Source organism: Cryptomeria japonica, chromosome 5 (assembly GCF_030272615.1).
Source record: "Cryptomeria japonica chromosome 5, Sugi_1.0, whole genome shotgun sequence".
NCBI classification, from domain to species: domain Eukaryota; kingdom Viridiplantae; phylum Streptophyta; class Pinopsida; order Cupressales; family Cupressaceae; genus Cryptomeria; species Cryptomeria japonica.
Genome location: NC_081409.1, coordinates 414,499,064 through 414,571,152, shown reverse-complemented (window position 1 = coordinate 414,571,152; position 72,089 = coordinate 414,499,064). Strand labels below are relative to the sequence as shown.

The 72,089-nt window shown below is 36.1% G+C and overlaps 1 protein-coding gene across 1 annotated transcript; it reads left to right on the top strand.

Moving 5' to 3' along the window:
* The first annotated feature begins 40,280 nt into the window (after positions 1–40,280).
* LOC131076465 (sm-like protein LSM1A) lies at positions 40,281–59,908 on the top strand. The gene is made up of 5 exons (XM_058013649.2): positions 40,281–40,879; positions 58,687–58,755; positions 58,917–59,032; positions 59,142–59,204; positions 59,303–59,908. The coding sequence occupies exons 1-5, from the start codon at positions 40,819–40,821 to the stop codon at positions 59,378–59,380; spliced, it is 387 nt and encodes a 128-aa protein (XP_057869632.1). The 5' UTR covers positions 40,281–40,818; the 3' UTR covers positions 59,381–59,908.
* Positions 59,909–72,089: the final 12,181 nt, after the last annotated feature.

Genomic DNA, 72,089 nt, shown 5'->3' with positions numbered 1-72,089 from the left:
ACCTAGGTCTTGCGTCTTTCTCCCCATAAGTGTCCCAATCCCTTGATGATTGTGCTCCTTTGTGTGATCATTTATTGTTCCTAGTTGTTCATTTATGTGAATCATCTATGACGATGGCCCTGGTAACAACCAGGCTGGCGGTGTATCGTTTGTCCAATGGATAGGAATCCATCTTGAAAAGATGAAGCTCTAAATGTTGATAACATAGTTACTAAATCTTTCAAAGATGTATTGGTTGATAAACCTAAGGCTTTGCCAAAAGGTGTTGGTTTTGTTGCTAATTTTGTATGATGCAGAAGAAAATGGAAGTGCATAAGGACAATGAGGCAAGACTCGCGATCATAACCCTAACAAACTTACCCTCTCTCCTACTTCTAAAATGGTTGAAATTATTAATCAAGAGAAGAAATAGACTAAAAGAAATTACAATTTTCTTAGTTGTTTTAGATTCATCTAAAGTGTTGGCTAGGAAATTCCTAGATGCTTGGTTTAGAAATGTTTGGATAAACAAAATGAGTATTTAGATATCTTTATCTCGTATAATTCAAGAAAGGTTTTTCTTGATCTTTTTCAAAAATAACAGTATGCAAATCTTTGTTACTGATAAACAATATTGGAATATCACTGACTGCATTCTTAAGGCCCTTAAATCAATGCCTAACATCATGAGTTGGACTTATCGTGCCCTAGATGGATTGTTGTCAAGAATGTTTTGAATTTTCTATGGAATTTATTACCTTAAATGCTTGCTTCTTTTGGGAAAAAAATTAGACAAGATGAGGCAAGGGTTACTATTTTTCACTTAGTGCACTAGAGTTTTGATATCTCTTAACCTAGGTATTGAGATCCCTCAATCTATAAAAATAAACATCAATAATGAAATCTTTACATGTAATATTGATGTGCTTGGAGGTATCAATGCTTGTTATCTTTGTAGGAAGGAAAGGCACATTCAAAGAAATTTCTTAATTATTTCTAATGAACCTAGTAATAACAATACCAAACCTAAGTAGGTGGTATCCAAAGGTCCTTCTTTGGTTGGCAATGCTAACATGACCGTGGCTTCAATACATTATTCTAACCCATATAGTATGAGAAATAAGCATATCATGGATAATGTACCTAAAGGGAATGAGGATGGTATTATAGCTAACCTTAACTTCTTAAGAAGTGCCATTTGTCGAGCCTTGAAGGACCTAGTAGAGATAGTAGATCCTAATAAAGGCCCTAATTGCATCCCCTCTCCTTTACAATCCCTAGAAGTGAGCAAGTTAAATTTTGACCCTCTTCCCTACTCAACTATCTCTAAGTCTCTCTCCTAGATTTGAGAACCCTTGAAAGGCAAAAATAGGATGTAATGACAGTTCCAAACATAATAGGCTGAAGAAGAAAAATGCAAAACAAATTATTTTGGACAAGATTAAAAATAATATTAAGTGTAAGAAGGCTTATATGGAAGATGAAATGGTGCCTTGTGCACCAATTTATTGTAATGATTGTAATAATTAGATGTTGAATACCATAGAGGGTCAGACCTTTGAATTGGGTTCTATGGTTAAATCCATTATCCTTGAACTAGAAAGTAAGAGCCACTCTAGTTTGGGTGTGCAAAGATCTAGCAGTCTTTCATCCTCTAAGGCACCATTTACCCTAGATTTGTCCAATAGGTTTAGTATCCTCTTGAACCAAGTGGCTAACAATACCATTAATAGGGAGGCTGATTCCCTTCTATTGGGCAAAGATCTGAGGCACCTTGTACCAAGGAGGATGAGCAGACTAATGAGACTATGCAAACACCAAATATTTTGTCTCTATAATATTCTGATTTGAGAAATGGAGTATGTGATAAGACATGTAGTTGATACTATGGAGAAACCACTCAAAGAAAATTCGGTGATGGCTTGTAGATAAACTCCAATTGCCAGAGTGAGGACCCTAGTAGTCCTGACTGGCAAGTTTTGGTTCCACATAATAGCCCCCCTAGCTTAAAGCCTAATAGGCGATCTATTGTGAGTCTTGTTGGGACAACTATAGATGACCCTAACTTGGTAGTCATTAAGAGGAAGAAGGATTCCAAACCGAAAGATGAATCCAATGACAGATTGATGCCAGCAGGGTATGGATTTGTCAAAGTAGTTAATCATAAAAGAAAGATAGAGGATAAACTATTGAAATGATTTGAAGGCTTTGGGAAGTCAATGGAAACTTATTAATAAAGTTAATTATGAGTATGAATTGTGTATATTGGAATCCCGGGATAGGAAATATGTAGTTAAAAGTTTCCTTAATTTTGTCAAAAATAAAGATGTAGTCTTTCTTCAAGTAGTCAAGGCCACACAACTCACTCTTGATGTCAATCTAAAATGTATATGAAAGGATTCCACACAATTCATCACTAAGCATGATAAAGGAAAAGGTGGAGCAATCATTCTTTTGTCCAATAAATGAATCAACTATGTTATTAAAAATGGATCCTCTTTATGCAAAAGGGTAGCATGGATTATCATTAAAAATGATGATGTTAAAATGGTATTGTGCTCTGTCTATGCCCCCAATGATTACAAAAACATAATAGAACTTGTGGAAATAGATGTATACCTTGCCTGATGTACATTGGGTGGTAGGTATGAATTTTAACATGATAGAGAACCAAGATGACAAATATGGGGGCAACAAATTTGAATGGAGAGTAACGAGGAACACTAATCGTCTAAGTTGAAAAATAAGTTAAAGGTATTTGATCCATTAGTAGGGAAGAAACAAGATACAAGAACATTTGATTCACATGGTGCAACTTTCAGCAAGGTAGGATTGTAGAATTGATAGATTATATGTAGATAGAGACATGTTTAAATTCAACAAGGATGAGAATGGGTTTAACATCAAATTCCACCCATATACTCTTTTTGATCACCATCCTATTCAAGATAAAATTGTTTTCAAAGATGACATGAGAGCTATACAAAGTACATACTACAACTTTTTGCTCAATACTAGTTTGTTAAATTATGAAACTACAATTGTGCCATATATATGATTAGACAGTTAAATAAATGGGGTATGAAGGATAGGTCGCCAATAGAAAGATGGGATCAAAACATTGCTAGTTGGAAAATTATTTTCTAGACTATCCGGAAGTAGAAAGAAAAAGATGCTAGGATGACTGAGGAGTTATTGGTTGCAAAAGCTCAGTTATAGAACAATCCCCAACGAAAGGAATTCAATGAAAAAATAACTATCATAATAATACCTTGAGAAGAGTAAATTCAAGGACTAAGGACTAGATCCAAAGTTGTTTGGATGTAGTATGGGGATAAGAGATCAATTTTTTTTCAATATGTTAAGACATAAATAGTTCAAATAGAAAACAATAAAATTTGGGAGGATGGAAGAGCTATACTTTATCATAGAGACATCAAAATGGAATTCTACCAATTCTATAAAGGATTATTCACTTCAAAAGTAAACAATAATAAATATCCAGACGCTAGGAAAAAATGTAAGAGACTTATCCCTAAGAAAATATCTAGGGACAACAAACATGTAGATTGCAAAAAGAAATCACTATAGAAGAAGTTCGACGGGAAATCAGTGCCCTAAGAAATAACAAATCTCTAGGGCCTAATGGGATACCCATTGAATTCTACAAATATAACAATAATTGGATAGGTGATGATTTGATACAAGTATATAAGGAAGCAATTGGAAAAGACTCTCTTGGTTCAAAAACTAATGGAGGAGTAATTAAACTTCTCCCAAAGGATGGAGATAGGACTTTAATCAAGAACTACAGACCAATCACTCTCCTAAATGTCTCCTATAAGATCCTAGCTAAGATCATTTCATTGAGGCTAGTGGATATTTTACCCAAATTTGTGAGCAATACTCAAACTGGTTTTATTAAAGGGAGATACGTCTAGGAAATCTTATTGAAAAGTTGGGAAGCTATGAACTAGGCTAATTAAACCAATCAAAATACTGCTATGTTCCTTTTGGACTTTGAGAAATCCTATTATAGAGTTGAATGGCCTTTTTTATTGATGATGCTAGAAGAATTTGAGTTTCCTACTTCATTTTTCCATATGGTATAAATATTAATGGAGGCAACTACTCAGGCAGATGTTAATGGCTCACTAACTAAGAGGTTTCCTTTGGAGAGATCAATCAGGTAGGGTTTCTCATTAACCCCTACATTATTTGTCATTGCTTTTGATGTTCTTTATTATTTACTTAGAGAGTCCTCTATATCTCTTAAGGTAAGTGGAATCACCCTACCAAACAACGAGGACTTCTTAAATATCCAATTTGCGAATGACACTGCACTATTTATTGTAATGGAAGAAATTTATATATAGTTTCTTTTATGAAGAAGCTTGATATATTTTGTGATGCTTCTAGTGCTAAAATTTCTATCTCCAAATCTATTATGTTGGGGTGGGTGAAACATCCCCCTTCTTGGTTTGATAAATATGGCTTTCAATGGGGTTGACCCTATGAACACGTGAGATACATGGGTCTCTCCTTTGCTATCAACCCATGTCTAAAAGATATGTGGTTGTGGATAAAAGGCAAAATTGATAGTAAGCTTAATAGGTGGAACAAACAATTCATCTCCCTTGTAAGCAAACTTCAAGTTTGCTAGAAAATCCTTTCTTCCTATAGTATCTACTACTCTTTAGCTTGGTTGTTTAGTAGTTACCAAAACAATGATATCCAAAAGCATATTATAATATTTTTGTGGTCTATGGAAAAGGGAATAAGAAAACACATTCAATAAAGTGGCAATGGTGTTGTTTAGACAAGAAGAGAGGGGGTATGAGCCTAAAATACCTCAAGCTTCAAAGTGTTTCCCTCACAACAAATGAATCTTCAAAACAATACAAAGTAGAGTGCGACTTTCTGCTCAATACTAGTTTGTTAAAAGACGAAGACTGAAACTATGCCACATACATGATTAGATAATTAAATAAATGGTGTATGAAGGATAGGTCACCAATAGAAAGATGAGAGCAAAACATTACTAGTTGGAAATTTATTTTCCAAACTATTGGAAAGAAGAAAGAAAGAAATGTTAGGGTCGAGGATCAGTTGAACAAGGAGTTGTTAGTTGCAACCCCCAACAGAAGGAATTCAATGACAAATTAACTATGATAAGAATAATTTCTAAGAAGAGTACAGTCTAGAAGAATTCAAGGAAGTTAAGGACTAGATCTAGAGCCATTTGGATGTAGTATAAGGGATGAAAATTCTTTTTCAATATATTAAGATAGAAAGAGTTCAAAGAAAGAATATATAAAATTTGGGAGGATAATATTTTGCTCTCAAAGCTTCATCATAAGATTCATTCGATTTGGTATGGTACGCTTTACTTTCAGGTTCTTTCTTTGAGATCTTTCATTGTTATCTTTGATTTTGAGGATGCTAAGCAGCAGGCTCTGGTAAATCCATTCTTTTGGTTTGGTCATAATTTAATATTTGTTGAAAACCGGAAACCTCTTTTTTCTGCTTCTCAGGATATTGTTAAAACTATCCCTACTTGGTTTTTGCTACCTGGCCTTCCGTATGAATTTTCTGACCCTAATATCTTACAAAGAATTGGGGATTCCTTTGGAAGGTTTATTCATTCACATTTGGTATTTGAGGATGGGGTTTTTAGGGTTAAGATTTGTGTGTTACTTATTTCATCCTCTGTGGTTTCTTGCAATTGTAATTTAAAATATATTGATGGGATTTGGCGGCAGAGCATCGTTCGTGATTCTGAATGGTTTGTTAAGTCTTATGTGGTTATGGATTCTTCATTATTTACTACCCTTAAAGGATTTTCATTTGGTGATAAGGTAGTTCGGCCCTCAAAGTCTGCTAATTTAAATGTTGATAACCTAGATTCTTCTGTTGGACATGAAAATCAAAGGCACGTTGTTTCTCACCCTGTGAATCTGTCAAAGTCAAATATTCATATAGGGGTTTCTAATGTTGTCCCTCTTGGGGATGTATATGTCCCTATGGAAGATGTGTCGAAAGATAAGGGTTTTATGGGAATAGATTCTCCTGTAGGGCTTCATAATGAGGGGGGTTTGGTTATGAATTCTGCTAAATCTATTCAAGGGCTTGAGGATGGATTGCCTCAGGGGGAGTCACACCCTTTGGTTCATGGGTTTGAGTCACCTTCTTTCATTCCTGATGAGGGTTTAATTTCTCAAGTCCAGAGGCTGGTTTCTGAACATAATATTACTTTGAATAATGATGTTACTGATAAGGTGGTTGATGCGATTGATCAAGAATTGGTTAATTTGAATTCCTCCTTAGTTATCCCTCTGACTTGTAATCCTTTTGAAATTCTATCTCCAGATAAAGCCTTGGATTGTGAGAATGCTTTGTGTGTGGTCAACAAAGTTGATTTTGATCCTGCAATTAACAAACCTTTGGTTCAAATTCCTTTATCTCCCTCCTCCCCATTACCTTCTCCTGCGAAGTGAGGTAGGAAGCCAAAGGCGTTTTATATGTAGTTGGAAATAGATGATGGCATTCAATCTAGGCTTTTGAGTCTGGACTCTAGTTTTGTGAAAAGGAAAACAAATTTTAGTCCTCCTTTTACAAGGTCGGTTGCTTCCAAATGTAGTCTTCAAGCATCTTTTGGGGTGGACATAGTTGGTTTTGGTGATTCTATTGAAAAGAGGGGAGAGAATGTCTCCCCTCAAGGACAATGAAGGTCATTTCTTGGAATCTTAGGGGTTTAAACGCCCCTAACAAGAGACGCTTGATTAAGTCATTGTTGGACTTAATGAAGTGTGATGTGCTTATATTGCAAGACACTAAATTAAGTATGCAGGGTGCTGAATTTTTGTTTCCTCATTGGAAAAATTGGAAATTTTGTGTTTCCCCCTCTGTGGGGGCTTCTGAAGGTTTAGCTTTTCTTTGGAATGATGTTTGTACTGAATTTTCTTTGGTTGTCTCTGCTCCTTTCTGGATGTTGGTGTGGCAAAAAGAAGGGTTTCTAATACTAAATTCTAGTTATTTAATGTTTATGGTCCAATGTCTATCTTGGGGAAAAGAGCTCTCTGGGATTCTTTAACTGTTGCTTCTTCCCCCCTTTGGGGACAGTTTGTGATTTTGGGTGGAGATTTTAATGCTATTTCTTGTGAGGATGATAAAATAGGGGGTATTTTACCGAATAAACGTGTTGTGGTTGATTTTACTACTTTCATTCAGAAGAATAGTTTGTTGGATTGTAAAACTTTGAATGGTCCTTTTACTTGGACAAATATGAGGAAAGATTTTTCATAGATTGTTGAAAGACTTTATCGATTTTTTATTTCTGATAATTGGATCTCTTCAGATGTGGATGTTGTTGCTATGGTTTTGCCCAATTCAGGCTTTGATCATTTTCCAATCATGTTGTCTATTTTGGATGATAGGGCTCCTGGGAAATCTTCCTTTAAACTTGAGCCTATGTGGTTTAGAGATCCTTCTTTTATGATGCTCTTGGAATCGTGGTGGGCCTCGACCCCTTTTATGTCTGGAACTAGAATATTTCGCTTTGTCAAAAAACTTTCCTTTATTAAAGAAAAGATTAAGTCCTGGAATGTCTTGCATTTTGAAAACATTTTTCTGAGAAATATAGAATCCAAGAAGAGCTTGAAGCTTTAAATTCTGTGATTATGAATATTGGGATGGATTCTGCTGCCTTTGCTAAGCATAAATTGTTAAATTCCCAGCTTGAGGAAGTTCTTTCTTGTGAGGAAATCTATTGGTGGCAAAAATCTAGGGATCAATGGCTCGTTGAAGGAGATAGGAACACTAATTTTTTTTATTCATCCACTAAAATAAACATCAAAGGAGTAGGGTTTCTTGTATTCAAAACTCAGATGGGGTATTTCTTTTTGAGGAGAAAGATATTGCTGCTAAGGCTGTCAGGTTTTTTAAATCCCTATTGACTGAGGAAACTTTTGTTTTTGATGATAGCTTTGCTTTGGCTATCCCTCAACTTATTTCTACTTAAGATAATAAGATGCTAATGGCTCCTTTTTCCATTCATGAAGTGAGGGAGGTTGTCTTCTTTATGGCACCTGACAAGGCTCCTGGGCCGAATGGTTTTACTACTCTATTTTTTCAAAAGTGTTGGTCTTTTCTTGGGGAGGAGCTCCTTCTTGTCTTAGAGGAGGCTAGGTGTAACAAATCCATTCTGAAAGAGTTAAACACAACCCTTATTGCCATCATTCCAAAAATAGAGAATCCTAAATCCTTGTTGATTTTTGACCAATTGTGTTACGCAATACATTATATAAGATTATAACTAAGGCAATCTTTGTGCGGCTTGCCAAGCTTATTCCCAAGATTGTTTCAGGTGATCAGGGTGGTTTTGTTTCAGGTAGGGAGACAACTAAAGGAGCCACTGTGGCCCATGATACTTTGCATTCTATTTCTCATCTTTCTATTCCTGCTATGATTCTTAAATTAGATATGATGAAAGCTTGTGATAGGGTTAGCTGGCAGGCTCTCTCATCTGTTCTTAAAAAGTTTGGGTTTGGGGTCAAGTGGATGAGATGGATTCATGCATGTATTTCTACTGCTAGATTTTATGTGATATGGCTCCCCGTGTGGTTTTTTTGCTTCTTCCAGAGGCCTTAGGCAAGGTGACCCTTTGTCTCCTCTCTTGTTTATTATCTTGGCTGAGTCTTTTAGCAGAGCTATATTGGTTGCTAGGGAGAGTGGTCTTTGGAAGGGTATTAGTATTCCAAATATGGTTGTTAGACACTATCATTGCCTTTTTGTTGATGATACTTTACTATTTGGTTGTGCCACTATGAATGAGGCAAAAGTTATTAATAGGATTATAAGAGATTATTCTGCTTTCTCTGGTCAGAAGGTGAATAGTGCTAAATATAAGATTTTTTTTTCTTAATGTGTCTCCCTTGGTACAATAAAGGTTGATTAACTTTTGGGGTTTTACTGTTGGTTAGTTTCCTTGTAGGTATTTAGGGATTCCTTTTTTAACTGGATCTGAGAAACATAACTTTTGGGAAAGAATCTCTGCTTCTATTTCATCAAGGATTCTCTCTTGGACTCATAAATGGCTTACCTTTCCAGGGAAGATAGTGCTTATTAAGGTTGTTTTAAATGCAGTACCTATTTATTTGATGTCCATTTTAAAGGCTCCCAAGAAATCAATTACTAATTTGCAGTCAACTCTCAGGTCTTTTTTGTGGAATGATAATGTGAACAATAAGGCTCGAATTCCTCTGCAAGCTTGGGATAAGGTTTTCTCTCTAAAGGATAGGAGTGGTACAGGGATTAGGGATTTAAGTAAGCATAATTTGGCTTTAGGTGCTAAGTTAGTGTGGAAATTATATAAGCAACCCTCTTCTAAGTGGGCATCTATTTTATTTGTAGAGCACTTAAGAGATTGTCCCAGGGAGGCTATTTTTACTGCCTCCTCACTTCCTAAGGGCTTTGCAATTTGGAATTTCATGTCTGAATGTAGATCTTTAATTCTTCTTGGTTTATCTTGGCTTGTGCATAATGGTCGGAAAGCTAGATTTTGGGAGGAAGTTTGGAATGGTTTTTATGCTCTGACTAGTCTTTGAGATTGGTCGTCTCTTATGTCTCATTTGAAATCTTCCTGGGGACTTTTTGTGGCTGATTATTTTTATGTGGACTTCTCTAGTTCTGTGTTGGTTGCCAGATGGAAATTAGTAGAGTCTTTTATGGTTGATCAAGAGCTCAAATCTGCATATGTTGAGGAGTTAAGTAAGTGTCAACTTGTCTATTCTAAGACTGATGATGAGCTAATTTGGGTATAGTCTAAGACTGGGGAGTATTCGGTTAAAGATGGATACAAGTATTTATCTGCTAATTGTAGGGGGAATGTATGGCCCTTTGGGTTGTTTTGGCATATTGTTTTCCTTCCAAAGGTAGGAGCATTTGCATGGCTGGTTGTCCAAGATAGATTTCTCACAGGTATGAGGTTGGATAGGCTGGGCATCGTTGTGGTCTTTCCATGTGTTTTGTGTGGTTTTTCCTTGGAATCACTTGATCACCTTTTTCTTCATTGTCCTTTTGCTTCAGAATGTTGGTATTGGCTTTTTAATAAATTAAATTGGTCTGCGGCATTATGTGGGGATCTTCAGTCTCACTTTAGGGGTTGGTCACTATTATGTTCATCTTCTTTTTATGCTTGTCTATGGATTATTGCCCCTTCTATTCTGATTTGGAAGATTTGGCTAGAAAGGAATAATAGAATTTTTAGGAAGCATTTTTTCTCAATGGCAGATGTTCTCTTCTGTATTGAGAAATCCATCTCGGAATCTTCTTTGGTTTTTATTTATAAAGGTTTGAGTCTTAAATGCACTTTCACTTCTTGGGATAGCTAGATCATAAGGCATTGGCCGACTTTACATTTAATTCCTTCTCAAGGGGCTATTTCTAAGAAAAGGTTGTCCTTAACTAATAGAAAAGAGGTGGTTTGGTTACCTCCCCCCCATCCAAATTTAAGTTAAATTTTGATGGTGCTTCTCGGGGTAACCCAAGGAAGTCTGCCATTAGGGTGGTGGTTACTGATGAAACTTCTAGAGTGATTAAAGCTAGATGTTAGTGTATTCCTGATGGTACAAATAATGTGGCTGAAATTCACGCTCTCTCTGTTGGGCTTGATTTGCTCATTTCATTAAATCTCAAAGATGTTGTGATTGAAGGAGATTCTTTAGTTATCTTTTATGCGGTTACTAATCGAACTTGTAATTCTTGGCATTTACAATATTGGTAGGATAAGGTTCTGTTGCAGATTAAGTTTTTTGATTCTTTCTCTATTTCTCATTGTTACGGAGAGGCTAATTATATCGCTAATTTTTTTGGCAAATAGAGCTTTAAATGAGAATATTCAAAATTTGGTTGATGTTGATGAGAGTTGTCTGCCTCTTTTGCCTTCAAAGTCTTAAGATCTCCTTTTGGCCATACTCTTTTGCTTTGCCTTGACCTTGCATTTTGTTTGGAATTGTTAACATGTATGTATTTTAGTGTGATGGTGTATGGGGCCTTTTTGGCCGCTTTACTTCACCACATTAAATTTGCATGCTTGTTCATTATTTCAAAGGATGTGTTGGTCGGTGTCTAGCTCTTGAGTTGATTCGATATCGTTCTGATTGTCCTTTCTTATTTGCATTATCATAAAGCCTGTACAGGAATGCTTGCACGACACCTTTGATGTTTTGTATGGGTTGATGATTATTGTCCACAGTGACGGCTTGCACGTTTGTTATTTGGCATTACTTATGTTTATTGTTCTCAGAGGTGGCAGCTTGTGTGTGCTTGTTGGCACGGTGTTGGGGATATGACTCATGCGAATATATTTCAAATGGTTGCGGGAGTTATGCAATGTTATGCTTGCTCATTAATGATGCTTATTGATTGTTTTCCTCTGAGGTGGCCGCCTGTGTATGCTTGTTGGTATGGTGTTTTGTGATTTAGCTTGTGCAGATCTCTGACCTTATATCATTTTTATTACACTTGGGTCTTTCTTTGACCGCTTGTGTGATAGGCTTCCTTATTAATGATGTCTCAATTATTTTTTATACACTGATGACATCCTGTTGTTTATCTTATTTTTCATTACGGTTTTTTTGTGATGGAGGCTGCTAGTTATAGAATTTCTTTGCATGTTAAGCAATATGATTTTCAGGATCCTCATGCTTTTGATGATGAGAAACTTGGTAGACTATTTAAAATTCATTCTTCAGAGTTTTCTCTTGCTTTTCATAAGGTGGTGGGCAGACAGTGGTTGGTGGAGAATACTAATATTTTCCTTGTTGAAGTTGCTTCTCGTTTTATTACTGTATGTATGGATATGCTCTTGGATGCTTCTTTGGTTCGGGCATTATTGGATGCATACTTTCATCCCTCTCTTTATTCTGATTTTGATTTGGATAATGCTTTGTCTTCTTATCATTTTGAGCTTGGTGCTTTTCCTTATGGTGGTTTTGTATCTTGGTCTAAATTACTATCTAGTGGTTGGCACTGTGAATTGCTTTCACTTTTAAGAGGTGGTTTGATTTCTAACCTATATGATGACATGATGTTTGCTCTTGTAGCTTTTTTAGAGCATGTTTCTCTAGATATTTTGGCTACGGTTCTTAATGTGTTTTCAGGTATGCATTTCCTCCTTGATTCAATGAAGGCAATTATGTCTCTTCCGAGTGTAGTTGTGCCTCTACATGTGGTTGCTCCGGATAATCAGAATGATGCTGCTTCCCAGCCTTTGTCCCCTACAGAGGAGAGTTTTAGTACTTGGTATCCACCCTCCTAATGCTCTTTTCTCAGCTTCTTCTCTGACAGTTGTGTATCTGCTTCACATATTTTAACGGGTTGGGTACTATCTTTATAACAGACTTTGTTGGCCTTTGTGGTTTTTGGGGACGAATTGGGGTTGGTTTGGGTTTTCACTTCTCTACTTCAAATGTAATCGACTGTATCTTCCCACTGGGATTTTTTATGAGAAAGACCAGAGGTTTTCTTTGCTTGGTTCTTTCCTACCAGTGCTCTTTGAACCAGGTTTGTATAAGAAATTAAAATTAATAAAATTAGTGGTCTTCCACTTTTATTGAAAATAAAAACAAAAATTGGGAGAATGGTAGAGCTACACTTGATTAGAAAGACATCAAAGTGGCATTCTACCAGTTCTATAAAGATGTATTCACTTCAAAATCCAACAATGATAAATGTCAAGAGGCCAAGGAAAAATTTAAGACTCATCCCTACGAAAATTTTTAAGGAGGACAAACAAAGATTGGACAAATAAATCACTATAGAAGAAGTTCGACAAGTAATCAGTTTACTAAGCAATGACTAATCTCTAGGGCTTGATGGGTTACCCATTGAATGCTACAAACAAAAATAGTAATTGGATAGGTGAGGATTTGATACAAGTATATAAGGAAGCCATTGGCAAAGTCTCTATTGGTTCAAAAATTAATAGAGTAGTAATTAAACTTCTCCTAAAGGATGGAGATAGGACTTTAATCAAGAACCAGATACCAATAACTCTCCTAAATGTCTTCTATAAGGTCCTAGATAAGATCATTTCATTGAGGCTAGTGGACATTTTACACAAATTCATGAGTAATACTCAAACTGGCTTCATTAAAGGGAGATACATCTTGGAAAACTCGTTGACAAGTAGGGAAGCTATGAACTGGGCTAAGGAAACCAATCATAATACTACTATATTCCTATTGGAGTTTGAGAAAGTATATGATAGATTTGAATGGCCTTTTTGGTTGATGATGCTAGAATCTTATTGGTTTCCTACTTCATTTTTCCATCTAGTATAAATATTAATGAAGGATGCAACTACTCAAGTAGATGTTAACGACACACTGACCAAGAGGTTTCCTTTGGAGAGACCAATGGGGCGGGGTTTCCCATTAGACTTTGCATTGTTTGTCATTACTTTTGATGTTACTTATTATTTACATAGAGATTCCTTTGTATCTACTAGGGTAATAGGAATCACCCCACCAAATAATGAGGATCTCTTGAATATCCAATTTGCAGATGTCATTGCACTATTTCTTGTAATTAAAGAAATCTATATAGAGTCTCTTATGAAGAAGCTTGATATATTTTGTGATGCTTTCGGTGCTAAAATTTCTCTCTCTAAATATATTATGCTTGATGGGAGGAACATACCCCTTCTTGGTTTGATAAATATTACTTGCAATTGGGTGGACCCTCTAAACAAGTGAGATACCTAGGTATCCCCTTTTCTATCAACCCATGTTTGAAAGAGATGTGGATAAAAGGCAAAATTTATAGTAAGCTTAATAGGTGGAACAAACAATTCCTCTCCCTTGTAGAGAGACTTCAAGTTTGCAATAAAATCCTTTCTTCCTATAGTATCTACTACACTTTAGTCTTGATGTTCAGTAGTAACCAAATCAATGATATCCAAAAACACAGTAGATTTATTTTTTTGGTTAGATGGCAAAGGGAATAAGAAAAAACATTTAGTTAAGTGGCAATGGTCCTATTTAGACAAGAAGAGGGGGGTCTGGGCCTAAAAGACCTCAAGCTTCAAGGTGTTGCCTTGACAACGAATGGATCTTCAAAGCTCTGGAAGTAGAGGAACCTCGGAAAATATTGGTCAAGAACAATATAAGGTCGTCCACTCCTAAGCAAGCTAAATCTTGGAAACGTCTTCCTCTTAGTGACCTCCTAGCTGGTAGATTTCATGTTGCCCCTATAGGATGCACACTATTTAAAACCATATAGAACGCTTGGGAAAGTGTGAGGGGTCTCATCACTCATAAGGGGGTCATCACTGAAGATGGTAGTATGTGTGAGGAGAGATTTATTTGGTGGAACCTATTCCACAAGGACAAACCTCTAGCTCTTCTGCAAGGATGCTCTACAAAGAAATGACATATTAAAGTGATCATATGTTTTAAAGATATTCTTATTGATGTACAACTTAAATACTAGGCCTCTTTAAGTCTAGAATTTGACATCCCTAGCTTAGGTTGGAGGACATATTTTGTCATCAAGGAATCTTGCACCCATTTTTGCCTTCCAAGGACTTGTTCCTAGGATGAGGTGAGGTATTTAAACTATAAATGGAATGATGGTAATGCCTCAATGAAGACCAATGTGATTTATAATTCATTGTGTAGTAATAATGATCTTATTAAACATCTTAATAACACTTTCCAGGTTGATTTTAGCAGAAATGAATGGAGTAATATTTTTGTTAGGAACTAGAACTCTTATGTGGAGCCTAAAAAGGATTGTTTTAACTAGTTATTCCTTTTGTATAGACTACCTCATAAGGATTTTGTGAACAATATTGATTTGTGTTATGTGTGTAGGGAACCAGAGAATATTAAACATATATTTCTTGATTGTTTTATAGTTAGAGAGATCTAGAAACACTTTTGTGCTAACATGAAAGGATGGAATAATTAAATTATTTATCCTGAGCTTATTTTTTGGGGTTTATAAAAAACATTAAAAAGAACTTAATATCTTCTATTTACTTATTCATTTTTTATTTATGTTTAAATATTATGACAAATCTGGAAAATTCAGAATGAAGATAATTTTCAAGGGGTTATACATGCGCTTATTGAGTCTTTGAAAAGACTCACCACTTTCAATGTTGCATTGCAGGTATTAGTCACAACGAATATCTCAAGATTCAAGTTTGAAAAAATCATGGAGGACAATACAATAAGAGTTAGCATATCAAAAGCGTCATATGGGCACACATGGGTGAACCCCAAAGAAGATTACAAAGCGTTTGAAGGGAATTCAAGAATTTGCGAGAGACTACAATGAGGAAAATAAACCTAAGGAGAAATCCAAAGGCAAAGAATCAGTAGCAATAGGTAAACAAAGAAAGAAAGAACCACTAACAAGAAGTAAAACAAAGAAAGAAAAGAGGATCAAGGTACTATATGAACATCAAAGAATGCTTGGTCATGGAGGTTGTCAACTCCAATGAAGAGATTTTAGACATAGACCTCCCAATCGGTTGGGTTGATTGGGATAGCTACAATGAGAGCATAAATTTTTAAGCATCTTACTCAGTGAAGTTAAGTTTTTTTATTCTCATGACGGTGGTCCTTAGTTATAGTATATTGATTGTATATCTACCATGCACATAGATAGTATATAGTTTGTAGATAGGAACTTATTAGTTGGAAAACCCTATGAGGTTACATCACATTTTTTTATTCTTTCTGGATGCAGTCATTGATTGCCTAAAATCTCCTCATTACTAACGGTGTAAGGTTTATTTAATTTAATTAAAATATAATAAAAGAACTTCTGTTGATCAAAGAAATAAGCTCGAGAAAGTGTGGAAAAAGAAGCAATAGGAATATACTTCTGACAAATAAATAGTTACCCACACTACATTTCATGGTCAATTTGATATTTTTAGTGGATAAAAAAATAATGGTTACAATGATGCGCTTGGTATGGAAGTATGTGAAACCATAGCAATAAATTCTAGCAAGCCTATTATGGATAGTTGCAGTACAAAAGATGATGACCTCATTGAGACCAAGTAAATTGGATGTTTGATAAGCAAAAGAAATGAAATATGGTTGTAGTGTAAAACAAAAGAATATGATTATGCGTTTGAGTTTTTCAGGCATAGGACGTGTGTGTGTGTGTGTGTGTGTGTGTGTGTGTGTGTGTGTGTGTGTGTGTGTGTGAGTGAGAGAGAGAGAGAGAGAGAGAGAGAGAGAGAGAGAGAGAGAGAGAGAGAGAGATCCTATTCGATGTTCTAAATGAAGTAGATGTTCAGGAGGAGTGTTGACTCTCTATCGCAAGAAGTCTTTTTGGTCTTATGGAGTAGTGCATAATATTTTAATGTGTGTGGATATTCCAAATAGGGGGAGAGAATGTTTCAAAGAAAGGTTTCAAGTGTCCCTTTTCCATTGATGTCAAAGGGGGAGATTGTTCAAAAACATTTTATCATTCATGTCAAAGGTATGTCAAGGTGTTGGTTAGTTCTATCATCGATGTGAAGGTATCCAAAAGGTTGCAATTACTATCATATCCTACTAGTGCACTTAGGTTCCATAATGAGTGTGACAATTTATAGATGGTAGCTCCACTGTAGAGTATTTTATGTATCCTTTCCAAGTGCTCAAGGTGATTTGGAAGTATGTTACTAATCTGAAAGTGTGTTTGTGAGGTTTTTTACTCAAACTATGTGTACAACTAGCAACTTGTTCTACTCTACATCTTGCCACATTTGAGATAATGGTTTGTAGTTTGGAAGTAAAGTGACATCAAAATTATTATATTCAAAGGTTTCATAGGTTGAGCTTCATGAAACATGAAGTTGGAAGTGACAATGTGTTTACTATGCTCTAGTGGTCAATAGAGTTGATGTTATGGATTGATTCACTAGAGAATTGTAGCATGTACCAACCAGAGATAACATGTGGATGACCATTGGAGTTTACAATCTCTATACACACTAAGTGAGTGTTCTAATGTAGATCAAGCTTGGTAGAGGCAAAAGTTTGAGTTGTGAAGATTTGCATAACATATCCTTTGTATATCTTGATGTAATTGACATTGGTGTCTCATGTACTGAATTGGTGCTCAAATTTTGGATTAGGGGATTGGTGTCTCCTCTAGGTTGGTTCCTATAAATGTAATTGGGGAGTGATGTCTCCAGTAGGTTGGTGCCTACATCATGTTGTAAGTTCTTGATTATATTTTGAGGTTGGATATGGAAATTAGATCCAAACAATTATTCTCATAGTGGTTTTTTCCCTTCTAGGTTTCCATGTATATTTGGTCTTCTCTTATGTGGATGTGTATTTATATTTATGATTTGAATAGTTGTGATGCCCTCCTAAATGGCACAAGATTAGTCTATGATCAAATAACACAAAAACACACAAAACATTAGTGTTAGTCAATCGAAAACTAATCTAAAAAGGCATACCAAAAGAGAGACTACAAGCATGCAAGCATATTTAACTATCAAAGCAAACATGATGAGGCATCTCCAAATACCTCCTAACATACTCTTAGTTCCTTCTCCCTTGTTCCTCTCCTCTCCAAGTTCCAAAATAGTGTAGCTCTCAGCAGCTTTTTGCACTATGGATGCTTATGGAGGATTGAGATTTAATATTAAGCTTCAAATATGAAATGAAAAGCTAAATACTATGCTATTGATGCTAAAATGATTGATTTTACCAAAAAGACAAGATTTTAGTTATGCTATGCTAAATGCTCTCTAAAAATGTCTATAGCCTAAATGCATACAAGTTTTCAGGATCTGGATTATGAAGGAATGGGCTCTATTTATAGGAAAAATGGAGCAATGGATGGCTAGGATTGAAAGGTTTAATCAAGGGTCAAGCTTGAAAGTTGGGGATCCATGTGCACAATTTGCACCAATGAAATGGTGACAAGTGTCAACATAAGATTGGGTTGAGAGAAGAGGTTGGAGGCATTAAATGCCTGAGGAGACCTCATGGTTATCTAGAAGGTAAGGGTCAAGCCTAAATTAGGATTACCCACTGGATTAGGAGTTAATGCAAGGATAAACCTTTGTGCAAATGATTAAGAGATAATCATGGTCAAAGCATTAAAGGCTTGATGAGACCCTTGGGTTGGGTAGAGGTTGAGTCAAAACAAATGTTTTAACCATGTGGGAGGGTTTGAGGTAACCATTAATGGTTATTGGAGACTTTGGGGATTAAGTGGTTGAAGGTTGAAAGCCTTCAATGGTTATCAAAGATTTTGAGCCATTTAGTGGTTGAAGGTTGGAAGCTTTCAAAGGTTATCCAAGACTTTGAGACATTTAGTGGTTGAAGGTTGAAAGTCTTTAATGGTTATCAAAGACTTTTAGGCTTTGAGAAGTGACTCCATTTTGCTTAGGAATGTGACAATAATTAGGGGATGGATTAAGTTAATTAGGAAGGGGTTAGAAGAATCTAGAAGGGGATTAGATTTTGCAAGTGGATTTGGTGGGTGAGGGAAAATAGGATTTTATTAAAATAAAAATTCATTTATTTCAATAAATGTGTGCAAGTTGTATTTGGATAAATATTCAAATAAATATTAATTTATTTAAATGAGAAAAAGGAAGATAAAGCATTAAAATGCTTGAAGACTTTGAGGGGAACCATTAAAGGCTTGAAGACTTTAAGGAAAACCATTAAAGTCTTAAGAAGACTATAGAAGGAAGCCATCAAGTTTGAAGACTTTAAAGCCATCAAGTTTGAATACTTTAAGGGAAACCATTAAAGGTTTCAAGTGGGTGAGGATAAATAGGATTTTAAATAAATAATTTATTTAAAATAGTTGTGCAACTTGCTTTTGTAGGAAAATACAAGTGGGTGGAGGATAAAGGTGATTTAAATAAATTATTTATTTAAAATAATTGTGCAACTTGCTTTTGTAGGAAAATACAAGTGGGTGGAGGATAAAGGTGATTTAAATAAATGATTTATTTATTTAAATGTGAGAGGTGGGATTTTGGGGGATTTAAATAAATATTAATTTATTTAAATGTGAGAGGTGGGATTTTGGGGGATTTAAATAAATATTAATTTATTTAAATGTGAGAGAAGATTTAATTAAACAAATATGATTTATTTATTTAATTAATAGTATGAATTTGGTTAAGTGAATTAAATCAAATAAATTGAATAATTTATTTAATTAATAGGAGAAGAGGGTTAAGATGAATTAATTAAATATTAATTTAATTAATTATTAATTGATGGTTAAATAATCAAATAAATACTAAGTATTCATTTAATTAAGTGGACAGATTTATGTGACTACATTTGCCCCTCTTTGAGACGGTGCAGTTTATCGCGTCGTTTCAAAGAAAGAAAAATAGGTGTGAAGAAATGCCCCATAAAATGTAAATTTAATGGGTGGTATGCCCCCTCGAGAGATGGGCCGAATTTTTATTTTTTTTGAAAAATCGGACGATCTCTCGAAAAAGAATGAAAAGTGGAGGGGAGGTAGAATAGAAGAAATTAGAACTAATGATGAAAGAATGGGAGAAAATGGAGTGAATATGAAAAAACAACAAGCCAGCGAGTACCTTGAGGTCATGCAAGAGATACATAGTAGATGTAGTGTGGGGTTTGGATTGATGCTATACAATTGATCAAAATTGTTTGGACAATCTGGTGCAAGCGGTTTAATTGCCCCGGTCAAGTCAAAGCGTGACAGTTGATGTCAGTTGGTCACTTGGACATGATAAAGTCTGAGTAAGTGAATCAAAGTGACCTGATGTGACTTAGACAATTGATGTAATTGCCCGATGAAGTCAAGGTATATGAAGCAAAATACTCGTTGAGATGTAGACAATTGATGTAATTGTCCGATGGATTGTGTTTGATTGGTTGATCAATTGATAGTATGTGCGTGTGATGGATGGTTGTGGGGAATCATGGCAGCCCCGTTGAGACTAGGTCATTATGATAAATGCCTGATGTAGTCTAGGATTACCATAATCGATTACCTGTTGAGACCCGAAGATACGTGATCAGAGTATCTGTTGATAGTCTAGGTGTGTGGGAGTCGATGTATCTGTGTAGACAGAGTAACTGGCTTAATTTTGTGGATGAGTGAGGATGGGAAGCGATGAAGGGATTAGGATGATGTTGATGATCAAAATAGGGAGGGTGAGGGGGGATTCGATGTTAGATAGAAGATATGGAGGACTAGGACCGAGTCCTATGGAAGAAGATGAGTAAAATAGAGTATGCATTATTATGACTATGTATGCATGATATGCAGCTATTATGAATGTATGGATGGTTGGAATGCAACGAAATGCAGTATATATAGATGAGATGGAATGACAATCCATAGTGCTCTATTTTCATCATTGAGCTTTAAAATGTTGGAAGAGAATACAAGCATCTTGACATAATGATTCAAGATGACCAGAGTATTTCTTACATGGATTTGATATAGCAAGTTAATAAAAGCAACTTGATATAATGGATCAAGTTGACCTGAGTATTGCTTGCGGAACAGACAAGGATTATCTCCGTTCATGCATGACTTGGATCGTCCTCCTGGCTGATCATATCCTGAGACAAGTGCATACCGTACTAAGAAATAAAAACCTTTATCCAAATTGGATGAGGAGGAACCAAAGAATGAGCATTGTACCTGTAAACAAATAGTATATACATAAAGAATAAAAGAATATGGATCCTTGGTAATGGTTCATGCTCATATGGTCGAGGTATACGCTGTAGTCAGCAAGCCGTAATGATCTATGACTGTATTTGGCATAAGATTACGTAGCTTAGTGAACTTCCCACGTAGACACCATTAGTACATGCCCCAGAACTTCATCGGAAATAATGCGCAAACGATACAAAACAATGCTGAAAGATCCCGATACAGATAAACAAATGAATTACTCACGAATCAACCAAGCATTTGATAGCTTAACATAATTTTCTTGTCAAAGAAAACGTCACTTTTGTCTTTGTTTTGGTAAGGAAGGATGCATCCTTGTTTTTAAAGATAGTTTATGATTTATTGGATGTGGATTGTGTGGTCGATTGATAAATGGTCATTGTGTGAGTACTGTGTTAATGTTGGTTTTGCATCTACTTAAATGAATATGTACAAGGTGTTGCCATGTTTTTGTGTGATTTTCGATGGGTTTTTCGATGTTTTTGGATTTTGTGTGATAGTTTTTGAATGTTTTTGGATTTTGTGAGTCATTTTTGAATGTTTTTGGATTTTGCGAGACATTTTTGAATGTTTTTGTATTTTGCGAGACATTTTTGAATGTTTTTGTATTTTGTGAGACATTTTTGAATGTTTTTGCCAATGAATCACCAGTAATGTAGAATCCACTTCCATCATCTAGATTGTAAGGGCATTGCCCCCAATTTTAGACATGACTATGAAAAAGCGGGATGCAAGATGTATGGAGTACTATCATAATTGCAGAGGAATAACAAGCCATGGTTTTGGATGGATGGATGTATGTATGAAGTAGATGCGAGCGCAACAAGTCTGAAAGACAATGGAGCCATAACCTTTACGAGTGGCACCTGTTTGCCAGGTTTTCACCATCGTACTTACCCAAGGTGCCATCGGAGTGGTCATTCACCGTTTGGATGCATGATTTTTCTTTACTTTTTTGAATGTTTTTGTATTTTCTTGAGGACATTTTTTTCTGAATGTTTTTGGTATTTTCTGATATGCAGGGGAGCTTGATGCCTTGTACACCTTAGGTATAAAACCGTTTGAGGTGCATGTTATTGATTGGATCTGCGAGCGGTTCTCCGTCTGATGTAGCCAACTGATATGCCTCGGACCCGAATACAGCAGTGACAACATATGGGCCGAGCCAGTTTGATTCAAACTTGCCTTGATGTTCTCTGTTTGGTTGGTTGCGAGGATTATCTCGAAGAACAAGATCACCTACCTCAAATGTACGAGGTCTAACTCGATGATTGTAGCTTCTACTCATGCGCTGCTGATAGGCTTTGAGGTGATTGTATGCAGCTTGTCGCTTCTCATCAAGTAACTCTAAGTCCTGAAGACGTGAGACTCTGTATGCGTCATCATCGATGAGATTATGCAAGGAAACTCGTAATGATGGTATCTCAACCTCAATAGGTAAGATAGCTTCTGCACCATAGACCAATGAATAAGGAGTTGCACCTGTAGGGGTTCGCATGCTAGTTCGATATGCCCATAATGCTGGATTCAATTGAACATGCCAATCACGACCGGCATCATTGACTGTCTTCTTTAGGATTCTCAATATGTTTTTATTGGATGCTTCGGCCTGACCATTGCCTTGTGGGTAATAGGGAGTGGAAAAGCGGTGTTGGATATGAAATTTCTCACAAAGCTCACGGACATCCTGATTTTTGAAAGGAAGACCGTTATCTGTGATGATGGACATGGGTACACCATACCGGCAGATGATGTAGTTGAGGATGAATGATGCGATCTGCTTGCCGGTGACTTGGGTAAGTGGAACAGCTTTGATCCACTTTGTAAAATATTCGGTAGCGGTAATAATGAATTTATGGCCATTGGATGAAGATGGATGAATCTTACCCACAAGGTCAAGGCCCCATTGACAAAAAGGCCATGGTGTTGTGATTGGTTGCAGTTCCTGTGCTGGTGCATGTATCAGGTCGCCGTGAACTTGACATTTCTTGCATTTTCTGACAAAGTAGTAGGAATCCTTTTCCATAAATGGCCAATAGTATCCAGCTCGCATGATCTTCTTGGCTAGTGATGGACCACTTGAGTGAGTCCCGCAAATTCCTTCATGTACCTCTTCCAAAACCTTTGTTATCTCATCCTGTTCCAGACATCGAAGGAGAGTACCATCAAGACTACGTCGGTATAGGGTTTCAGCAATAATGGTATATTGAGCAGTTTGGCGAATGAAGGTTTTTCGTTGGTTATTTGATTGGTTGGGAGGAAGGGTATGATCGCGGAGATAGGTGTAGAACTCACCGTACCATGGGGATTCAGAATCGACAAGGCGACATATCATTTCGGATTCAGGGATATCATAAGCGGGGATCCAAAGCTGTTCTACCAAGAACTCGTAGCGTGTTGAATTCTGTGGAAGATCTAGTAGAGATGCTATGGTAGCCATAGCGTCAGCAGCTCGATTTTGATCTCTTGGTATCTGCTCAAAAGTGATAGTAGTAAATGATGTCTTTAGAGTGTCCACCATTTGCTTATATGGCATGAGTTTGTCATCCTTTGTCTGATATTCATCTGTTGCTTGTCGAATGACTAGTTGGGAGTCACCATATACTTGTAGGTCTTGTAATTTCCATTGTACGGCTAACCTGAGTCCTGTGATCAAGGCCTCATACTCTGCTATGTTGTTTGTGCATGGAAATGTGAGCCTGTAAGACTTCGGGATGCTATCACCCTGAGGTGTGATAAACAGAATGCCTGCCCCCTAGTCGTGCCTAGTGTATGACCCATCAAAATATAGTTTCCATGGTTGTGTTGTTGTGATCATGAATATCTCTTCATCTGGAAAATTGGAAATAAGAGGATGATCACCTGTGAGTGGCGCATCGGCCAACTGATCTGCAATAACTTGACCTTTGATAGCTTTACGGTCCACGTACTCAATGTCAAATTCACTTAGAATAATCACCCATTTGGCCAAGCGGCCTGTCAATGCTGCTTTGCTGAGTAAGTACTTGAGTGGATCAATCTTTGCAATGAGTTGTACCTTGTGTGTCAACAGATAGTGCCGCAATTTAGTGGCTGCTAAGATTACTGCTAGGCAAGCTCGCTCAATAGGTGTGTAATTGAGTTCATAGCCAACCAGTGTGCGAGAGATGTAGTATACAACACACTCTTTGCCTTCTGCATTATGTTGTGCCAGTAGTACACCCAATGCTGTACTTGTCGCTGAGATATAAAGTAACAACGGTCTACTTGGATCTGGTGGCATCAACAATGGTGGATTCATGAGATAGTCTTTAAGCGTCTGAAATGCTTGCTGGCATCGGGCATCCCACTGAAAGCGGATGTTCTTGTGTAGCAGATGTGTAAATGGGTGACACTTATCAGCCAATTGTGCAATGAATCTTCGGATGGATTGAAGCCATCCTTGTAGTGTTCTTAGCTGACTGATATTCCTTGGAGGTGGCATGTCCATGATTGCTTTAACCTTTGCTGGATCGACCTCAATGCCTTTGCTTGAGACAATGTATCCTAGAAGCTTCCCGGAGGTTACTCCAAAGACACATTTCTTTGGGTTGAGTCGAACATGGTATTGTTCCAGTCTATCAAAGATTTTATCTAAGATGTGGAGATGCCCTTCTCTAGTGAGTGATTTTGCTAGTAAGTCATCAACATAATCTTCCATCATGGTATGCATCATGTCATGGAAGATGGTGGTCATTGCTCTTTGATAGGTTGCTCCTGCATTCTTTAGACCGAAAGGCATTACATTCCAGCAATATGTGCCCCATGGACATGTGAAGGTTGTTTTATGTTGGTCCTTTGGTGCGATCTTTATTTGATTGTATCCTGAAAAGCCATCCATGAGTGAAAGCATCGCATGTCCTGCTGTTAGATCCACTATGATGTCAATATTTGGTAGGGGGAAATCATCCTTAGGACAGACCTTATTTAGATCTCTGAAGTCAGTACAAATGCGGATGCCCCCTTTTGGTTTGCCGACAGGCACAATATTGGTCTAATGAAACCAACATCCAGGAGTTTCTTGAGTTCTGTTTTGACTAGCACTGCAATCTGGGGATGCATCTTACGAAGCTTCTGCTTGACAGGTTTGGCTCCTTCTGCTACGGTGAGGTGATGCATGACTAAATCAGAATCAAGCCCAGGCATGTCTGCATATGACCATGCGAAGTTGATCTGACGCTTCTGGAAGAACTCTATAAATTTAGGTTGTTCCTCTGGAGTGAGAAGAGATGCCAGATGTATGATATGAGGATTTTCAGGAGTCCCCACATTGTATTCATTGGTTTCCTCGATAAGAATCGTGGATCGTTCCTGTTGTGTACTAGCAGGGAGAATGTCAAACCCTTCATCCTCAGGCACCTCAGAGAGGTTTTCACCGTTGGATACACTCTTTCTTTTTACTTTTGTGGGATCAAACAGTGCCACAGTGTGGTTTTCACTGGAAGATCCATGTTTCATTGTTATATTTTTGCAGCTGAAAGGTTTGGCATCCGCCCCGAAGTATGCTGTGCTATTAAGTTCAATGGTGAATCCAGCTTTGTGATCCCCGCTTGGTAGGTTATCCCTTATTTCCAAAAAGTCAATGATAGCCTCACCGTTTTGGAAGAGGTCAAGACATGGGGGATTTGATTGGGTCCATTCGATGAGTTCAGGGTGGATAATGGGCATTACGTCATCGATTAGGTTAAGTTCGTTAGATGTATCAGTGAGGGTTAAGACAGTGTGGCGAAGGTCGTTGATGGTACTCTCCCTGTCAGAATCAGGCGTAGGGTCTGTGGAAGATTTTTCCAGCTAAGGAACCCAAATGGTCTTTATCTGTGCTTCTTTGTAAACAGGGATATCTTTGCGTGGTGGAGGTGGTGATGTGTCTTCCTCATCTGAAGTGTTAAGTTGCATGGAATCAAATTCCCACTCATGTGAGTCAGTCTCTGAATCACTCTCCAGCATCCGATTGCTATACCATACTGGGATGTCTTTGGAGTTAAACACGGCAGGTGTGATTGGTTTATGTATCTTTGTAGTGATCGATGCTGTAGGAACCGTGATGGGGATTAAAGGATTGGTCACTGGAAGTATCGGCAGTGTTGATTTAGTGGCTTCTGTTGGAATGGTTGGTGCCATAGATGCTGCTGCGGGTTCTGATACAGTTGTTGCTACAAATGGTGTTGCTGATGGGATTACTGGTTCATTTGGTGGGATGGTTGGTATTGTAGATGGTTGCGGTGGGTTTGTGAGCCTCGATGGGGTAGTGGGGATAGTTTTTGATGGTGCTTTGATTATGAAAGGTGTCCTCTTTGTAGTAGGTGGGCAAAATGGTTTGCTGGGTTTGCCTTTGAATCTGAGTTTAGGAAGGATCTCTTTTTCAAAGCCTAGGCCTGTATTACCTTTGGGCTTTAATTCTGGTAGCAGAGGTTCATGTCGTCCTTGTTTGCAGTATCCCAAAGCACTCTGACCATCATATCCCATTCTTTGCATGATGAGGAGGCGTTTGCCATACTGTTCCGTAGGAAGTGTAACTTGCGGTTTATCAATGGTGATGGGATCTTTATAGATCCATTCCGCTAGGTCCTCATCTTGTGTCTCTTCCTCTTGACTCTTTCCAAGGATGAAAGGCGTCAAGGCACATGCTGGCGTGATTAGTGGTTGCTGGAGTAACTGCTGTGGTTTACCATGTGTTCTAGGAGAAGTGGGCATTTGTCCCACGCAAAAGAGCTGACTCAAGTTGTATTCTCCAGGACCTTCCTCTGCTACTTTCATCTTAAGCTTTTCTTGCTTGGGTATAGGGGTGTTCGAACTGGCAAGAGAGGCGGGACTTACATATGATGTGGAGGAAATGGCTTCCCTATTATTAGGAACAATAATTTCTGGTTGATGGCTGATATTATGGCAAAATGCAAAGGGATTTGCATCGCCCAGAATTGTGATCTCTACACTGTTATGTGGGAACTTGATACATTGATGGTAGGTAGATGGAACGGCTTGCATGGCATGTATCCAAGGTCTCCCTAATAATAGATTGTATGGTAGAGGAAGGTCCAGAACCTGACAGATGATGTGCTTTACCAGAGGGCCCACTCGGATTGGTAGTACCACAACTCCTTTGGATGAATGCTCTGCATCATCATAGGCCTTGATGGTGATCTTCTTGCGAGGATCCACTGATTCTATTGCATATCCCAATGCTGTGACCAACTGTAGTGTACAAATGTTTAGGCCTGCTCCATTATCTATCAAGACTTGCTTGATCCTGTGTTGGTTGATAAAGCCTTCAATGTGTAGCGAAGCATTATGAGGTTGTTGGAAAGAAGAGTTGTCACTTTCGAAAAAAGTGAGACAAGGTGATGACTTTAGATTTCCAACCATGGCTTGAAATTGGTCTATATTCAAATTTGCAGGGACTGACGCCTCTTGGAGTGCTTGATCCAAGATTGTTTTATGAGAGGGTGACAAACGCAAAAGCTCCAAAATGGATATAAGTGCAGGGGTTTTGTCTAATTGTTCCACAAGATTGTACTGCTTTGGGATGGAGGTGGTGCCTTGTGGAGCTGCCTTTATGGTGACCTTGCCACGACGTGTAACAACATTGCAATTTGAGGTGGGATTTTTGAAGGTGATAGTTGCAATTTGTTCACTGGCATCATACAGGTGATTTACAGTGTAGTTATACGCAGCCTGCGTATAATCAGTGGTATCAGTGCCTCGTCTGGAAGTGGAAGGATCCCTTTGATCTTGTGATGGAAGTGGATTTTTGAACATCAGATGATCATTATTGGTTGTTTTTGGGTCATGTCCTTCAATTTCAATTTCTCCTCGATCAATAAGATCCTGAATGAGATCTTTCAATCGGTGACAATTACTTGTCTTGTGTCCTCTTCCTTGATGGAATTCACAGTGTTCAGTATCTCTCCACCATGCTGGTTTGACTTGAGGCTCATAGTTTGATAGCTTAGGTAGAGTGACCAAATTTTGAGAGAGGAGTTGTCGCAACACTGTTTCAATGGGTTCCCCTAAGGGAGTGTATGTTCGTTTTTGTTTTTGCTGACGAGGTCTTGGTTCATCATGAGACGTGATGTGACCTTGATTGGAAGGAACATTTGTGTTATTCTGAGGTGGAGGATTTTGTCCTGCAAACCGAACCACAGGTTGTGCATTTTGGATAGTTCGAGCATCCACAACCCCATCGTTGACGATATTCTTATTCTTGTTCCAGAAGTTTGGTTTATCACTATTGAAGCGCGGGTGAGGACCATCTTTTGGTTCATTAAAGATTTTGATGAGTGCTTTCTTGATGAGTGCCCTTTCACATTTTAAACCCTTGGTGATCATATCGTTAAAAGAGTCTGTGTCTTTGACATCCAAGTGAAATTCCATTTCTTCGTTTAAGTTGGAAATGAAAATTTCCACTAGTTCTCGTTCAGGTAACTGAAGAGAACGTCTGCTAGATATTTGGCGCCATCGTTGCAGGAATACTGAGAATAGTTCACCTGGTTTTTGTTTGGTATTGCATAGATCAGCCATGGTGATGTCGCGTTCAATGTTATAAGAGTAATGAGATAGGAACTTCTGGATGAGTTCCTCAAATGTTCTAATGCCACCTGGTAGTCGGGAAAACCATGATGTGGTTGTTCCTCCCAAGCTTTGGGGAAAAAGGCGCATTAGGTAGGTGTCTTCATATGCCACTTCAAGACAAGCGGAATGAAATTCTCGGACATGATCACGGGGATCCCCCTTTCCTCTATATTTTTCAAATTTGGGTGTTTCGAACCCGCGTGGAAAGGGTGGCATATAAAGATTCCTATCAAAAGGATAGGGACAGATGTCATTGAGTGAGAATTGGTTAATCTTGACACCACTATGAAGTTGTTGGGCGAGATTCTCGACTTGTTGCCGCAACATCTCCATTTCATTTGGAGGAGGAGGTGGTGGGTTACCTCGAGGGATGTTATATCTGATGGGATCTCTACGCCCTTCCTCCTCATGGCGACTTTGTCTTTCTGATGCTTGTCTTAATTGGGCAAGATCAAAGTCTGAGGGGAGTTTGGCTCCTTCTTGAGCAAGTCTTAAGAAGTGAGCATCCGCATTGCTCCTGAGTATTTCGTCAAAAAGTCTGTTAAAGAGAGGGTTATGTTGAGCCCTTTCTATTGTTGCAGGAGTGGGAGTACTTGGGTTTTCGTCATCTGCATTTCCTCCAAGTGCTTCTTGAAATTCATTGAGATTTTCCTCTTCTTCTTCTTCTCTTTCTATTTCTCGTTGTCTCGACTGTGATCGGGTTTGAGCCATTTTGTTTGCAAGTTTGTGTTTGAAGTTGATTGAAGATGATGATGAGTTGGTGATGAAATGAAAGATTGATGGTTGGTGATTTGTGTTGTATGGGGATCTCTAGCACTTTAAGGTAGATGTAACCGAAATTCCTTCTTTGAATTGCTTGTTTGTTTGATAAGTTTGGATGTGATAAGGTGTAGAGAAATCTGAGATGTGTTACAGATTTTGACTACCTAGCAATGAGAAGATTCACTCATGAACTAGTTTTAACCTGCGTAGATGTGTCTCTTAGGATGAGCTTATCCTAGATGTAGAAACAATCTAAAAAGTGATGTGATGTGTTTGATTTCAAGCAATATCTAAAAGAGAACTTGGGACAAGAACCTCTTAATGTTTTGAGAGTTGGGACAGATTGATGATGAAGTGATGATGTATGAGTGAGATGATGGATGAAAATGTTTTCAACTTCAATAAAAACTTTGTGTTACAAATGGGACAAACTCTATCTCTTCCCTTTCAGGCGTTGGTGGCACTTCTCGAGCTGTGTTGTAGGTGATACAGATGTTTGGGAAGAAGTTGGGATTAATCTTTCCTCCTTGATTTTTGTGATAACTCAGAGCTCTATATTGCATAAAAGCTCTACGATTCAATGATTCTGAATCAAACTCGTTTGTTTTACCTTGAAGGTATAGACGCATGCGATGTAGAAAGACTCTATGTGAGACAAAGATTTGTCTATTGAGATAGAAGAAGTTCCTCCTTTTGATCAAAGCCTTTGAGCTTAATGGTCTCCTTTTCAAGTTGATATTCTAATGACACTTCTTCTTTCGCAAGATGTGAAGAATGGTCATAAAATTTGTCTCTTTGTTGTTTGCACTTTGTTTTTGGTATTTTTGTTTGTTTTTGAGAAATGTTGGATGAATACTATGTTTTTGGGATTGATTTTCTGATTTTTCTTTGACAAGAAAACAAAGCAAGCACACAAACACAAGAATGTTGCCTCAAAGGCACAAATGAGTATGGGTCTAGATCAACCCAATCCTTGGACTTGTTTTTGACCCTTCCTTTAGATGTATTTTAAGGTGTATTTCCAAAGCCTAAAGTCGGCTCAATTTGCACTTGGTCTTTAAAACGAACACACTTCAAACACTTTTTATCCCTAAGGTCAAATGGCCAGTTGTGATAAATTTAGCCCACATCTTGATATTTCTTTGACTTTGGTACTAAATACCTTATGAATCCCACCTTGGCAGGTAAGGATGTGATATACTAAGTCTTGCACGAGCATAACAAATAGATGATCCCTATGATGGGGGAGTCACCACTTTTATCAAGCCACAAGTGACTTTTCAAAAAGCTATGTTTCTACTCAAGGAAATATGTATGGTGAGTATCTTGGGAGCAAAACCATCTATGCTCTTGCACTAAATTATATCTCAAATATCCTCAATCAATAGAACGGGTGGGCTACTACTTAAAAGTGTTTAGTCATGTTCGATGTTTTTGGACATAAGTTCATTCTGCAGTGACTCACTTAAGAGCCTTGTAACTGGTGGTGGGGCCCATTTGTCCTTTCGGCCAGTTACACTGTAGGAACAACTATACCCAAGGCTACAGCTTTCGCTCTCACCTGATTTCTATAGCGACTCGAAGGATTTACCGCTCAAGGTCGTTCCCAAGAGTGATGTGTCTCTTGGCAGGCCTCTCTTAAAAAGATAAAATTTTGAGTGTTACTAACACTTTTCTCTTGCACCTAGGACCACGAAAGCCAAGGGAGAGGATAGTGTGTGTTAGAAGTAGGACCACTCGACCAACTCTTTGCACAAGTGTGCCAAGCACGAAAAACACTTGTTCTTTTTAATCTATCATTGCAATGTGATCTAACTATTTGGAGATGTTGCTCCAACAATCATGGTGTTCTTTTTAATTTTCAAAGGCAATTGTTTGAGTAAACTAGAATTTGAAAATCCTGGTCAACTTAATGAAAAATACGTTTGCATGAAGTAAAATTGCTTTAAAAATGAGACAAGTTGATTGTGAATTTTATTTGCACCAAAAATGGAAGTGTGGATTGTGAGTTTTATCTTGATGCAAGAAATAAATTTTGCCTTGTTTATTTTAAGCACCAAAACGAAGTTTGTTTCCTAACTTGCAAAAAAAATAAAGTTGTTTTTGTATAAGTTTGTGGTTCTTTTTACCTTGGAACAATGAAATTCTTTTTAAGAGCCCCAAACAAATATGTGATTCTTTTTTTTAAAAGCCCAAAGTTGAAATGTGAAGTTAATTTTAAACCAAAATAAAAAGTGAATTCATTTTTAAAACCAACTTCAAAAAACAAGTTAGTAAAAAAATATAAATCTACTTTTTAATCTAATTTAAATCTGCACAAAAGAGAAAAATAGTTAGTAAAATCCGCCTATTTGGTGGGCTTCTACAAGCCTAATTTTTTTTTTTTTTTGGTTACAAGGTGATTTGTACAACGTTTTGTTACAATAGCGCTAGTCTGCGTTTGAATAGAGGCACTATTTAACACAAACGCACTAAAAGAAAGGGAAAGACAAGAGAAGGCAAAAGCACTGAAACGGGGTGAATAGCGCCAAAATAATGTCAAACATGCCAAAACAGTGTCAAAAACGCAACCTGTGTGACATTTTCAACATTCAAACATGTTATTGGTTTAAAAAAAAAAAAAAGTTGATCTTTTTGGTGTTTGGATTCACGTCGGGTTCACCAAATGATGCCCTCCTAAATGGCACAAGATTAGTCTATAATCAAATAACACAAAAACACACAAAACATTAGTGTTAGTCAATCGAAAACTAATTTAAAAAGGCATACCAAAAGAGAGACTACAAGCATGCAAGCATATTTAACTATCAAAGCAAACATGATGAGGCATCTCCAAATACCTCCTAACATACTCTTAGTTCTTTCTCCCTTGTTCCTCTCCTCTCCAAGTTCCAAAATAGTGTAGCTCTCAGCAGCTTTTTGCACTATGGATGCTTATGGAGGATTGAGATTTAATATTAAGCTTCAAATATGAAATGAAAAGCTAAATACTATGCTATTGATGCTAAAATGATTGATTTTACCAAAAAGACAAGATTTTAGTTATGCTATGCTAAATGCTCTCTAAAAATGTCTATAGCCTAAATGCATACAAGTTTTCAGGATCTGGATTATGAAGGAATGGGCTCTATTTATAGGAAAAATGGAGCAATGGATGGCCAGGATTGAAAGGTTTAATCAAGGGTCAAGCTTGAAAGTTGGGGATCCATGTGCACAATTTGCACCAATGAAATGGTGACAAGTGTCAACATAAGATTGGGTTGAGAGAAGAGGTTGGAGACATTAAATGCCTGAGGAGACCTCATGGTTATCTAGAAGGTAAGGGTCAAGCCTAAATTAGGATTACCCACTGGATTAGGAGTTAATGCAAGGATAAACCTTTGTGCAAATGATTAAGAGATAATCATGGTCAAAGCATTAAAGGCTTGATGAGACCCTTGGGTTGGGTAGAGGTTGAGTCAAAACAAATATTTTAACCATGTGAGAGGGTTTGAGGTAACCATTAATGGTTATTGGAGACTTTGGGGATTAAGTGGTTGAAGGTTGAAAGCCTTCAATGGTTATCAAAGACTTTGAGCCATTTAGTGGTTGAAGGTTGGAAGCTTTTAAAGGTTATCCAAGACTTTGAGACATTTAGTGGTTGAAGGTTGAAAGCCTTTAATGGTTATCAAAGACTTTTAGGCTTTGAGAAGTGACTCCATTTTGCTTAGGAATGTGACAATAATTAGGGGATGGATTAAGTTAATTAGGAAGGGGTTAGAAGAATCTAGAAGGTGATTAGATTTTGCAAGTGGATTTGGTGGGTGAGGGAAAATAGGATTTTATTAAAATAAAAATTCATTTATTTCAATAAATGTGTGCAAGTTGTATTTGGATAAATATTCAAATAAATATTAATTTATTTAAATGAGAAAAAGGAAGATAAAGCATTAAAATGCTTGAAGACTTTGAGGGGAACCATTAAAGGCTTGAAGACTTTAAGGAAAACCATTAAAGTCTTAAGAAGACTATAGAAGGAAGCCATCAAGTTTGAAGACTTTAAAACCATCAAGTTTGAATACTTTAAGGGAAACCATTAAAGGTTTCAAGTGGGTGAGGATAAATAGGATTTTAAATAAATAATTTATTTAAAATAGTTGTGCAACTTGCTTTTGTAGGAAAATACAAGTGGGTGGAGGATAAAGGTGATTTAAATAAATTATTTATTTAAAATAATTGTGCAACTTGCTTTTGTAGAAAAATACAAGTGGGTGGAGGATAAAGGTGATTTAAATAAATGATTTATTTATTTAAATGTGAGAGGTGGGATTTTGGGGGATTTAAATAAATATTAATTTATTTAAATGTGAGAGGTGGGATTTTGGGGGATTTAAATAAATATTAATTTATTTAAATGTGAGAGAAGATTTAATTAAACAAATATGATTTATTTATTTAATTAATGGTATGAATTTGGTTAAGTGAATTAAATCAAATAAATTGAATAATTTATTTAATTAATAGGAGAAGAGGGTTAAGATGAATTAATTAAATATTAATTTAATTAATTATTAATTGATGGTTAAATAATCAAATAAATACTAAGTATTCATTTAATTAAGTGGACAGATTTATGTGACTACAAGTTGATTTAATGATAAGTAAGATATGGAATTGCTACTAATGATACATTGGATTTGAAGTTGAGATTTTTTATATACTAATTCTCCCCATGCCACCCCCCCTCTTAGTATACCTGTGTGTCTAACAATCAAAAGATAGGTATGTGATATATATACATTGCTTGTAAAATTTTATACAATAATCTTTCTTATATAAGAATGCAAGACAAAATGTTCCATAGATTAGTATTTAGGATTAGAATTAGGGTTAGAATTAATGGTAAGGTTAGGTTCATAGTGAGGAATCAAGTGAGGGTGAGGGTGACAATTACAATCATCATTACAATGGAAATAGATTTAGCATCAGGTTTAGAATTAGGCTTATTGTTAGATTCAGAATTAGGGTTAGGATTAGTATTAGTGTTAGTGTAAGTATTAAGTATAGGTTGGGATTAGTGTTTTGGGGTTAGGGACATGGTTCACTTAGATAAGGGTTAGGATTTAATTAGGATTAAGATTGAATTAGGGTCAAGCATAGGGTTATAAAAGAAATATTCAATTTAAGGTTAGGGTTAGGTTTGAATTATAATTAAGGTATAAATAGTGTTAGGGATAGTGTTAAAATTAGGTTAGAGTTATGCTAGGGCAAATTTTTTGAGATAGGGTTATGACTAAATTAATGTTATAGTTCAATTAAGGTTATGGTAACTAGGGTTGATCAAAGTTATAGTTAAAATGAGGGTTATGGTTTAATTATTGTTAGGATTAGGTTAGGGTTCAGTTAAGAGTAGGTTAAGATTAAGGTTATCAATTGATATAGGTTAAATCTTAGATTAGGGTTAGTATTGGGATTCAATTAGGGTTAGAGTTAGTGTTAGGATTGAAATAGGGTTAGAGTTAGTGCTAGATTAGGGTTAAGTTTAGGTTTAGATTACAATTTCTATTTTAAGATAAATATTGGGGTTACAATTAGGGTTGAATTAGGGTTAGAGTTAGTATTAGGGTTCAATTTAGGGTTAGAGTTTGTATTAGGGTTCCAATTAGAGTTAGTGTTACAATTACAGTTAGGGTTAATATTAAATTTAGATTTAAGTATTAGCATTTATTTATTTATTTTTGGTCGGTAATATAGTAGGAATTTATTAAGTAAAACCCAGGAAAAAACTTAGTCCTGGCCAAGGGTGGTAACAAACATGGATACCACCATCTCGAAGAGAAGATAAAGCATAAAGAATCAGAAAAACATGAAATAAACTACAAAAACCAGCAAATAATGATTACGAAATGATATTAACTCCTCCCTTAGAATGGGAACCCAGTACCATATCAAAGAGATTTTTCTTCACTTTTCTCGCTTTTTTCCCTTTCACATTGTGCCAACCTTCCTCAATCCTTGCTGCTTCAATCTACCACTCCATATAATTAACCTTGGTGATATTATCATGTTCCAATGTATAGGAGGCCCCCTGTTGTATCTCCTCCATTTCTTGGGATCCCAACGACCTACTCTTCTCCCATCCTTCCAGAGTCTTCACTCCTTTATCCATCACCATACCCCTTCCACACTCATTCAAACCCGATTCCACACTATCCCTTTTTGTTATCCCTTCCTGAGGCTCAGGATCTGTAGGTGTCTGAATCGGTTCCTCAGAAACAATCTGAGAAAAACTCTTTTGCCTCCCATCCTTCTTCTCCACTGTATAAAGTTGTTGTGTAACATCTTTCCACCAAGAGGCCACCTTAGACATCCTATCTTTGGCACACTGTGCAGCCATGTGCCCTGTTTGGAAGCATCTTTTGCATCTAAAGGGGATCCCTTCATAATCTAAAGGCTGCACCCAACATCCTTTTGAATTTTTGATTGAAATTTTAGCAGGAAGCCCATCCAAAACATCCATTTCCACCACTATACGAGCAAAGGTAGAGTGAAAAAGATTTGAAGAACCCTCATCAACCATCAAGAAACTACCTAGCGAGTTTTCGACTGCCTCAAGACAAGAATCAAACCAGAGATGTAGAGGTAGATTAGGCAGCCGCACCCAAATAGGGATCTTGTCAAATACTTCAGTAGTCGGACAAAAAGTTGGATGCTAGGGTTTCAACAGAAGGGGGAACTTGTCCTCCCAACACCACATATGATTACACAAAACCTTATTTCTATCGTGAGTCTGTTCAAAGACAACTATAAAATACCCTTTTGCAGCAGGGTAAATCTGAACTCTACCATCAAGAATAGGATCCCATTTATTAGAAATCCAAGCATGCAAGTCATGCAGGCTCGACCAAAGGCCCCGAAAATGACCAATCTGCCCTAGTTCAGAAAAAAACTAAAACATTATGGTCAACCTCAACCTCCTCATCCTAAGACACCGAAAAATCCTTAGATGATGGCGGTAGAGCATCTCCCAACACACCAGCCTTCCTACAAGGAGAGCCTTGGTTTTGCTTGGCATCTCTCTGCGGGAGTGAGCTGCACCCCAAAGGGGCTGAAGAAACCTTCCTTAGTTGACATTCCCCAGGAGTAGCAACCCTAGATCGACTACACTCATCGTCTTCAAAACGAAAAAATCCCTCTACTTCAAATGCATAACCTCCTTGTGCGAAAAGGATCCTACACCGTTTTTCCAAACATTTTTGCCTTGAAAAAACTTTGGGCTAGAACAAGCATGATGAGAAGCGTTGCCAAGCAAGGAAAAATAAACCCTAGCCCCTACCCGAGAAGGTTTCACACAACTCCGAAGCGCCATTTTTTTTAAGTGTTAGCATTTTAAATGAGGGTCAAGGTATAATTAAGGTTATAGTTCAATTAGGTTAACATTATAGTTGAATGAATGGTGATCTAGAGAATACAAAAACTTGCTATAAATACTAGATTTGGGGGGTTTTCTCTTTATGACTTTATATTGAAGGTTTGTTTTGGAGGTGGAAATATAAGATCTTCATTGAGTTCAGTGTGTCTAAGAATGTTAGTTTTTCCATTTTTTTTTTAAATTGGACATTTGAGGCTAGATTTACAAGGGTTTAAAATTGGGAGGTGGTTGACAGATCTAGAAAGTAGATATAATTTCAGAGTATTTTATGCCAAAATAGACTCTTTAATTGGATTGAGAAGGTTGAAGAAACCTAATATCAACTATTTATTCATCAAATTTAGAGCACTTTATCCTAGGTCCTCAAATTTTTTTGATCCCCTTCTTGCATCATCATTTATGTGATCATCATTATTATTCCTTTATAGATTCGCCATTATGGTACAAGCTGGTTTAAATAATAATTTAAAAAAAAAAAATTCTAAATAAAAAATTAATTTTTTTAAAATCCAAAGTATTTGCATGTGTAGGTACATGTGTAAGCCTATGGTGTATGCAAGCTGGAGAAGCTGCCATGTAAAATATTTTTGGGACTTGTCCAAACAAATTTGACGACAATAAATAACATTCCATCAAAGAAGAGTATATTTTGTCACTAAATAAACTTTTTAACGGTGAGCAAAATATATTTTGAGAAAATCTTCTGATTGGTGGACAACACAAAGATTATTTTGGTGATCAAAGGAAATAATTTGATGATTGTCAATGTTGATGTAAGTTGATCTTGCTAGCTAGCCCCTCATCTCCAATGATAGTTTGTTTTTTACAATCAATCTTCAAACACTCATAACTTAATCATCCAACATCTATTTTTGAGCTCTTTTTTTTTTTATTCGGGGAAGAAAATTTTGCTATTTGCATTAATACTATCATTTTTAATTTTAATACCTAGTTTTTAAAAAATTATAGATTCTCACAGGTATTCCTAGGCAATTCTCATTTAGAGATTTTTTAGGGCATGTATTTCTACAATAACATTTTTTGGTATATTTTTTTTAATGCATAATTTTCGTGTACTTTATAGTGGTGTGATCATATTAATCTCATTATATATAATATTTAACTTTGATTGTGTGACCAAATTTGGTATTTGTATGCACTAAGGTCATGTCTAGTTTCTTATTTTTGGCAAGTTGCATCTACAATTGCACTCAGCATAAAGTGCCAAGATCATACACTGACGGGGAAATTCTTGATTGAGTGATTTGGGGGAGTAAACTTGTGGTAGTTGATTTGTTTCTTTTCCTTTCTTTGCATTCTTGCAATGCGGAAAACTCAAATTGAACTCTTGATTCCATATAATTATGTTTCATGAAGAAAAATAGTATAGAATTATCTTATGGGAAATGGTTATCTAGGCCATCTAAAATAAACCAGTTTTGAATCCATTGATGCTAGAGAAAAATAAGTTGGGAGATTGATCATGAGAAAACACTTCGATGCATATGTTCATAAGTCACTCTTGGTTGACAATTTCATGTTGAATAATGGAAAACACCTAAGGAGGCTTGTCAGACTTTTGAAAATTTCATGTTCATCTTCTTCATTAAAGTTATAGAGACAACAAGGGAAAGCACTTGTTGAAGTTATAGATTATGAGTTAGAGAGGTGGATACTTGATTCTAAAGCTTCTCATTATATGGTTTCATCACAAATTATGCTCTCTTCGTTTGAGTCTTATTCATCACCATGCATCTTGATGGCTAAGAACACATATATGCATGTTTGTAGGAAGACATCTATTGACATGGATGACATATCATTTAATTATGTTCTTTGTGCATCTTTATTGTTAGCCAATATCCTTTCTATCTATCAGATCACACGTGGTGAAGCAAGAAAGAGTGTTGAGTTCACACTAGATATTGCCATCATTCATGATTTACATAGTATAGATATAGTTGCATTTGGAGAGGTTGATCACTAATCTCGACTCTACACCTTCTTACAATTTTCTCTTATTGTTCCTTCAACTAGTGTACACACTATGTCATCTAGTATGGACACCTTTGAAGAGATTCAATTTTATTATTTGAATCATGAAGTTCTTTCATCCATTGAGATTGTAATGACATGTGTTAATATACCATCCCTCTCACCCAATTTTGCATGTGATGATGCTTATGTTGCCACATCCATGTCTTTTTGTGATTCAATGTAGCGAGACATACATTGTTTTTCAAATATGACTACTTGGGATGAATACTTGATAAACATTGCAGGTTTGTTTATAGAGTCCCACATATTGGATTTGGGAGACACCATTGATTGCATTCATCTTCTCTTTGATGAAGATGACTCTTCTTTAGTTGTTGCGAGGGAACAATTAGACCCTCTTATTGATCATCCACATGATCATTCACTATAGTTTGACATGGGCATGGATAAATTTGAGAAGCATATGTAGGAGGAAGCATCTTTATCTTCAAAGGAGATATTTTTGTCTTTGGATCGTGTTCTACAATAATATCCATTAGACTTTGGATTGTCATCTTCCTTGGTGTGGCATAAAACACTTGGTTTGATTATTGAAATTTTTGGTATCAACATGGAGACACTTGAGTAGAATTTAAAGATATCATCCATCTTGAGTTTTCTTCCACCTTCTTCCTTTCGGGAATGGGAAGACATCCTACATACATCCTTTGTTTTGTTTCTTCATAAGGGGAAGAATACTATTCAACATGATATCATTTTCAACATTCATTATTGTTTTGTTTCTTCATAAGGGGAAGAATGCTATTCAACATGATATCATTTTCAACATTCATTGTTAGACATATACGATCATTATAGGAGGTTCTACTTTAAGAGGGGATTGCATGGTCTCTCTTCTTCTTCTTCTCTCTTGTGTGGGAACTTTTTCCTCGCATGGGGTTTTGTCCTTCTCATTCTTCATTAAGAGTATTTTATTATTATTATTTCTCTTTTTGGGAGGAGTTTTGTCCCATTGGGTTTTCTCCTTTTCTCATTTTCTTCGTATGTTAGATATTACATTTGTATATTGATACCTAACATGGCCTAGTAGTTGGGACCCATCTTTGCATCTTGTACATTCTCCTTAAGATTCACTTATGTTGGTGTGAAAGGGGTGATTTACCTAGCCAATTTATCACCTAGGTTCTATTCACACTTGTTACTTAAGTTTACTTAGGGTACACATAGAATAGTTATCATTTTATGTCTTAAGTCATGATATTAAGATACATTTCATAATCTTATACAATCTCAAGTCTTGCTCTGGCCTATATAATCGAGGATTTCTCTTTGTAATCTCAATTTATTGTAATCTATCATCTGCATCCTATGATAGAATATAATCTTTCTCTGATAGTTGATATCTATTTGGCTTTCATAAAAGTTCCTAGATCTTGAGTGGCTACAAACCAAATCTTATATGTCATAGAACATTCTATACCAACTTTTATAAAATCATTATCTACTTGCATTATTTCTCTTTCAAATGCAAATTTAAGTTTAAACTTTCTTTTAAATTCAATATTACTTTAATTTTTAAAAAAAATTCAAAAACCAAATTTATATTCATATACAATATCAACCCATAATAAATCAAAATTATGAATTAAATTTAGACCAAAATTTGCTATGCTAGTCATTACATTCTATCCAAAACAATGAGCATCAAATGAAAACCCTAGTCTATGCACTCATGGGCATGCGCCAAATGGACTTGAATGATGAGAGGGATGGTTGTATGCAAAATTGAGGGGAATAACCCTTTTCACCGAACTTCTTAATTGAGTGAGCGATATACATACATTGCTTGGGCAGGTCGAATCCACGTGGAGTCCAGCTTGTCGCCGGGGTTGGAGGATCTATTGAGAATAGACGGAGAGAGGAGGAGAAGTAGAGGAAAGGCCGATAGCAGAAGCAACATGCTCAACATAAGATGAAGACCAAGATGAAAGGAGTGACATAGAGGGCTTTTTACGCATTTGCCTTTTCTTTTTAAACCACAGATTTGGGGATTGGAAGCGGCCATTGCCATTCCCACCACCGCCCAGGTGGGGTAGAGGAAAAAAAGCCACTTTGTGGGCAGCAAACATACCGCCTTCATTTCTTTGCTATTGAGCGGAGGGAGGGCAGACTCGAGAGAGGATTTAGGGCATCTATACAAGGAGGATTTAAGGTTTTATACCCGGACTGCTATTTACAGGGCTTTTCAAGAGATCGACAAGGGGGCTGCCAATGCTATTTAGGACAGGCTGCTCCACGTTTGGGTGTAGCGTAGACATATTGGCAGTATTAGCAGCAGTGGAGTTTGAGAGTAAAAAGAGGGGATGTCTTGGCCAGGCTCGGAGGACATCTTCCTCTCAACTTCTCTCGCCAGCTATCTAGACAGTCAGTCTTCTCAACCCTCTTTTTAATAATTGTTTATTCAAGCATTATTAGCTATGGTTAAAGCGGATCTGGCTGTGGGTATCTTTTGTTCTGCGCTTCAAAATTGTTTTCTTGCCTGGCGGATCTGGATTTAATTAAATTTGTTTTTCTGGGTGCCGATTTGATGACTGAAGTGGGTTTCGTATATTCTGTTTTTTTTCCTCCTCACATGGGTTTGATTCCTAGTACTTGTTGATAATGGGTGGAGGTTCAAGTTCCGACGGGTGAAACTTGGTTTAAAAAAAGAAGATGACTTCGGTCTATTGATTAATTCAAGATATTGTGTTTTATCTATTATGCTTTTTTATGCCATGCGTTCTGTAGTTAGGGGACGACACTTGTTGACGGAATTGCAATCCCAATAATCTTAGGTCATCGACATCGTGTACGGTTAGTCCCTTTACTATAATTGCATGCGGCTCCTCAAACAAACAATATGATCCTCATATATTTGATTAGCCAAGCTTGCAATGGTTTACAATTTTGCCAAAGGTTGTCTGCAATGCGTGTATAAACAGTAACTTCTGCAGGAAATAGCCATTTTGAGGGTGACTATAGTACGAGATGGGTCACTAAAATTTAGGGCAAAGGTGCTGGTTTTATTTCAGGAGGTACTTTGAAAGGATTCTAAAGAAACGAGTTATCTTCGGTTTGAAGAAGAATGTCCTCACAAGTGCGGTTATTGGTTGCACCTTTAGCCTTACCAGCTCAATGTTAAAAATATACCAGGTTATGGTTCAAATATAATTAATTAGTTATGGGCAGTTTGGTACTGGTCGATATGCTTAGCGAAGATTCATTCAATGTTTTATGCCATATTCCATTAAGAAAGTCATGACGTTTTTTAATTGTCTAGGGATATTTTGGGAATGGGAATTCATTTCTGTTTGTTGAAATTTATTTTTTATCTTGAAATGAATTCCATTGTAGAGTGTTGTGAAAAGGTATCATTTTTATGACATCTAGATGATAGCCCAGTCTATCTAATCCGCGTGAAGTGAATTTTACTGCTTTTTAATCTGCCCGGTATTGATTTTTAATAGAAGTTAATAATTTTTTAGTCATGAAATTAAAGCAAGTTTACTGTTCAACTAAACCACAAATGTTATGGATGTCCTGGATAGATACTATTACATATCCCGTATAAGACCCCCTGTGCACCTGACTGCACTGAGGTTACAGGTGCACATGTCATAAGCCCCATCAGATTGAATGAGTTTCTCCAAGACGGAAACATATGATCTTCTCCAGTAGGCTCGTGTGGGATTCCCGAGCTTAGTATATTTCTTAAATATTTGTTGTTTCTCTAGGCCTTTGGTGTATAAATATCACCTCATGCTTGATACTTTAGTATGGTAGGTGTCTCAAACATGAGCTTCAAACTCTTGTGTTGTGTACCTTCATTATGGTTCCCACTACCTCTAAGATGTCAGGAGGCGCTTTAGTCACTGCCTTCCATGGGATGCATCCTCGGCCCTCAAATTACTATCTCCATTACCTATGGTGTTTTGGGTATGGTGGACAGCAGGGGATATTTGAAAAGTTGAAATGTGTTGCAGTAACAGGAAACGACGTGGGGATGTTTGGTCATCCCCAAGATGGCTGTGGAAGTCTGAGACATCCCTTGACAGTCCTGCTGATGGCCAGATGATCCTAATGGAAAGTCAAGATTTTATAATGTTTTAGAATAAAAACATTCATGACATTAAGAAAAGACTGTTAAATATAACATGATCGCATTATAACAGCATTATAACATGACATAGTATGATAGCATTATAAAAGCAGCAATACATATATCATGACAGCAGTATAACAGCAATAAAATTAATCATGACAGCAGTGACAGTAGTACATTAGCAATAAATATATTATGATTCAGATTCATAGCATAATGATATACTTTATGTAATAGTTAACACTAAGATCGATAATTTGAATTTCTGATTTCATAGTTAAACTTTTTACTCAAAGTCTCAAACTTCAAAATGGTATTTTAGAGTCCGTTGTTATTATCACTTTCAAAAGAGTTTAAAGATGCATTGGCCATGGTCTGGTACAATGCGGTATTGTGTGAGAAGTGCTGACAAACAATTTATTTTGGAATGTGGTTGGTGTGCAGGCTTCTGCAGCATTGTCCAGCTTTGTTTTAACAGTGTCATGTTATATTGCTGCTTTTTTACCACTGCTTATTAACTTGTGGAAATTGGACTGTCTTTCTCTCTCAGTATATATGAGTTGTGGGTTGTATGTTAAGATGCTTCAGACAATATGTTCGTAGACTCTTGCTGTTGCACGGTGAACTTAAAGACAACCACAAAATCCAGAAGCAGCTTGGTAATTAAAATCTAGGAAGTTAAATTGAAGGTCTTGCCATAATTTAATGTGCGTCTTGATAACTAGGAAAATGCATTGTCTAAGGATCCACTTATAAAATCCTAATCTCTGTTATATTTACCACATCATCTTTTAAATCAATATCCAATTTACGACAACCCCCTTTGCAATGCAAATTGTCAAAACCCTTTCACTTTGTCACTGTAACATTGTTTCTCAGTCTTGCAAGTTATGCTTTATGATAGGGATGATGAAACAACTATGTTATAACTTATTCCCTTAAGAATTGATAGAAACTCTCTACAAGCTTCAGTTGGAAAGCTTGATTTAATAAATCCTTTTGATAGGAAAAGTCTATAAAATATTTGCATCAATCCTCTGGAAAGCTTCATGGCCAGATTCGGGAAATGTAAATTATGCAACTCTTATATGGTACTCATTTATTTATTCAGCAGATAATAAAAATGTATTATAATGCTCAGAATAAAATAATCCTTATTTTCCCCAAATCATATATAAAATACCTCATTCAGCAAATATCTTTATTTTCTGCTAATTTGTCTTCAAAGGAAGACTTCACAAATTTGGTTCAGCTGTGAACTCCATCACAAATCCACCCCAGGAAGAGCTATGTTTTCATCCAACCCTTCTATCAAACTCCTGAAGGTTTTCGTCTCCAGAAATCATAAAATGTTTATCAAATCCATAGCATACCCCTTGTTACAACCCCAGGACCTCCTTATAAATCCCTCCAGGAAACATCTAGAAGATTAGGCCGACTAGAGAGCTTTATTTAATAAAGTGACCTTATAATAATATTTTATTATTTTATTGTTATTTAATTAAATTAACTAATATTAAGTCATCGTTTGAATATATAATTTCTTTTTTTGCTAACTTAATAAAAATCAATTTAATTAATTGTCACCTTAAAAATTGGGACATTACATTCAACCTGTGTGATTAGAAAATTGATGCAAGTTTGGTAGTGCCCGAGTCCTCTACATCATTTTTGGAAATGAAAGGATGGGAAAAGTCCTTAAACATGATGAAAATGAAGCCACAACAAACTTCAATACATATCACAAGGAAATTTAAAGTTAAAACACAAAGAAAATATGTTTTTTGCAGTTCTAAAATCCTTCAACAGATCATTTAACATTCCTTGCTTAAATGTGTCTCTTACAATGAGCAAAATGATTTTAATGGGCATTTCCCTTTTGCTTGCACCTACGAGTTTTTTGAGATTGATTGATGCCATAATCCAAAGGCAATTATCCAAGATGTTGCAGCAAAACTTAGAAAGGAGAAGCATGACTCCTCATGACAGAAATATCAAATTACAAGAATGCCACATTCAATTTTAGCTCAACTTTTAATTCACTTTTCCAGTTCTAGTGTTTGTTCTATGTTACTGGTTAGCCCAGGAAATCTGTCAGACACAGGTCTGGTTTGCCCAGGAAATCTGTCAGACCCAGGTCTGGTTTGTTCACAGTCTGTTCTCTACTGTGGGTACAGGCAAGGTGTGAGATTTTGGGGATGGAAAGAATAGAAACTCCTGTACCTTGCTGCTACAAACACTGTTTCTCTGTTAATGATGGGAGACTTGCACAGATGGTGCTCTTACAGTATGGAAGCTGAGAAGAATGTGGGGGAAAGGCCATTGTTTTATGGCTTCTTCTCCATCCAATTATGGCCGATGAGTCTGTGTGTAAAAATGATGGCTTCTATGATGCTCTTATCACTTTAATGGCATGCTGTTTTAAAGTAATTCTTGGAATATTACTTATTACATGTCTCTGTAAAAAGCAATAATTACTGGCTTCATGTTTATAAAAACAACACATATTACTTTTTAGCGCCTTGAAGTGTCCACTACATTCTTATTGCAGGTTACATTATTTTAAAGACATAAAATGTTACTAATTTACAATGCTTTCCATTTAATTGACGATTTAGCATTTAAGTGTTAATTTATATTTACTAACATTTTCTAAATTAGTATAAAATTTGCCTTTAAATGCATGCTTTACCATATAAATATAGAACATGGTTTTGTGAACATACATATATTTATTTATTCTGTTTTTGAGGTTACAACTCACAACCATATTTTTGGAGTTGCCTGCAGTTAAATATTCACATTGTATCATATATAATTTATATGGTAATTCACGGTGCACACAATAAACATATTATATGCATGTTATGTGGTAATTTGAACTTAACTCCTATTTTTAGGCTGCAAATATTTATGATTTTTATATGTTTTTCGCACAGTTTAAGATGACTGCTTAGAAATTTGCAGCAAAAATGAATATTCATGGGCCCACCATCTCCACAAATTGCTGCTTAAAAAATTAAGCAGTGGATGCTAGCTAAAATAAGCTATAAGCAGCCACATGGGGACCTGGCCTTAGTTCTCAACCTTAGTGCTTTCTTTCTCCAGATATTTCAATATCTATAGTGTTTGCTCAAGGGACCCAGGAAATGTTGTATTTGGTGTAATAAATGGTCCACTCTCTCCACTATGAATGACCATGACTGTAAGGCCTCAAGTGGCGACAGTTTGATAATTACATAATATGATGATTTCCACAAACTTTCTGCTAGGTACAACCATTTTTTATCACAAACTTGTCATTCAGCGATTAAGACTTAAAAAAACAGCATAAAAATAACAGTTTAATTGAATAGAGTTACAGAAGTCCAATGCTGAGAAGGCTCAAAACAATGCCAAAAGCCTGAGGACCAAAGCCAGACATCACCAAACATAGCAATCATAACATAGATAAGGTCAAGTAAGTAGGGTTGGAAAGTAGAAAATTCAGCAGAATACATCATTACAGTAGGCCAAAAGAGGGAGTTATTCATCAATGTTTTTGCCAAATCTGCTGAAGTTCTAGGATTGAGGGTAACACCAGTATTAGCCAGCTTATCAGCTTCTTTGTTATACTTTCCACAAACATGCTGAAGGTCAATCTGAGAAATCTGTTTTGTAAGAGGACAAATAGCCTTGACTACATAGGAGAGAATTGTAGACTTAGATTGCCATTTATTATCAGTGTTGACAATTATCCTAGAATCTTTAAAGACCTTAAGAGTGTCAGTTCCTTTTTCTTGGGCTATAGAGAGGCCCAATTTCCGAGAACAGGCTTCAGCATGGTTATTTGTTGACAGTTCCATTCCCACTGCATATTTAAACAGACTATACTGTTTTTGAAGATGACTCCCCCACCTCCAGAAGAATCCAGGTTTCCTTTAGAGGCTCCATTAAGAAAGAGAGAGGAGTGGGATCATACATGGTATGCTTCTTCTTCACGTGAAGGCAAGGGACATCCTGAAGGTGGAAGGAAAGAGAGTTCATTTCTGTAGCCCAAGGAATACGCTGATTCCTAAGATTCTATCATTTTTGGCTTTCCAAACTCCCCAAAATATATGTTGGGGAATAAGATCTTTTACCAATAAAGGCTAAGCAGAAGGATTAAGCACTCCCTGAATTAAAATGAACCTTTCTATGGCTTCTTCAAATGTGTAAGGGGCAGAAACAGCAGGAGAGGCACTGAAAAGAATTAATCTCCAGGCCTGTTTGAATAGGCACAGTGTAAAAATAAATGATCCCTGCTTTCTTCACCCTGCTGGCATAATGGGCACTGGCTTGGGTCCTCAAAATTGCATTTCCAAATGTAATTCCATGTTTGTTGTGTGTTTTACAACAACCACAGAAAGAAGTTGATTTTAGGCACATGCCATTTACGTAAAATAGGTCTTCATGTGGGCAGCAGAGGGGAGCCATGGATCAGCTTATGGCCTTTACTTATGGAACAATTTAGCTTTTTAAGTACACCTGTATGCATTTCTTAACAATCTACCATCCATCTTGGAGGTAAGATGGGACAAGCAATTTCTAACAGCACCTTCAAAAAGCTTTTGATGTTAGTAGAGTATCTGTTGTAGTAAGTTTTACAATTTTTAAACTACCTTTGAGCTAATGCCCATTTTGGTATGGCAAAGCCATTTTTCCAGGCACATAGAGGTGACAAAATTGAGGTCTTAGTACTTAGCATTCATAGGCGGGAAAGGTGGAACAATATTTAGTGGAGGATCACTGTCCTTGTTTGGTGTTGGAAATTTCCCTGGCAAGGGTGAATAGTGTATGTTGGGGTGGCAAGCTGTGGCATGAGCTCAATGAGCTTCCCCCAGTGGTCCATAATTGGACAATATAAGAATTGTCTCTCTTTGAGCCAATGCCTTGTCAGGTAGGGCAATTTCTTTTTTCTGGGTATAAAGGGTACAAAATTGGGATTTTACCATTTGCCGGCAGGAAATGTGCAACAGTTTTTATTGGTGAATACCCTGATTGGACAATATAAGAATTCTCTCTCTTTGAGACAATGCCTTGTCAGGTAGGGCAATTTCTTTTTTCTGGGTACAACGGGTACAAAATTGGGATTTTACCATTTGCAGGCAGGAAATGTGCAACAGTTTTTATTGGTGAATACCCTGTTCTTTTCTGGGATATGAGAATTCTCTGGGTCAGTGGGATCATGTTCATTTTGAAGACAACTGTTGTGGTAGCACACACGTGGTGGTGAATTTTGGTGCAAACTCGGTGTTTCTCTGGTGGTTAGGGTTTAAAATTGGGTGCAAGCGTTTGAGCCCTGAGCATCACCAAAACAAAATAAAGAATCTAATACTAATGATGTGCTTGGAGAGTCCATGCAAATGATGGACATACCTTGCAGGTTGTTAAACAATACGTATGAATAATCTTTTTGTGCTTGGTCATTTGGTCAATTGTGAAGGATGATGTTGTTCCTCCTATTAAAACATGTATTTAGTTCTATTTTATTGAATTCCCTTTTTAATTGGGAGTAGGCAAAGGGATGAAGTAGCTGCTGGCTTGTTCAGCCTGTCTTGTTTTCCTTTGGCAAGCTTTTAGTGAGGCAAAAGAATGTTCCGTATCTGCTTTATGAGATACTTTTAAAAGATTTTTTTTGGTGTTGCAGGTCTTAAATAGGGTAGCTTGACCAGCAGCAATAGAGAAATATTATCCTGCTAGGACCTTTTTCATTGAATATATTATTAGATACAAATCATACATGTTTTTAATATAAAACTGAACTACACCAGAAAATTTTTATTGTTGGGTTTTCTACTTGCATCTTTTTTGAATCTTCTAATACAGCAGAACTCCCATTGTTGTCATGCACAACAATTATCTTCTTTCCCATCACAGTGCAATTGACATTCATAGGCATTGCTTGCAGCAAGAATAGTAGTATCAACGCCCTTCTATTGCATTTCAAAGCAAAAGCCCTGCAAGTTTTTTATTCACTTTGCTTTCTACTTATTCTTTTGGTAACGAGTACTTCAATTTTTGGTAGTTTAACAGTAACCAAATAAGTGCTTTTTTGACAGACATTTGCTTGCTTTCTTGCAAAGCAATCATAAATGTCAACGTTTCCATGTATATATGCATAGCAATTTCTTATCAGTCAGCTTCTTATTTTCAAAAGCAAGTGGAACCTGATTTTGCATGATAGATCCTCTGCAATTTTGGTGTAAAGGGCTGAGAGAAAAATGGAAGTGCAAGAACAAGGCATGAAGTCATTACCTTCTTCCTACACTGGAATGTGGCGTCTTCAACTCTATTCATTTGAGTTGATTCTTCCCTTTGAGATTTGTAGGGATGGTAGGAGGCCTCCAAATCCTGCAACAAACCTTATTTGTCTCACATTCTTTGGACCATCAAGAATGGTTCCGTAAATACACAAGTTCATATTTTTTGAATTTGCACTTACACCTGTAAATACAGATTCAGGTCAGGGGATTGCTAATATTTTTCTCAAATGGTGAAAATGCTCTCCCATATTTTTGATAGAGACAAGAATACTATAAATGTTATCACATTTGATGTAATTTATCTTAAAAGGTACCTACTCAGCGCAAGAGGACACATCTATTTGACATAGTAGGCTTCATGAGTCTGGAAGAAGCTTTCATGAATTGATCATGTTTTCACTCATTAATTTGGTGTAATCCAAATCTTAAACCATTCTTTATATATGTTGCTATCTAATGATATTTATCAAGCAACTTACCTATGCATTGAATAAGATATTTGTTTGATTGGTTTTTTCCTTCAATTATTGTTTGGTCAAGATTATTGGAGATGTAAAAGGATTGTCACTTGGAACCATAGTTTGCAAACTCTGTGAGTACTCTCCGAGTTGCTGAGTACTCTTTTTTTTTTTCAGCTGGGTGAGTTTTTACAAGTTTAACTCGCAAGTTTTTATAGATGTAGGAAATATGTGGTAAAAATACCGATGAGGGTAAAACATTGGTTAAAATGCATTTTTCACATGACGTTTTTGCTACAAAACCATGCACTTCTCTTTCAAGATGTCAATTTTTAATTTAATACATCTTGTAATTGAATTTTGAAAAAAAAAAATTCTTAAAGAAATCAAATTTTTAGTACTTTCTAAGTTGATGAGTTTTTGTTGAGTGTTTGCTGAGTAGAAAATTTTGGGCTTGCTGAGTACTCTCCTAGTCAGAGTCTGCGAACTGTGCTGGGAACTACATGACATAATATCCATTAGCTTTTGGAATGCTTTTTGAATCTCACTGTTAATTTTGGGTCCTTATAAAGAAGAGCAATGAGTTGTTTGGATTGTGGTTTCAACTCAATGGCATCTTTATACTCTGTCTATCGTTAGCCCATGAGGCAGGTCCTGAAACACATCTGTAAATTTGTTAGTCAAATGCTGCAACTTTGTATTTGCAGAATTAAGACATATACATGCAAGCCCTTTATTGAATCACACTGAATGAAACATAGCAAGTGATAGCAAGAGCTTTACTATCTTCTGTGCTTGGATTAGAGTATTTGCATTAGGTTGCTACCTTTGACTGTTAACATGTATTTTTCTTTCCTAAATTGCATGTAGCCTGCATCAATATTCCTGTGTAATTCATCCAGTTTCAGCTTGTTCCCCATCACCATGTAAGTCCTTTAATAAGGCGACAACATAAATTATGAACTTACAATGTGGCTTTCAAGTGATATATTTGGGGGCTTAACAAATCCTCTATATTTAGTTATGTGCAATTGATATATGGAATTGCTGTTAAGGGGTCAACTTTCAATGCCACCTATGCCACAGACCAGGAGTATGTGAACTTATGAGTACTGGCGGAATCAAAACATGTCACAAATGAATTTAGTTTCTACTCTCAAAGTTGACATCAGGTTATTCTTTTCATGGATGGAAGGGAAACCATTGGAAATTCTTGCGGTAGTTATTAATGAATTGGTAGAATCCACCAAAGCATTTGCCACAGCTTTGGAGCCTGCCATTCTTGAGGAGTCCATTCAGCAAGCAGAATCATATTCTTTACTTAAGAGGTTCAAAGGAAATCGTAAACTAATTCCTTTTTAGTCCCACTATTGAGAAACAAAGGTTGAAGCAAGCCGAGTTTAAGACCCTGCTATCATTGCCAATTACAATTGGAAGGGCCTTTTCTTGACTTCAAAGAGAAGAGATCCAATAGACAAAAGTGCAAGGATCCTGAGAAGGTCTACATAATTGATTTTATGGACAAATAATAACTGGAAGCAACTTGCAATCATTAGGAACTACAGAATCAAGGATATTGTTAATTTTGAAACCATAAGGAAAACATGTTATTACACTGAGAGGCATAACTACAGTGGCAGGAACAGATGGAGTGTAATGGTGTGAGTATGTTTAGAAAGCTATAAAAGAGCTGGGCAAAATATTTGTATATATTTTTGAGTATGGTTATTTTCATTTAGCTATAGTGAGTAAAGTAATTTAGTCAATAAAATAGAAGATAACTATGCACTATGTTAAATAAAAAAGCAGATATATAAAAAAATATTCTTAAATTAGCTAAATGATTAAATATGTTGACTGTTGCTGTTTCTGGATTCGATTGCATGATAGTGTTTTGCATCAAAATAATGCCATTAATTGATGAATAGTGTAGTAAATAATTTATTTCAAATTTATTTTTTAAAATTAGAAAAAAATACAATAGCAAGTAAAATTTTAGATTAAGTAGAAATAAAATAGTATCTGAAATTGAGATACTTTAAATCTACTTAGTACAAGTAGATTTTATGTATTTCATAACTAAAACAATAAGTTACATATAAATATATAATATTTTTTTTGATACATAATAGGTGTGTTTATTGATAAAAAGGCAAGTACATGATATCTGTAAAAGCTTTGGAAATGATTGTGTGTGAGTTTTTGATCAATGTTTTGGATCACACTCCGTCATCCATTTTTTGCTTAATGTGCTCTCATTCATCCCGATGATGGATCACGGAGTGTGATCCGAAACGTTGATCAAAAAATCGCACACAATCATTTCCAGAAGCTTTTACAGAGAATCTATGGATTGTGGAAATCTCATTTCTATTAGAATATTTAATTATATTTTAGTCACCTATATTTAGTTCCTTGTTTAATGGTAATTTAGCTTTTTAGTTAATTAGCTTTTAAGCTTTATTTAGCATTTAGCATTTAGCTTATTCTTTTTAGTTAATTAGCTTTAAAGCTTTATTTAGCGTTTAGCTTTTTATTAGTTCACTTTAAACGACTTGTTCTTAATTTAGAACGTCATCCTTGTAATCTCTTTATATACGCTTGTATATTGTTGAATAGATTATCCAATTATTGAATCATTCATTCAATTTATTTTTCATGGTATCAGAGTGGGTCGATGGGATTCTTTAAAGTTTGGCAAATTTTTATTAAAAAATTCATGGCCTTCTTTTTGGAATATTTTTCAGATTTTTTTTTTTGTTTTTTTATAAAAAAAACGATTTTGCTTTTTTTAAGGCTTTTTGAGGGTTTCAAGTGTTTCTGGTTCATGGGTGAATTTCGTTGTGATGGGCAGCAGTTCATGTTTTTTAGGGTTCTCGTTTTCATGCTTGCAACTTTGAGGTTTTTTTTGCAGATTGAAAAATTTCCTAGGGTTTCTGCAATTTTCGACTAGGGTTTTGACCCTTCAGTTCAAGTCGAAATTTTATTCTGGTTGCAGATTCTTGGTGGGTTTTTGAGACCTCAATTGGGTCATCGTCAGATTTTTTGGGTGCATCGTTTTCCGTGCCTCAATTTTTGAGCCGTTGGATCTGCATTCTGTTTTCAGATTCTTGGTGGGTTTTTCGAGAGCTTTTCTGGGTTTTCTAATTTTTCTCCACAAAAAATCATGGGAGGGTTTTGCTTGATTTTCCTCAAAAATCAAGAAGTGTTGTTTTACCACGTGATGTCTTCTATTTTGCCGCGTGAGGTTTGCTGTTTTACTACATGATGTTTGCTGTTTTGCCATGTGATGTCTGGTGTCTTGCTGCATGATGACTAGTGTTTTACCGCGTGATGCTTGGGGTTTTACTGTGCGACGTTTCAAGGGTTTTTACCATTTTTTTCCACAAAAATGATGATTTATATCTTCAGTTTTGGAGGGTTTGCCGATTTTTGGGTGCATCGTTTCCGTGCCTCAATTTTTGAGCCGTTGGATGTGCATTCTGTTTTCAGATTCTTGGTGGGTTTTTCGAGAGCTTTTCTGGGTTTTCTGATTTTTCTCCACAAAAAATCATGGGAGGGTTTTGCTTGATTTTCCTCAAAAATCAAGAAGTGTTGTTTTACCACGTGATGTCTTCTATTTTGCCGCATGAGGTTTGCTGTTTTACTACATGATGTTTGCTGTTTTGCCATGTGATGTCTGGTGTCTTGCTGCATGATGACTAGTGTTTTACCGCGTGATGCTTGGGGTTTTACTGTGCGACGTTTCAAGGGTTTTTACCATTTTTTTCCACAAAAATGATGATTTATATCTTCAGTTTTGGAGGTTTTGCCGATTTTTCCTCAAAATCATGGTTTTAGGTTTTTGTTTGGTTACCCAACGTCAAGTTGGATGGATTTTGGTATTCTTGGTCCTTAACACTTTTCAGATCCACAGAGGGTCTCCACTGCAGCAGTGTGTTCTTTTCATTTGTGATCAAAAGACCTGCAGTGTCTTTTGTAGGGTAGTTAGTAGATAGGATGACTATTAAGGGAGGGTATTAGAATATTTAATTATATTTTAGTCACCTATATTTAGTTCCTTGTTTAATGGTCATTTAGCTTTTTAGTTAATTAGCTTTTAAGCTTTGTTTAACATTTAGCTTTTTCTTTTTAGTTAATTAGCTTTTAAGCTTTATTTAGCGTTTAGCTTTTTATTAGTTCACTTTAAATGACTTGTTCTTAATTTAGAATGTCGTCCTTGTAATCTCTTTATATACGCTTGTATATTGTTGAATAGATTATCCAATTATTGAATCATTCATTCAATTTATTTTTCAATTTCATCATGTACATGATATGTTCTGCCAAAGTAGCAGTATCCCCAACCCGTCTACTACCCACAATAGAAAGCCATGCAGGACCATTGGATTACACACCTCACATAAAGGGGTGCAAATTAAGCTACTCTATCCATTACCCTTTCCCCTACATTGGAGACCTTAATCTTCAAAACAACTCATTTGGTTGTGCTAATTTAAACGTGTTTCCACATTATTCCTCTTCTTGGAGGACCTCAAAATCATTTGATGTTGTGTGTTATGTTTTCTTCTCTTCACTAATGTCCATCCTTTGTCCTCTAGATGGCTGCTCTCTCTTTCGTTTTCTTCTTCACCCATCACAATAGATGCCTCCTGCAATCCAGGAGTACTCCCTTGATCTGTATGTTCCAGGATTGAAGCCTCTTGCAAAATTAGGGACTCCTCCATACTAACCTTCTCTGAGCGGATACCAGGCGAGATCTATGATTGAGCATCAAAAGGAGGGGAGGAAGCCATGTTGTCCTTTGGAGAGGCTTGAAGTTGTTCAAATCCTTGAGGGTACTTGGTGGAATAACATAGCGTTGAGGCTCAGCCCCTAATCCACCATGTCAGTTTGCCCGAAAAGCCTGATTCTCCAAATCTTTCTGTTCATGACATTGGGAAGAAAAAATTTTCGTTGAGAAACATATCTTGCATCTGAAAGCAATTTTTTCATAGTCAACAGGTTGCCTCCATCTACTTCCCACCTTCAACAATATCTTGGCAGGAAGGCTGTTGGCTAAATCCATTTCAATATAGATTCAAGCACACGTAGAAATTTTGATAGTTGGTAGTTTCCTTGGAGGTGCAATGACACCTTCCTAGGCCATTCTCAATGGCCCACAAGCTGTTTAGTTCCCAAAACTAAATGTGAAGATATGGTAGTCTCACCCATAAAAATGCAGTGGTGAAAATTTCTGTATATGAGTCGAAGTCAGGGTACCAGGGTTACGTGCACAAAAAATCTTCTTGGAAGATTCAAGGACCATTTTCCAATACCATCTTCTTATCTTCCTAAAATTCAAATCTCAGTATAAACCCCCCGCCCCGCCCCGCCCCGCCCCACCCCACCCCACCCCGAGCACAGGGGTAAATAGTTATCTTTTCATATTTTCTTTCCATTTCTTTGTAACCCATGAATGCAGGTTACATAACTTTGGCCCAAAGTTGCATGGACATGGATACGAATATGAATACAGATGTGGTATTGGATACGGATACAACCATTTTTGAAGACTCCTAATATGGATATGGTTGGATACGATATTCATAAAAATTACATACACATATTTAACATAATTTTCAAAGTTATTAGAGGAGGTTTTCATTATTTTAGAAGCAACATAGACATATAGTTGCTACATAAATAATTATAAATTGATTTAATAATTTACAATACACAAAAAAAAATACAATCCAGGACCTATAATTAAATTAACATTAATGTCATTTAAATCTAAATTAAGATAAAATAAAGTAAAATTTTAATATTAATTCGAAAAGAAAAATATCTAAAGCTATTCAAAACTTAAAATTTAAATATAAAGAACTATAAATTTCACAAAAAAAAAGAAATAATATAAAAATTGCACAAATGAAGTTTTTTAAATTTAGGAAGGTTCATGTCAAACTTTTAAAAAATCAAATCACAAGGTATCTGACTTGACTAAAAAATTAGTATTTTTTGGGCATGTGTGGACGGTGTTACCTGGGGATGCATTTCCTGGGAAAAATCAGGCGTCCCGGAAACGGAAATTTCAGGGACGGTAGGGGACGCCTCCTCATGCATTAACTATTACATCACCTCATGTATATGAATTTATGAATTTCAACTCTCATTTGAACTCTCAGTTCAACCCAATTGCTATGTATAATGTATATGATGAATGATTTAACAATGTTATCATATGAATATTTGAAATTTCCCAAAATCAGAGCACGATCCTCCAAAAATCCTCCCAATCCATAGCCAAAGCATCCAAACAAACTCCAGGAGTTGTTGAAGAAGGGAGGACTGGAAAACGAGAACACTGCCTGACAGCTGTGCCACTATTGTGGTTTGCATTTGAAATGCCTCTGTAACCCTTGTCCGCTGGCTTGCTAATGCAACCCAGAGCTTCCTTGAAGGTTTTTGCTGAAAGCTGGCTTCAGCAGCATTTCGCCCTTGCCCGTGTGCACCGCAGCCCCTATTCCTGACTGCACCCTTGAAGCCACCAACCTGCAATAAGGCCACATCCCTGGGTGCTAAATCACCAAGCATTCTGATCCACGAAGCAAGTAGGGCCGGCTAAAGTGAAACAAAAATGAGAAGCATAGCATTTTTTTCCTTTTTTATTTTTTTTAATAAATATATAATATTTATTATTTACTATACTTCTTAAAAATCAAATAAAAAGAAAAAATATATAGAAATAGTAAAAATAAAAGTTAAAAATAATCATTAAAATTGTAATGTAATTGAAGTGCTTTTTCTAGTGCCTAATAAAATAATTCATAAATAGTGCTTATAAACATATTGACTTCCAAGTGTAAATAAAATCAAATAATTCTTAAATCTGAAGTAAAATAATGTTATTCATAAATAAATAAAACAATAGATTTGTCCATGTACATATTAAGTATTTAAAAATTAGTGAGAAATAGATGGAACAATATTTGAATTTTCTAAATTTATATAGAAGGTATAATAATAATGATGAAGTGGTTCCCAAGTGTTTGAGAGTAGTCTATTATTTGATATATCACAGTTCACTGATACTTTGAAAAGTCTCAAAGCTCAAACATTGGCTACTTTTGCAATCTTTCCTCAATAAAATATAAATTCTATTATTTGACTAATCTTTATTATGGATTAATAATAAATTCAATTAAACTAACATAACTATAGAAAAATCTATGTAAAAGATACTGACATATATCATTCTCTCGAGGCAATTAATTCTGACTAAGTGGAATAGATGCCTGAGAATGATATCTCTCAACTTCGTTTACATGGAGTTTTATAAAGGTAGCTATGCTAGTTTGTAAGGCTGATACTGGTAATATGCTTTAGTGCTACCCATTTGACTTGGATTGCAGGCCAAAGATTATGCAGAGGCTCAAGAAATAAGACTTGGCACCATAAAATTTAGCGATAAGGAACAGTATTTAGAATTATATACTGACGGATTTAAAAAAAATGACCGGAAGTTCCAATTTGGCAACTGATTAACTAAGGAACACATATGTCCATGGAATTCCTAAGGGTGCTTCTAAACTTACGATTGATTTGTTATATTGTTGGAATAAGGCTGTCACGAAAGCTGTCCCCAATTCAATTTTAGAGACTAACATGAATTCTATGAACATATCCTACATGGGCTTTGGTGGCACCTGCCGTAGAAATTGGTCTCAACTCAATCTGCATGTAGGCCCCAATCATGCCAAATGCATGACCAGAAGAAAATAAGAATCTGGGACAAGTCTATAACAGCATATGTGATAATACTTTGGTTCTTTGAGAAAACTAGTTAATTGAATTTAGATCACAGGGGTGCTCCACTGTCAGGACCTTTTTTACAGATTTTCTAAAAATTGTTATAAAGAACCATAGAGATGTGATAGGAGGTACACAGGAACTGAAATAGACTTGGAGACAAAATGTGATGAGCGGGCAGTTGTGTGCTCTGTTAAAGCTTTTGCTGTTTTAAGGACTGTCTGTTGAAAAATGACAACATTTCTTTGAATTGATGATAGGTTTCTTTGCTTTTCGAACTGGTTCTTGCCTGGATGCAAGCTTGCTCATTATAATATGAAGAAATATTCTGTTAGCTGGGCTACTCTCAGTTTTTTGTAACGTCAAAGTTGCACTGGAGATGGATGATGGTACCCATCTAAGCTAGTTTATTATTTAATCTCAAGTACCTTGGTGTGAATATTAGTTCCAAGCATGCTTTTGAATCAAGAAAACAGCAGGACAATGCAAAATAAAGCTCACATACCTTTCCGCTTTAGCTTACCATTTCTTAGAACTTAAAGTGCTTGTTTATTATTTAACCTCAGGTACCTTAGTTTGATTATTAGTTCAATGCATGTTTTTGAATCGGCAGCACATGGCAATGCAAAATAAAACTTGCGTAGCAATCCTAATGATGCAGTAGCGTGGAGCTTCTTGTCAGGAATGATGCTTTCATTTGGGTGTCATCCTAGCGTCAATGGATGTAATAATCATTCATCAATTATTTTTGTGTATTGCAAGATGTTCATTTTGGTATGGAACTCACATTAAGTATGATACTGAGGTGTATATGATAAGAATGCTAAAATGTGGATGGTTTATGCCGTTCTTTATGTCATTCATATTTGTGGAATCCTATGCAGTAGAGGATTTCAATTTTCCGTATTTCATTTGTATTTAATTTTTGATACTATATATAATTGGAGTTCATTGGTCATGCTCCATATTTTACTATCAATCAACTTTTCTTCTTGTTATTGTCCTGCACTTTTCATTTCAGTACCAGTTCACTTCTCTCTTGTTCAGTCAGTTGTTTTAGTTAATTGTGTGGTTTATGCTCTTCTTAATCTTCTTACATTCTGTCGACTTTTGTGAAGGGAACATTTCAAAATTTTATGTTGCATTTGTACTTAAATCTTGTTGGTGCTTTGATTTATAATTATTTTTCTATTGTCAGCGATTCTCTATCCTGTATTCTTGTAATTGGCTTGACTTATTTTCTTGTACAAATTACTTCTCGAGTAGTTAAATATGTTTTGTTTTGTATGCTTTATATTATTTGTCTTCTTTCCACTTTCTGTCAAATGCTGTAGAAAGAAATCCAAATTAATTAGTCCAATAAAGAACATAATTGCTATGGTATTTGAAACTTGTTTTGTTTTTTTGATTCCTCACTATTTATAATATTGCAGTCTCACAGCTATTTGAGAGTAAAAGCAATTCTTTGAGTTTAGTGCATGCCTTAATTTATTTTACTGCCTGGATGGTTCAAAAGCAACAAAGCTCATCGTTAAAACAAATATTTTGTTGCAGAAAAATTATTGGTTTTGCTTCGAGATGGCAGAAAGCTTATTGGGATTCTCCGTTCATTTGATCAGTTTGGTAAGCTTTCACCTTTTATGGTAACTATGATTCATAAGATGCTAGTAGGATCCACGTTTGATTGAACAGTAATTTTTATTGCATTCTATTGAGCTTGGTCTCTGCAAGGAATCGATGGTATTGCAGAAGTGTCTTTGACTCTGGGATTTTTGTTGACGCAGCAAATGCTGTACTAGAAAATGCTTTTGAGAGGGTAATTGTTGGAGATCTCTACTGTGATCTACCACAAGGTCTATATGTGATTCGAGGTGAAAATGTCGTACTGATAGGAGAGATGGTACGACTTTTTTCTCACACTGATGTTCCACAGAATACATCTGCTTGTTTTCATGGTTTCTTTGTGTGGAAACGAAGTTATACAACTGTTTTCTTTCCTGCCATTTTAGGATCCTGAGAGGGAGGACCTTCCAGCTAATATGATTCAGGTTTCTTCCACAGAAATTGAAAAGGTAGGACTTGAAGCCATTTGAGCTCATATAAATTGCATAATATGATATGATAGTGACTTTGTATACATGTATTCTAATGTTGCTTTACATGTGCACAGGCTCAGAAAGAGGAGAGAGATGCAACGGACTTGAAAGGATCTATGAGAAAACGAATGGAGTTTCTTGATTTAGAATAGCCACTGGAGACTGTAATGTCACCTATATCTCCCTTGTTGAAATATTCCATGTGGATGTAGTAATTTTTTTCAGGGTATAATATGGAGCAGTGTATTAGATATATGTGTCCTGCCAGTTTGGCGAGTTTTGTGCTGAATGGCCCGCAAATATTATCGCGGATGGCGCATATGAAAACATTTGGTTGGAAAGGGCTTTGAACTTTTCAACTGATTGATGAATTGCAATCCATATACCTGCAGAAATCAAGTGTTCAATGGCATAATGAGTACCTAAGGTTAAGTGATTATTAGTTCATTGTTAGTGTGTTCTTGAGTTCTATTCTGCTTTTAATAAGATTGTTAATAGTCTTAGGAAGTGAACATCATCCTCACGCTGCATGATGTTCTCAGTTTGGCTATATTATTTTTTGTAAGATATGGCCATGGCCATGGAGCACTCCATTGCGCTTCAGAAGGATGAATACTAATAAAGGGCGAGTGAATACATCTGGATGTTTTAAATGCCAGAACACAGGTTTGGTTTTTGCATTGGAAATGTTTAGTGCCTTAACTTTTCAATTGGCATTGGCATAATCCTTCGTGGTTATGACCATGGAAGTCATCTATGGCTGTTTTGAATATGACTTTTGACGGAAATTTTATTTTTAGAAGTAAATGGTTTTATTAGATGTAATATATGGTTTTACTTCGGAGTAAAATTTATGTTAATTTTGTAACACCATCGAACAAACTATTCGAGAAGAACATTGCAAGGGTAGCTTGTTGGCCTTTTTTGTTGATTTGCTGTTTGTATTTTTATATCACTTGTAGGGGGAGGTACCGATGTTTAACTAAGGATTACAATTTATGAGAGGGTGTGAGGACCATGAACAAATTATTAAAACCGGATATAAGTAAAACAAGTTAAAATATCACAGCACAATATTTATCCAATATTTCTATTCAAGAGCCAGTTGCTCGATGCACAGAATTTACAATTTCTGAATGTCTAAGAGTAGGCTTAGGAACCTATTATTTATGTTTTTTATTTTTACTCCATACAGCAGTTTGAAAATCAAATTTCTCTTCAAGTGAGCATGTAAGTAGTTTTAAGACATTAAATTTGCTGTTATGGCCTTGTGTTAGATAATTAGCTGGACATTTCTCTGTCTGTTGAAATCCTAACATATGGTGTTTTTGCTCACATCTTTTCTATATGCAATTCCTTGCGCGGTTGATATATAGACCTTTGTTCAAGATATTGGCCGCTCCTCTTCAAATCAAACAAGCAAATATACTTACGTAAGTGGAGTGGATTTACATCTCTAAGACGTTACTGGAATTTCTTCAAGCCCTAAAACATGAAAATTTTGAACGATGCAAAAGTTGGTTTAATGAAGTACGGTGGATTAAAATTGAAAAATTGTGAGTTGCTCCTGAGAGGGGCTATTTAATATTTATTTAAATTTGTTTTTTTTGTTTTTTTTGGAACTAAGGAAACATATATTTGTTCGTGATATAAGTACACTACATTTTTTATGGTTATAACTGCTGACTTTTAATCTTGTACGAGTTATATGACAGATTCAATGGAGTAATATCACTATGTATTGTCGATGGTTCGAACTATTGACTTTTGATTTTGTACGAGGTATACGCCATATGTAGCTGAGGAATGTAATTGCATTAAGAGAACGAGGAAGGGATATTGGATGAAATAAATGGCAAAAGTGATAAAATTAAAAAATTGATTGAACTTTAAATCGTAGGTTTTTGACTGGTAGATTCACAAACTCAGATTACTGTAGTCCAGTTAAAGGAACATTAAAATGCAAATGGGTGTTTGTCTGACAAAAAACTAACAAGTTTTTGCTTCAAGAGTTGATATTTAAATATCTTTACCGTTGAGAGAACTCAAAGTTCAGAATTGTCCACTTAATCATGTTCGTCCCTTGAGGGAAATGTTGAGGGGATGTAATTTTTTCGGGGTGACTGATTGCAGACAACGCGTCTAACAAATTATTAATTATATAGAAGGGATAATCCATGTTTGCAGAATCTTTCAACTTATTGAAAACCCTGATTGATTTTTTGGATAGGGGATAAAAGATAGAATCTCCCACCTCTTGAATGAAGCTTTGGAGAAGTGGTGTGGGGATTGAGATTTACTGGTACATCGATATTTTTAAGCTCACTAATGATGTATGTAACTTCATTAAAACAAGTATACGATTAAATCGAAACTTTTCTAATCTATAATCAAATCAAGCGTTAATATAAGTTTAATTTTATCATTCTATCTTTACAGTACTGTCGTCATAAGTATAAAGAAGGGTTTGGGAGTGTTAAATTTAGGAGTCGTCAATGATAATGTTCATCTTTTGTTGATGTGCTATGCAACTTTAGTTCATGTGAAAAGTTAGTGCTGAAAGTGTTAATATTGAAATGTGTGCTTGCACCAATGAATTAATGTTAAGCTATAATGTAACAACCATTGATAATAGTTCATGCTTAAAAGTAGTCTTTTGAGGAAGTCACTAAAGATGTTTAGGTTTTTAGGGACTCTTGGCAGCGTTACAATCATTGATAAATGTTTAAATAACCTTTTTAGATGGTAAACAAAAATGATGTTTAGGGTGTAAAAATGATGTTTAGGGTGTAAAAATGATGTTTAGGGTGTAGGGACCTAATTTTGTGTGCATGATTAGGCGTGCGTCCATGGTTGATGCAGAGTATGCGTTTATGGATGATCTTGTATTGTTCAAAAATATTTTCTTATGTTTTCATAGTTTTTGAATTTTTGTGGTGGTTTCATACATCTCTCTGCATAAGAAAGTCATTTAATCAAAATTGTAAAATTCAAGATTTCACTGAATTGTCGCTTTGGAGAATTGATCATAAGAATCTGTAAAACCTAGGCAATTTTTTTTTGTAGTGGTGGTTCTTAATTTCATTTTGCCAAATGTACTATAATAGAATTGCAGGCAAATTTCTCTTCGTTTGGGTGATTTTAATGGCTGAAATTTGTGTTGGTGGTTTTAGGGAAAATATTAGTTTATGATATTTTTATAAGCTGGTTCCAAATTGTTTGGTGGGGAGCTTAAGGTCATTATAAGTATCTTGACCAATTTTCAAGTGATTACGAGCCTTTCAGATCAAACAAAATGATTTCAAAATTTTTAATGGTTTCAAAGTTTCTCTACAATAAAATCTTTTATTTTTAGTGGAGGAATCTTGGGTATTTTTTAATTAATATTTGTAATTGCTCTCCCATTCTTGGGAGACTTTGAAAAACCTATTAGACACCCACATTTTGAGGATAGTCCATAGCTAATAAAGTTCGAAACAACAAAAATCAGGGGGCGTAAGGGTTGTGAAAATAGTGAGAAATCTACCCACTTCGGGGGCTTTGAAGACTTATTATTGGGGCTGCCATGTTTCCCGTACATAGATGCTATAGAATATAGAGCATCAGTAAATGAGTTCTTTGTAGAGAGACGCTATGAAGTCCATGATTGTAGTGTTGTTTTTATGAATGCAATATTTTGTTGTAGATTTTGAATTGAATAAAATCAATATGAGTATTGTTTGTGAGTATTTTTTATTTTCCATTGTGAAATTTGTGTAAGACGTCTAGTTGGTTGCAAGATTGGGCTCTCTGATAAGAACCCCAATCTTGTTTGCATTATTTGGTAGTAGAGTAGATAGTTTGTTTGAATTTGTAAATAATGATGAAATAAAATATGTGAATGAGAGGATCGTGGGCATATTATGAGAGAGTAAGAGAATTGTGAAATAACTTGTTTGTCACAAACATGAGAGAGCTTGTTGTCTCAGGCATAAGAGAGGATTTGTAATTACTAGCAAAGATAAAGCTAGGTGGGTGTACAACTTCTTCCACTAAGGGAGAGTGGATAGAGGGGGTTTTGAGAGGTTCACCTTTCATAGTCTTTGTTGGGTAGAGGGCAGTGTGATGTAATAATTTTTGTTGTAGGGAGGACTTGTAACTGCAAAGGGTTAATACCCTAGATGTTAGTGAGAGCGAAGCCTCGTGACTAGAAGGGCACTTGTGATTCTCTTAGAGAAACTGGAGAAGCAAAGATGTCTTTGAAAAAGAGGACGGTGGTCATTTTGAAAAGACACGGGAGAACTTTATTTTGAGAGAAGTATTGGGAAGAAAAGAGATATAGAAGGCTCTATGAAGAAATGAAAAAAATAAGCAATTTGGATGCATTTGAGAATGGGTTGAAGAAGAAAGCTTAAGATAAAAAAGAGATTGAATGGTGAGTGTAAATAATGAAGCAATGGAGCAACAATATCTAGAAAATGAGAAAAGTGAAGGAGCAGAGTTGAAGAATGTTGAACCTATAGTGGTTGTGGATGAAGAAAATTAAAAAATGCATGGAGTTGGATCTCACTCTTCTTTTTATGATACCATTTTTTTAAGTGATCTTTTGTGTGTAGGAAATGAAGATGAAAAAGTTCAAAAAGTGGACCTCAAGAGTACTAAATTTGATGTCGGAGTTGAGCAAGATGAGGATGATCTCTTGTTGAAAGAGGAGATGAGAAGAATAGATAGATTCCTTGAAGGAGAAGTGCCTAATGAACTTGAGGATGTAGTTAAAAAGTCTTTTTGAAGGCATAATGATGGAGGATGAGGAGGTTATATGTGCAAAATAAGTTCTAGTAGTAATTGATGAAGAAAGAGATGCAACCATGGTAGAATAAAAAGAGATTGTAGAGGTAATGGATTCTTTTTCTACATTTTGTAAAGATGAATTGTATGCTGAGTTCTCTACATAAGAGATGAAGGAATTTGTGGGTGAAGAAAATACTATTGTTGAAGCAAATAATAGTACAATTGTAGTAGACTTCGGTCCTTTAAAGGTCATGGAAACATTGAAGAAATTGAAGCCACTGTTGTTTGTAACTAGGGCTATATATGGGTTCGGATTGCCTTAAGGCAACATCCGAACCCTTTTAGATCTGGGCCATATCCTAAAGGGTAACGTGACCCCAAGTCTATGCCCAACCCTATTCTTCATGCTATCCTAAATACACATGCCACAATAATATATATTGGCGCCAAAATTTAAAGGAGGCCGACTTGCAAATAAGAGTTAAAGGTGCATATAAATGAAAGACACTTTGCAAGTCAAACACACTCATTTAATTGCAAGTAAAGCCAATTAGCTCTGCCTGATAAGGTGCGAATTCACAAGGAGGAGTGCGAAATTATTCAGACGTGCGAAATTGTCCAAGAGGACATAGGTTGTTTTGGTACAGACTTGGAGAACTTAGAAGTGCAGATCTACCATACAAAAGGATCAGATCTGACAAAGAAGCTAAGTATTGTACTTGTGATTTTAGAGGAGAATATATAATCTGACCCGTGGGTCTTTAATGCTGGGTTTTTCCTCCTTGGAGGTTTTCCCAGGGTATGTGTGTTTGTTTCCTGTTTACTTCATTTTTGATTTTACTGAATGTTAACTTATTAAAATGCTACAAATCTGATTACAATCTAGGGCATAATCAAAGGATATAAATCTGATTAACAAACCTAGGGTATAAAATTACATGGTATCAAAGCCAAGGTGTCACTAACTTCTAATTTTAGCAAATCAATTGTTGCATATAGCTGTTGTTTGTTTTCAGATTAAAATGTCAGGTTTGAAGGCTGAAGATAGACGTGAGGGAGCCATTGATTTTGCTGCTTGGAAAGTCCGTATTATATTGATCCTTGAAGAGAATGATCTGCTGAAATTTGTAGAAGAAGAAAGACTGTCTCCTCTAGAAGATGCTGAAGAGCTGAAACAATTCAAGAAAGATTCCCTCGAGGCTAGAAGGATCATAATTGAGTCCGTCAAGAATCATCTTGTCACTGTCATATCAAAGTTTGTGTCTGCCAGGGAAATGATCAAACACTTGGAAGGGATGTATGAAGTCAACAACCTCAGTAGGGCCCTTGCTCTAAGACAACAACTTCTTCACATGAAAATGAAAGAAGAAGACTCAATCATAGCCTACTTCATGAAGATCAATGAACTAAAGGACAAGCTAAGCACTCTTGATTGCCAAATATCGGATAAAGATCTTGTTATGATTGCATTAAATGGTCTACCTGATGAATGGGAACTATTCATTCGTAGCATTGGTGGAAGAGCTGATCGTCCCAACTTTGAGCGTCTTCAATCTGATTGCATCGAAGAGGAATCTCGAATTGAGGTAAGAGGAAAACTCAAGAACTCTCACAAAGATAATCATGTTCTCTTAGCTAAATCTAGGAAAGGTGGACATTGGAAGAAAGAAAAGAGAAGCAAAGATTTTAGATCCTCCTCCTATGATCCAAGGAAAAAGTAAAGAGATTCCTCTCACATTCGTTGCTTCAGATGTGATAAGTATGGTCACTATGCTAGAGATTGTCAGAATGACCCAAAGGAAAGGGAAGCCAACTTAAATGAAGTTCTTGAACAAAGTGAAGATTACCTTCTTATCTCTGCTCTATCTAGCAATGTTCCTACGGACAACAATACATGGATACTTGATAGTGGTGCCTCCAGACACATCTCAGGATTTCATGAGCATCTCTCAGATCTGATTGAAAAAGACACCAACCTTAATGTAGTAATTGGTGATGATGCTCGATACTCGGTAAAAGGTTCTGGCACTACCTCTTTAAAACTAGATTCTGGTATTTCCTTACAACTCTGTGATATTATCTTTGTACCTAGTATTAAAAGAAATCTTATTTCCATTTCTACCTTAGAAGATAAGGGTTTGCAAATAGCATTTTCTGAAGGGAAAGTACTTGCTTGGCCTAAGAAATCTAATTTCAAATCTGCTTGTATTATTGGAAATAGATGTGATAGTTTATATAAGCTTGCAGCTAATCCAATTCAAGTTCTCATTCATGAGACCCTTGAATCATGCAAGCGATGGCATAGAAGATTGGGTCACCTACACTTCCAAGCTCTTCCCACTCTTGGTAAAATGGTTAAAGGTATGCCTAAACTCAGTTTATCTCATGATGATGCTTGTGAAGGTTGTGCAATGGGTAAGAATGTAAAGGATCCTTTTCATAAAAGCGATAGTAGGGCTAAAGAAAGGTTAGAACTTATTCATTCAGATTTATGTGGTCCTATGTCTGTAGCATCTCCTAGCGGTTTCCTATATTATGTTATCTTCACAGATGATTTCTCTAGGAAAACATGGATCTATTTTCTTAAATCTAAAGAGTCTGAAGAAGTCCTAAACAAATTTAAAGAATTCAAAGCCTTAGTTGAAAATACTACAAGAAATCGAATTAAATGTTTGAGGTCTGACAATGGAGGTGAATACACCTCAGGTAGTTTCTACGACTTTTGTGTTAAAGCAGGAATTAAGAGGGAGTTCTGCATTCCCTACAATCCTCAGCAAAATGGAGTTGCTGAAAGAAAGAACATGACCATTCTTGAAGTTGCAAGAGCCATGATCCATGATCAAGACCTGCAACCTTTTCTATGGGTGGGAGCATCCAAAACAACAGTTTACATTCAAAATAGATGTCCTCATCGCACCCTAAAGGATGTGACTCCTGAAGAAGCCTTTACAGGAATCAAACCTGACATCAGTCACCTAAGGATACTCGGGAGCCCTGTGTATGTTCATGTGCCTAAAGAAAAATGAACCAAGTTGGATCCATCTGGAAAGGAAGGCCTCTTAGTGGGATACAACGAATCTTCCAAAGCCTTCAGGATCTACATTCCAGGTCAAAGGTATGTTGAGGTAAGTAGAGATGTAACTTTTGAAGAAGATATTGCTTTCAAAAGATCTAAAGGTTCATCAACCAACAATAATGATATGGTGATTGAAAATCAAGATTCAATAGTTGATGCTAACCCTGAGATACATGAGGAGTCTACTCACCTTCGAGATCAGGAAGTTCAGAATGACCCATCAGAACCTATGCACTCTACCGATATACCTCAGGATATTGTGGTCTACAAGAAGAGACCGCTTTGGGTTCGAAACACGATTCAAGATGCTGAAGGATTTGCTGCTCCCAGAGGAACCTTTAGAGATAGCAAGAGATTCCAAAATCACGCCAAATACATTTATGTGATGTGCAATATCATTGAGTCTGAACCTCACAATGTCGAAGAAGCTATGTCCCATCATGCTTGGAAATTAGCCATGGATGAAGAGTATGGGTCTATCATCAAGAATGATGTCTGGGACATTGTACCCAGACCCAAAGGTAAGTCTGTTGTTTCCTCTAAATGGTTGTTTAAAATTAAACATAATGCTGATGGTAGTATTGAAAAATATAAAGCTAGGTTTGTAGCTCGTGGTTTTTCTCAAAAAGAAGGAATAGATTATGAAGAAACCTTTGCCCCTGTTGCTAGATATACTTCTATTAGATCTATAATAGCTATTGTTGCAGCCAAAGGTTGGGAGTTGCATCAAATGGACGTTAAGACAACCTTCCTCAATGGTGTCATTGAGGAGGAAGTCTATATTGAGCAACCAGAAGGTTATGTAATCCATAAAAGAGATTCTCATGTTTGCAGGTTGAAGAAAGCCTTATATGGGCTCAAACAGGCTCCTCGTGCTTGGTATGAAAGAATTGATAAGTACTTACTAAGCTTAGGATTTTTGCAAGAATGATGCTGATGCTAACATTTACTTGAAAGTTTATAATGATGAGATGCTTATTTTAGTTTTGTATGTGGATGATTTATTTCTCACTGGTGAAAGTAAATTAATCATAAGATGTAAGAAGGAATTAGCCTCAGAATTTGAAATGAAGGACTTAGGTTTAATGCATTACTTCCTAGGGTTAGAAGTATGGCAAAGATCCAATGAATTTTTTTTAAGTCAAGTAAAATATACAATTGATATTTTGAAAAGATTTAGGATGATAGATTGTAAACCTATGCATACTCCTATGGAATCTAACTTAAATAAGTTAAGTGTTTCTGCAACTAACTCTGGTTTTGTAGATCCATCTGAGTACAGGCAGTTGATTGGCTCCCTGATGTACCTAGTCAATACTAAGCCAGATATCTGTTATGCTGTGAATGCTCTCAATCAGTTCATGAGCTTACCTAAACTTGTTCACCTGGTTGCTGCCAAGCACATTCTAAGATACCTGCGTGGCACGATTGGTTATGGGTTGAAGTATTCACTTAATACCTCAATCCTCTTGGAAGGCTACTCAGATTCAGATTGGGCAGGAAGTGTCAAGGACAGGAAAAGTACTTCAGGTGTCTGCTTCAACTTGGGCTCTGTAGTGATCTCTTGGGCATGTAGAAAGCAACCTTCGGTAGCATTAAGCACTACAGAAGTTGAGTACATTGCCGCATCTGTTGCATCCAGAGAAGCAGTGTGGTTTTGTAAGCTCCTTGTTGGATTATTTGGTCAAGGTAGTGGTCTTACCACCATTCATTGTGATAATCAAAGTTGTATAAAGATGTCAGTAAATCCTGTATTCCATGATCGGTCCAAACATGTGGAAACACATTATCATTTCATTCGAGACATGGTGCAAAGAGGCACCATTCATCTAAAGTACATCAGCACAGATGAACAGATTACGAACATCCTTACCAAACCTTTATCCAGAGTGAAGTTCAAATACTTCAGAGACAGACTTGGTGTTGTGGAAAACGGAACCCTGTTTGAGAGGGAGCTTCAATCTCAGTGACTCTATCTGCAACACTTTGAATCATTCTTTGCTTGTGTGCAAGATGAATTATATCCAATCTATGCTTGTGTGCTAGATGGATAATTGTAATTATGTAAAGACCCACTGGTGTATTACACTTTCTATGCTTGTGTGCTAGAACCATCCTATGCTTGTGTGCTAGGTGGAAGATGTAATTCTATGCTTGTGTGTTAGATCCATTCTATGCTTGTGTGCTAGATGGAACTCTAAAGGTTCAAATTATGTATTCTCCTCTTCCCTAGTTAAGAGGGAGTGTTGTTTGTAACTAGGGTTATATATGGGTTCGGATTTCCTTAAGGTAACATCCGAACCCTTTTAGGTCTGGGCCCTATCCTAAAGGGTAACGTGACCCCAAGTCTATTCCCAACCCTATTCTTCACGCTATCCTAAATACACACGCCACAATAATATATATTGACACCAAAATTTAAAGGAGGCCGACTTGCAAATAAGAGTTAAAGGTGCATATAAATGAAAGACACTTTGCAAGTCAAACACACTCATTCAATTGCAAGTAAAGAGAATTAGCTCTGCCTGATAAGGTGCGAATTCACAAGGAGTGCGAAATTATTCAGACTTGTGCAAAATTGTCCAAGAGGACATAGGCTATTTTGGTACAGACTTGGAGAACTTAGAAGTGTAGATCTACCATACAAAAGGATCAGATCTGACAAAGAAGCTAAGTATTGTACTTGTGATTTTAGAGGAGAATATATAATCTGACCTGTGGGTCTTTAATGCTAGGTTTTTCCTGCTTGGAGGTTTTCCTAGGGTATGTGTGTTTGTCTCCTGTTTACTTACTTCATTTATGATTTTACTGAATGTTAACTTATTAAAATGCTACAAATCTGATTACAATCTAGGGCATAATCAAAGGATATAAATCTGATTAACAAACCTAGGGTATAAAATTACAGCCACAACATGAAGAAGAGCAAGTGGAGGAGAAGGGAAATAAGAAGATGATGAAAGATAGAAAAAGTTCAATTTTTTTAAATTTATATATATTTATTTATGTTGATTTATACATGTGCATTATTGGAAGACTGCTTATAATAATTTTTTTTTAATATTAAATATAAGATATCATACATGAGCAAAATCATTTCCAACCGACACTAGCAAAGTACATATGAACAATACAAAACTGGTGATGTAATCTAACCCCTAACAAAATCAGAAGTATGGAATACATATATAGAACGATATCAAAACAACTGTAACTACACACATCTAGTCAAAGAGGATACCATAATCATCCCCAATCCATGTTGTCCATCCTAATTGGCTCTCTATCCATAACGATATTAAATTGAGTGCAAAGAAAAAGAGATGTGAGAAAATAATAATGTATAGAGGACAAAATGGAAGGAGGTGTAGTTGCAACTATTGAATGTAAAGTGTTCGTAGGTGTAGAAGAGTGTGAAAGAGATGTAAATATAGATAAAGAGGTGACGAAAATATCTAATTTCCATAGTATTGATATGAATATGTGTGCAAGTATTATAGAGGATGATGTAAAAGATTATGGAGGACAAAGGATGAATTTTTGGTGCAACTAAATGTTGCAAGAAAATGAAAAAGTGTTGCAAAATAATTCTTTCAGTGATAGAGTTCGTTATAGGTTATCTGCAATATGGAAGGGTGGTTCAATCACTTAACTCCATTTTGTAAGCTATGCTCACAAACTTCTTACCAGACATATTTGATGCAGGAGCATCCAAGTCTATAGGAAATCCCACATCGTCCAAAAATATTTCCTAATATTTTCTTTTTTCTTTTAATCTTTTGTGGTGGTTTCAAACATCTCTTTGCATAGGAAAGTCACCGATTTGATCACAATTGCAAAAATCAAGTTTTTGTTGAATTGACAATTTTGGAAAAAGTATTGTTTAGAAGAATCCATAAGAGCTGGGAAAAACAACTTTTAGGTTTAGTTTCCTAATTCCATTTTGCCAAATGTGCAAAAAGAATCATAGTCAGATTCCTCACAATTTGAGAGATTTTAATGCCAAAAGTTTGTGTTGGTGGTTTTGCAAAAATAATTAATTTTGAAGATTTTTTAAAGCTGGAAAATGATTTTGAGCCATTGGTAAAAAGTTAAGCAAAAAAATGGTTTTTGGACCACCAATGCAATTAAGGCTCTAAAATGCCATTTTCTTTTACAAAAATAAAATTCACGAACTTAAAAGATAGAGTTTCTATTTGGAGGTAATAATAAATTTCATTTTCAGATAAGACAAAATGATTTCAAAAACATTAACGGTTTCTCAGTTTATTTGACAATAAAATCAATCACTTTTAGTGGAGTAATCTTGCATTTTTCTTATTAATATTTGTAACTGGTATCCCATACTTGGAAGGTGTTGAAAAACTTATTAGCCAACCACATTTTGAGGATATTCTTTAGCTAAATAAATTTTGAAACAACAAAAATGAGGGGGCATAAGGGTTGTGGAAAATGTGGTTTAAGCTTAACACCATTTTTGTTGATTTTTATATAGTTACTTATAAACTCTATCTTGAGGCTTTTAAAGGCCACCATTTTAAATAGAAACAACAAAAAATAAATGAAGGAAGAAGCATTGAAGATAGGAGGAAAGTAGGAAATAAAGAGGCATGGGAAATGAAGAGGTAGGGGCCGATAGAGACAAGGAAGAGTCACCCATTTTGAGTTCTTTAATCAACATTTTATTTTACAATACAACATTAAAAATGGAAAGAAGTGTTGGGGGAAGTGTAGTAGGAAAGGCATGGGAAATAATAGTGAAATTTGCTCACTTGGGGCATTCTAAAATCAACAAAAGGTTTACTGTTATGGTAGCTAGATTTCTTGTGTAGACGCACCAAAGAATAAAGAGCATGAGTTTCTTGTAGAGAGAGGCCACGAAGGCCATGCATGTAGTGTTGTAGTTTTTTTTATGAATGCAATATTTTGTTGTAGATTTTGAATTGAATAAAATCGACGACTATCATTTGTGAGTACCTTTCTTTCATTTTGAAATTTGTGTAATATTTGTAGTT

Bases quoted from the DNA above. Each gene is read 5' to 3' on its own strand.
- LOC131076465 (XM_058013649.2), top strand. From the start codon at position 40,819: ATGTCTTGGCCAGGCTCGGAGGACATCTTCCTCTCAACTTCTCTCGCC. The intron at 40,880-58,686 runs GTCAGTCTTCTC...ATTTTGTTGCAG, and splicing joins TCTCGCCAGCTATCTAGACA to AAAAATTATTGGTTTTGCTT. The intron at 59,205-59,302 runs GTAGGACTTGAA...ACATGTGCACAG, and splicing joins CTTCCACAGAAATTGAAAAG to GCTCAGAAAGAGGAGAGAGA.